At 46.2% G+C, this 72,089-nt stretch overlaps 1 protein-coding gene, 1 non-coding gene and 2 pseudogenes across 2 annotated transcripts; 1 reads left to right on the forward strand and 3 right to left on the reverse strand.

Moving 5' to 3' along the window:
- Positions 1–1,825: 1,825 nt before the first annotated feature.
- TRNAP-UGG (transfer RNA proline (anticodon UGG)) lies at positions 1,826–1,897 on the reverse strand. The gene has a single exon. It is a non-coding gene; the product is annotated as a tRNA-Pro (tRNA).
- Positions 1,898–5,250: 3,353 nt separating this feature from the next.
- LOC123163953 (disease resistance protein RGA2-like) lies at positions 5,251–15,613 on the reverse strand (annotated as a pseudogene).
- Positions 15,614–19,424: 3,811 nt separating this feature from the next.
- LOC123170840 (dirigent protein 5-like) lies at positions 19,425–20,346 on the forward strand (annotated as a pseudogene).
- A 2,342-nt stretch (positions 20,347–22,688) lies between these two features.
- Positions 22,689–26,094, reverse strand: LOC123164377 (disease resistance protein RGA2-like). The gene is made up of 6 exons (XM_044581817.1): positions 25,468–26,094; positions 24,562–25,431; positions 24,328–24,435; positions 23,312–24,109; positions 22,825–23,254; positions 22,689–22,714 (listed from the first exon to the last, which is right to left on the reverse strand). Exons 1-6 carry the CDS (start codon positions 26,092–26,094, stop codon positions 22,689–22,691), a joined length of 2,859 nt encoding a protein of 952 aa, XP_044437752.1.
- Positions 26,095–72,089: the final 45,995 nt, after the last annotated feature.

The following is a 72,089-nucleotide window of genomic DNA, read 5'->3' on the forward strand; positions in this document are numbered from 1 at the left end:
TTCGGAAATGGTAAGACCCCAGATCGTAGCATTAAGTATTTCTTGGCGAGCTATAAGATGGTCGGATTTCTTTGGTCTTGGAGGACATTAACAAGTGGATGCACTCCTTTTTCTGGGCTGGTAAGGGTAAGAGTCATGGAGGTCAATGCGTAGTCGCTTGGGAGACGGTATGTAGGCCAACGTGCTTCGGTGGACTGGGTGTGAAAAATCTGGAGGTTCAAGCTCTTGCACTTCGTGTTCGTTGGGAATGGCTAAGGAGAACGGACCCGACCAGGCCATGGCAAGGCCTCCACCTCATGGTTGATGAGCAAGCACGAGCTGTCTTTGACAGTCTGGTCAAGATCACCGTTGGAGAGGGTGGGAAGGTTCTAGTGGATCCATGGTGCTGCAGTGAAAGACATTGCTCCGCTACTGTCTCACCTTGTCAGCACAAGAGATAGCAATAGGAGAACGGTGCGCGATGCCCTCCTTGACAATGCCTGGACGAATGACATCAATGGAGAGCTCACTTTCTTGGGGCACATGGTTTACATGCTGATCCAAGCCATTAGCACTATGGAGAGAAACGCGGATGAGCCTGATCGCTTCGAGTGGCCATGCGACGCGTTGCGCAAGTACACAGCTAGGTCCACTTACAACAGACTATGCACGGGCTACATCCGCTCCCCGACCGCCGGTTGCATTTGGCGTAGCTGGGCACCGCTCAAGTGTAAGATCTTCATGTGTTTGGCCAGTCAATATCGGCTGTGGACCTCCGACCGCTGAGCCCGGCATGGCCTGCAAGATGCTCCATCCCCTTGCTACACTTGCCTTCAGGAGGAGGACAACGTGGATCATATCCTTGCACAATGTGTTTACGCTCGAGAGGTGTGGCACGCCTGCTTCAGTGCTTGGAACATCAACATTCTCACACCCAGCTCAAATCTCACGTTCTTAAACTGGTGGTGGGACCAACGGAGGCGTTTCTCTGGAAGGTACAAGAGGAGCATCGACTCGATAGTGATTCTTATTGCGTGGGCGCTCTGGAAGCAACGCAATGCCCGTGTCTTCAACAACAGATCGAGACAGAGATCTCCCCTGCAACTGAGAGATGACATTCAAGAAGAGATTGAAGAATGGAAGAAGGCCGGTCTCGGCGGTTTCGGAGCTCTAGATCCTTTTACGAGACAATAGATTAAGGTTTCTTGTGGGTGTCGGAGTAGTGTGTGTGTCTCCCCCGACGATTTGTTCGCATCTCGTCCGGGCTCTTGTACATATATTCTGCCTTCTATAATACAAAGGTATGCCATTGGCGTACTCTTGAAAAAAAACTTTGAAAAATGAGAACACTTGTGCTAAGTCTAGGACCTTTTTTTATATCAAAGTCTAGGACTTGTTGGTTCCAACGCAAGGAACCTATAGCTCGGTTCGCAAATGCAGTCTAGGACTTGGTTCCACCACAAGGAACCTAGCTCTGTACGCAAGTGCACTACAAAATTTGTAACAAACACAACATGCCGACAAACTTGATTAATACTCCGTGCCGAATTACATGCCTTGGATGTGTCTATCTAGAAAATTTTAAGACAAGTAATTTAAGACAGAGGTAATACTAAAGAGGATACGAACAAAAGTGCATATATTGGGCTCGTTTCAGTTGCAGAGAAACTAAATTTGTACTAACACATACAACATGCTAGCAAACTTGATTAATAAAGAGGAGAAAAACAAGATTGCATACAATGTGATTTGTTTCAGATCCGGAGAAAGTTTGGAGGGCATATGTTAGATGGATCTACGGTGAGCTCCAGCCTACAAATTGAGGTGAGAAGCAGGGAAAAAAATGGGGGCGTTGCGAGAATCGAACTCGCGACCTCTCGCACCCAAAGCGAGAATCATACCACTAGACCAAACGCCCTTCCTTGGGATTCAATTAACAGTACCTGTTACTTATTGGCTAAATCTCCTGATCAGGCTAAACCGATGCAAGCTTCACTAAAGAAAACTGAAATGCCATGGAACGGCGCCTGAAGTGTGAGCCTTATTTTCGGGCCTGTCATGTCGGTCGGAGCGCCTGCCTAGGATGGACACCACGGTGGTGTATTTCACCGGCGCAGCGGACCAACGCGCATGTTCAAGCGCGAGGGTGTGGGAGGATTTTGTGGAAGCGGTGTGCGAGAAGAGAATTTGAACGACAGCTTAGACCGTTTGCCCGTCTTCTCGCTGGTTTGCAGGAAGAGGCGGTGGCGATGACCCGAAAAATGGTGACCACTGCTGGGCCATCTTATGGCTCGCGCTGAAGATCGTCGTGGACCGGCCAGCGCTTAAATGCCTTCCATTCCACCAACGGCAAGGTGGAGGCATTGTTGGCTTATAGGCGTGCTCGCGGTCTCCATGAACTGAATTTGCATCTTCCTTTGAGGAACCGAAAGGACTACTAACCTCTTAATTGTGTGGCGCACAATACTATCTTTCTACAATCATAAGTTCCTGACTGTACCTTTTCTTTCAGGTACGTTCTACAAGATTTGCTAAACTGCCTATACAGCCCTGAGCTCCCTTTCCTACAGTGGCAAGAACTCATGTCCGTTTAGGCAACCCGACTCCCGAAAGATCTTAGGAATGAGGTCATTATTCCATTTTTCATTTTGGCTGCATATCAAATGGATAACTAGTATGCCTGTTCTCAGTTGGATGCTAAGTGTACAAGGAGTATGAGTTGACTGCTGAGTGCTGACTTCCGGAAGAGCAAGGATTTCCCTGCCAAGTTGCTAAGGGGGGCCATTGAGGTCAGTTTGAGACTGTTACTTGGCACCCCCTTTCTTCTGATGTGTCATGTTGTTTCCTTACAAAGTCATCATTGCAGGCTAATCTTGCATACTGTTCCGAAAAAGGGACAGAGATCAGGTGACATGCACCTTTGCATGTCACCGTGTGTCTTGCGGCCCGAATTCAAATTTAAATATTACGAAAAAATCTGAAAAAAATCATGCATGTTCACATCACATATTAAGATAACCCCTAAAAAATTCAGATCAAAATTTGAAACATACATCTAGAAGCAAAAAAGAGAAATTCATGAATAGTTGCGAATGGTTCTCTGTATACTATTCACATCTGAGTTTCTCTTTTTTGCTTCTCGATGTATGTTTCGAATTTTGATCCGAATTTTTTAGGGGTTATCATAATATGTGCTGTGAACATGCATCATTTTTTTCAGATTTTTTCGTAATATTTAAATTTGAATTCGGGCCGCAAGGCACATGGTGACATGCAAAGATGCATGTCACCTGATCTCTATCCCCGAGAAAGATGGGGTTACTAGTGAGAGGCTTGTAGATACAGCGCCACAAAGGGATTTCGGTCGCACAATTCCTCTGGTGCCAAGTGCTCGGCCAGTGAATTTGCGTCCCTACCGTTACAACCCAGAACAGAACATGATCGAGCAGCAAGAGTGGCGGAAACGCTGAGGCAGGGAGTGATCAGAATCAGCCACAGTCCTTTCACAGCACCAGTTCTTCATGTGCAAAAGAAGGATGATTCATGATGCCTATGTGTGGATTACAGACATCTCAATGCCCTCAGAATTAAGAAACATTTCCCTCCGCCTCAGGTGTTTCTTTTACGTAGAAATAGAGAAAGAGATTAGTGTGAATTGTAAAATTGCTTTGTTGTGTCTTTGAAACTCAAACCAAAGGAAAAATCCATCCATTTTTTGTCTGAGTCATTCATTTGAATCACATGAATGAATATTGCCACTACAGAAAAATTTCTATTTCTATGTATTTTCCTCCGCTTCTCCTGTGAATCAGAGGCCATGCTGCAGCATCCATGATAATGCACAAAAGCTGTTGTGGAGTACAGACATTTTGCTGTCTCAACATATTTGGCACCATCGGACTCGCCCGCCCCCGCGTCGCCCCGGGCGACACAGGGGAACCCTAACGCCGCTGCCGCCAGGTCCCCCTCGCCCCCTCCCTCGCTTCGCCACCGCTAGAGGGGCCGCCGGCGAAGTCCGCGCGCGCCCAGGGAAGGTGGCGGCGGGGCGTTTCCCCTTTCCGCGGCGTTGCGCGCGCATGCACTGCCTGCGTCGCCTCGGGCGCGGGCGAGATGCAGGGCCGCGGGAGTGGCTTCAGCGCGGGGAGAGGCCGGATCCTGGCCGGGCTTGGCCGGATCTAGCTTCTCCGCCCCCGTTGGCCGCCCTCGATGGGGCTCGGTGGCTTCGTTCCGGCGGCCAGCGAGGGCTGGATCCCGGGGCGGCGGCCCCGGACGGAGGAGGATGTGTCGGCGGCTGTGGACTTGCGACGGGCGACACGGCGGCCGTGGTGGTGGACGATCCGTGCACAAGACGCTTGATGGTGGCCATTTGGAACAGATCTGGGTGAAGACCTGCTCGCGGCTGCTGCCGAGGCCGGCGATGGCGGCACTATTCGGTGTCGTTCCCTTGTTGAAGGCATCATTGTTGAGAAGTTCCGGGCCACTATCTGCTACCTCCGGGGGAAACCCTAGATCAGTAGATCGGATGATGGCGGCATTATTGTGTCGTTTCCCTCTTGTGGCGTCAATCTTGGAGGTGTACACGGGCTCGAGGGACCAGTGGACGGAATAATTGGTGGAGCGGTGATTCATCCTGCACATTAATGGTGGCGTTTCTCGGCAGCGTGGCGCAGTGGAGACTCGGTGCCCGATGTGTGGCGAGGGACTCGCGCAGGAGGGTGACCTTATCAGGCGTCGTGGTGGCGTCGATGGCAGAGAGGCCGGGCAAGGTGGTGCAACACTACATCACTGAAGATGGATTGGTGGCAGGTGGCTGCGGCGGCCTCATACCCGGCAGGCATCCTGGTTGAGGAGTGCGCCGGACTGGTAGGTGCCCCATACTCGGCAGGCGTCCTGGTTGGGACCTCAGGTGTTAGATGTTTAGGTTTGGCTGCGATGTCTGTTTGGTATTAGGCCCAGACTATCAGCGCCCCTTCATCATTTGGATAGGAGTTGGACAGTTGTTGTTTAGACGGTGACTTTAGTCTTACTGTTGTATCACTTTGTAAGGTCTTGTGAGAATAATTAATAAAGTGGCTGTATGCATCGCCTAGATGCAGAGGCCGGGGGTCCTCCTCCTTTTCTAAAAAAAACATATTTGGCGCCTGCAATGGCAGGCGCTAATTCACTATACAATGGAGGGCCCAGTAAGAGATGGTTAAACAAAATTGGAATTAGAGTCAGGACAGATTGGGAGTATATGTAGATCTACAGGCAGAAACTAGACCGTTGGTCTCAGTTTTGGGTTTGCTGTTTCTCCACCTTTGTGTTGATCTTCTGCTCCATGACAGCCTTCTCGGTGTCGAGGCCAAACTGTTAGGTTGATCTCTCTCCCGTTTGAGCCCAACGGGTCGAACGGGCCCCTGACTCGCGCCCTGATCGGGGGCGCCCAACCAAACCATGGTTGGTGGGCCCCTGTGACCCGCGCTATATAAACAGAGGTGGGGGCCGGGGCGCAAGACACGAGGTTAATCGCTGCCACAATCCCCACCTACAATCCCTACCGATCTAGGGTTTAGCGCGGTGCTCACGGGAAGCTCCACCTCCACCACGCCTACTCTCCGCCATCGCCGTGCCCCCAGCACCACGATGGCCTCCAGCTCGAGTTCATCCACTGCTGGACAAGGTAGGTTCACCAGATCTACTAGCCTACTCTGATCCAAAATACTATCAATGGTATCAGCCAGATCGGGCTAGTTTGATTTCGCTACAAAGAAACAACAACAGAAAAAGAAAAAGAAAAGAGATCCCACCCCCCCCAAAGAACCCTAACCCTAAAAGAACAATAGGGGCAAAGGGCAAAGAAATAGCGCCGCCGCAAGGCCGCGCTGTTCCTCTCGATCCCCACACGCATCGGCAAGCCGAGGTGCGGGGAAGAAGAACACAGCCTCCCCAAGGGGGCAAAAGGGCACCACCACCGCACCGCTTGACGGCGGCGCGCTCTCCCACGGGAGCTCGCGCACACCGGCAAGGGGGACAGAGGGGGCACCGCTGCTTCACGCCGTCGTTGTCCTCGGTGAACACAGAGAGGAGAAGTGGGTGGTGGTGAAACAGAGGAACAAGGAAGGGGTGGAATAGATGGCAGGAGCCCAGGCTCGCTAGGCGCGGTGGTTTTGATGCCGTTGCCAGCGGCCGGGGCGAAGCTCCTCCACCGGCGCCGTCGCGCGTAGTGGAGCAAAGGAGGGCTCAGCCCCGCCTCTCTCTCTCTCTGTTACAGGAGGGTGCAGGGAGGAACGGAGGGCGTAGGGAAAAGGAGGCCCACGCGGCGCGGTGGCCGGTCGACGCCGTCGCCGCGCCCAGCTGCCACGGCGAACGGGACAGAGCTGCGGCGAAGGATAGGAGCGAGCGGCGCGGGGGGAGGAAAGAAATGACCGAGGGTTTCGGTCGATCCCCTCGCTCTCTCGGTTTTGATCGAGCGAACTGCGCGCGTGGCCGTCGGATCTACACGGACGGCCAGGATTGAAATCCTAGCCCCGCCCTGGGCCACTGGGCCGCAAGAGAGGAAGGTCGGTGGCAGCAGCGTGCGTGCCAGCGCTGGGCCGAGGCCACAGCCGCGGGCGGCGCGCAGGCCAGGCCGTGGGCCGGCTCCTTCCGCTGCGGCGCGCGCGTGCTGTTTTTGGGCCGAGGCCACAGCCGCGGGCTCTGCTGCAGCTAATTTTTGTTTTCTCAGAGAATAGAAAAAATTTCAAAAAGAAAAGTTTATGTATTTTATAAAGTAAAAGTTTCTGTAGAACTAAAAAAGTTCTTGATTTTTTATTCGGTCATAGAAAAGTTTCTGTAAAAAGTAAAAAAGTTCGTGAATTTTTATTCATGATTTTCCGCTGCGTAAATAATTAATGCTCTTTTACAAAGAAAATAAAAGTTTACATAGTATTAAGTTTTTAAGAGCATGTTAAAGTGATTATTAAAATGAATATGATTATGTTATTTTTATGACCAACGTTGTTAATAACATGATCATGTTTTATTATTGAAATTTAAAGGTGCATTTATTTCTAATTTTTGCCCAACGGTAATATAGATTTAATTGCATAGACAGTTATATGTTTAATTTGACCAACGTTAGATTAATACATTTGATTGTTATATTGATGTCACTTAAATTGTAATTTCAGGAGGCTTTCACTTGATGAGTTGCCTAAAAGAAGTTCCGACACTCAGAGGTGACAACCACACTGAGTGAAGGAAAAAGTTGAACTGGCGTTTGTTTGTGCTGATCTTGACTGGGTTATGGAGAAACCACAGCCGGTCAGACCCACAGAGCCAGTAAGAGAGGCTACTGATGATGATGCTGCATGGGCTAAAAAGAAAGGGGACTATGCTCCTTTGGAGCAGTCCTACCTCATAGATAATCAAAAGTGGGTCAATGCAAATAAAAAATGCATGGCTTTTATAAAGAACACCATTGAGAGCGCCATTGTGGGCTCCATTGCAAAGTGCACTTCCGCAGGGGAGTTGCTCTCAAAGATAAAGAGCCAGTTCACTGGCTCTTCAAAGATATATGCCACCCAGGTGTTAGAGCAACTGGTGACAGAAAAATACACAGGTGGTAGTCATGGCATAAGAGAGCACATCCTCAGGATGAGCAATATGGCAGCAAAGCTCAAACCCATGGATGCGGATCTGGAGATCAAACCAGCGCTCCTGGTCCACCTTGTCATGGCTTCATTGCCGAAGGAGTTTGAAGCTTTTGTTGTGAACTATAATATGTCACCTGGAACATGGGACGTTGAAAAGACAATAGCAATGTGTGTTCAAGAGGAGGAGAGACTCAAAGCCTCACATGGTGGTACACTCAACTATGTGCAGGGTCACAAAAGAAAGAATTACAATCTAAACAACAAAAGTTCTCCTTCAAAGCCACAAGGAAAAGTTTCCTATCAGCATCAGCGTCAGCAACAGCCTTTCTCAGTGGACAAAGACACTTGTCTCCACTGTAAGAAGACCGGGCATTACAAGAAAGACTGCCCTGTTTGGCTAAAGTCGATCATGGCAAAAAGAGGTAACAATATAGTTTCATTTGTCAATGAATCCCTGTATGCACAGTTTTCAAAATCCACTTGGTGGATTGACTCAGGAGCAACTGTTCATGTTGCAAATTCTTTACAGGGATTCCATTCGACGCGGACTACGCTAAGAAGCGAAAGACGCATTGAAGTGGCGAACGGAGTTGAAGCAGAAGTTGAAGCTGTCGGTGATATCTCCTTGGAGTTAGCTGATGGATTCAATCTTCTACTTAGAGATGTTTTATTTGTTCCATCATGTCATAGAAACTTAATAAGTGTTTCTTGCTTGGACAAAGATAATTATGAGTGTTATTTTGGACATGGCAAGTGTGCCATTTGGTTAAATAATGCTTATGTGGGTGATGCTTTACTACATGATGAGCTTTATTTGTTATCACTTCGTGAAAAAGTTTATTCCGTTTGCAATGTGAAAGAACATGTTTCTGCGTCGAATAAAGAACAAAAGAAAAGAAAAAGAACATTTGACTCATCGAAATTATGGCACTGTCGCTTGGGCCATATTTCGAAGGGGAGAATAGAAAGATTAGTCAAAAGTGAAATTCTTCCTCCGTTAGAATTTTCAGACTTAGAACAATGCATAGATTGCATTAAAGGAAAGTACGTAAAACAAATCAAAAAAGGTGCAATCCATAGCACAGGCACACTAGAAATCATTCACACTGATATTTGTGGACCATTTCCGGTGAAAAGTGTGGATGGATATGACTCGTTCATAACATTCACAGATGATTACTCTCGCTATGGTTATATTTATCCAATCAAAGAAAGATCGGAAGCGTTGGATAAATTTAAAATATTCAAAGCTGAAGTTGAAAATCAGCACGATAAAAGAATAAAGATAGTAAGGTCCGACCGTGGGGGAGAGTACTACGGTCGACACACTCCATATGGCCAAGTCCCTGGACCTTTTGCGAAGTTCTTGCAGGAGACTGGCATAGTAGCCCAGTATTCAATGCCGGGCGAGCCTCAGCAAAATGGAGTAGCTGAAAGGCGCAACCGTACCCTTATGGATATGGTGCGCAGCATGATGAGTTATTCCAACTTGCCATTGGGATTATGGATGGAGGCGCTTAAAACCGCCATTCACATTCTCAATAGAGTACCAAGCAAGTCGGTGCCCAAAACACCGTACGAGCTATGGACAGGAAGGATGCCCTCCCTACAACACTTCAGGGTGTGGGGGTGCCCTGCTGAGGCCAAAATGTTTAATCCAAACATTGCAAAGTTAGATCCCAAAACAGTAAGTTGCCACTTCATTGGCTATCCAGACAGATCAAAAGGTTTTCGTTTCTACTGCCCTGACAGATATACAAAGTTTGTAGAAACGAGACATGCAGTCTTCTTAGAGGACGAAATGATGAGGGGGAGCTTGGTAGCTCGGAAAATTGATCTTGAGGAGAAGAGGGTGCATGCACCTAATCCGATGATTCAGGAGCCATTTTTCTCACTACCAGTTGCAACTCCACCCATGACAGCTATGGGGGAAGACCCGGAACCTGTCCGTCAGGAGCCGACTGAACCCGTTGTTGAGCATGAAAGGGAGGTGCAGCAGCAAATTTAGAAGAAGTGCCAGAAGTTGAGGCACAAAATGTGCCAGAAACTGAGGCCCTTAGAAGGTCTACAAGACCAAGAAAGTCAGCTATTTCTACTGACTTTAAAGTTTATAACACAGAAATGGTTCATATGGAAAAAGATCCCACCTCATATGAAGAAGCCATGAGAAGCCCTCATTCATCGAAGTGGATGAAGGCAATGGAAGACGAGATGAAATCGATGAGTTCCAAAGATGTTTGGGACTTAGAGGAAATTCCCAAAGGAGCCAAAACAGTAGGCTGTAAATGGGTCTACAAAATTAAGTATGACTCTAAAGGGAATATAGAAAAGTATAAAGCACGACTCGTGGCAAAAGGATTTACACAAAGAGAAGGGATAGATTACAATGAGACATTTTCTCCAGTCTCATGTAAGGATTCCTTCAGAATCATAATGGCATTAGTTGCTCATTTTGATTTAGAGTTACATCAAATGGATGTTAAGACGGCATTTCTGAATGGTGATTTAAAAGAAAAGGTCTACATGAAACAACCCAAGGGTTTTATCATGGAAGGCAAGGAAAATATGGGATGCCGCCTGAAGAAATCCATTTATGGATTAAGACAAGCCTCTCGGCAGTGGTATCTAAAGTTTAATCAAACGATTAAAAGTTTTGGATTTAAAGAAAATATTGAGGATAATTGCATTTATGCAATGTTTAAAAATGGGAAATATATTTTCCTAATCTTGTATGTGGATGATATCCTGCTTGCTAGTAGTGATGTTAGTCTACTACAAGAAACAAAGAAATACTTATCCTCAAATTTTGACATAACAGATCTTGGTGAAGCATCATATGTTTTGGGCATAGAAATTCACCGAGATAGGAACAATGGAGTCTTAGGACTATCTCAGCAAGCATATTTAGAAAAGGTTCTTAAAAAGTATAATATGCATGCGAGTAAAGCCACACCTGCTCCAATAGTCAAGGGCGATAGTTTTGGGAAATTTCAATGTCCCAAGAACCAGTATGAGATCGATCAAATGAAAGCAGTACCATATGCTTCGGCAGTTGGCAGCTTACAGTATGCACAAGTGTGCACTCGCCCTGACTTAGCTTTTATCACCGGGGTACTCGGTAGATATCAAGAGAATCCAGGCCTAGAGCACTGGAAGATGGTAAAGAAAGCATTGCGTTATGCGCAAGGCACGAAGGACTACATGCTAATATACAGGAGAAGTGATTCCCTAGAGATAAAAGGGTATTCAGACGCAGATTTTGCGGGGGACAGAGATGATAGAAAATCCACGTCAGGATACATATTCACCCTCGCTGGGGGAGCTATTTCGTGGAAAAGCTCCAAACAGTCGATAGTTGCATCATCCACGATGTATGCAGAATTCATAGCATGCTTCGAAGCCACGGGGCAGGCGATATGGCTAAAGAAATTTGTACCCGACTTGAAAGTGGTAGATTGTATTCACAAACCACTAAAGATGTACTGTGACAACCAGCCCGCAGTATTTTACGCTCACAACAACAAGTCGAGTAATGCTGCCAAAACAATAGAGATAAGGTATTATGTTGTGAAAGATAAAATCCAGGATCAAACTATAAGTCTCGAGCATATAAGGACAAAAGATATGCTTGCGGATCCACTAACGAAAGGCTTACCACCCAATGTGTTCAAGGAACACTTAGCCGGCATGGGTTTAAGGGAAAGCCTTATGATTCCTGGATAGGCCCAAAAGGAACAGAATTTGTTTCTGAACATAAAGTATGTTGTAGCTGTATGATTCTAACGGCAATTAAGCCGTGACGATGAAACATGCTCTATGTACCAATATGTGATGAAACAGATAAACTAGAAAGTATAAAGTTAAAAGTAAAGTTGAGATAAGGGGGAGAATGTTAGGTTGATCTCTCGTCCGTTCGAGCCCAACGGGTCGAACGGGCCCCTGACTCGCGCCCTGATCGGGGGCGCCCAATCAAACCATGGTTGGTGGGCCCCTGTGACCCGCGCCATATAAACAGAGGTGGGGGCTGGGGCGCAAGACACGAGGTTAATCGCTGCCACAATCCCCACCTACAATCCCTACCGATCTAGGGTTTAGCGCGGTGCTCAGGGGAAGCTCCACCTCCACTACGCCTACTCTCTGCCATCGCCGTGCCCCCAGCACCACGATGGCCTCCAGCTCGAGTTCATCCACTGCTGGACAAGGTAGGTTCACCGGATCTACTAGCCTACTCCGATCCAAAATACTATCACAAACATCCTGTTGTGGGCGTGCATGTTCTCGAGTGTTTCATCAAGGGTGCGGCTGTCGGTGCCATCGCATCTCAGGTGCTGCAATGGGCCGTGGAGAAGTCTGTTCACTATGCCGGTACTGAGCTGCTCGATGGATTTTCTCATTTTCTTGGTGAGAGCATCTTCTCCGATCTTGTGCAGGCACTTGTCAAGCTCTGAAGCCCTGACCCTGTCGGCGTATGATCTCAGCTTCTTGATGGTCGGAACGGTCTCCATAGGTCTCCATAACGACCTTTTTTACATCCCTTTGCAGCCAAATGTTTGAGCACTTGTATGAACTATGAGTATAATGTAAAAAAATATGCGTCAATGAGACTGAAGATCAAATGATTTCAGAATCAGCGGACCCTATAAAACGAAGAAAAAAGGGTAACCAGTGGGGAGTTACTTACATTATACAGTAATGTAGTAGGAGGAAAGATAGTTAAACCTAATTAACACGAGGAAGGGAGCTGTGGCATAACGCAACACACCTCGGTAATTGTCAGACTGTCAGACTCGGAGTCAGCTTTCAAGTGAGCACCGCAGGGGATGAGCCTTCTTAGGAACCTATTTCCGCTGGATTTTGATTCTGCAAACTAATTCTTCTCGAATGTGTTTATGTGGGATAGGGAGCAAGTGGTGGAAATACCCCCCACCTTCTCTGCATCGTCTTTCCAACTCGGGGCAGCCCCATATGTTTAGGTAGTCGAGGGCTGGCAACCGCTCAAGGAGACCATTCGGGAGTTGCTCTATTGCTGGAGAATACATGATTGTCAAGTACCGAAGAGAAGTGAGGCCATCCATCCCATCAGGCAACGCTTTCAGGCCAATGCAGTTTTGCACAACTAGCTCCTTCAGCTTTACCAGATCTCCAAGGTTCGAAGGCAGCGCCACCAAACATGGGGAGCCTTCAATCCACAAAATTTCAAGGGTTGTAGGCAACCTTGAAATATCCAATAAACGTTCAATCTGTGGGGTCCCCTCCGGGTCTGAGCTGAATGCAAAGGTGTGGACTTCCTTTACCCTTAGGACTTTTAGAACGGGGATCAGTGGAAAACTTGTAAGCTTAGGGCAGTTATAGATTTCTAGATCTTCAAGCACCGGGAATGTTAAGCTATCAATAGCCATCCCCGTACTGCTTACTGCCCACCCCTCTAGACTATGTAGATTATCCAAGATCATCGCCTTCAACTTTGGGAAAATCTGTGGAGGAGTATTGTGTCCTCCACCTTCTATGCAAAGGTTACCACATAATGTGTGAAGTTTATCCATGTTGTGTAACGATAAGTACTCCAATGAGAGTGACAACCATACTACGGGTATATTCTTACACCTTGTCCAGTTGGTAATAATGAGTTTTCTTAAGCACTGAAACATCTGAGAATCTTTCATCCATTGTGGTATTTCTCGGCCACCATATCCATATAGCTCCAAAATTTGGATCTTACTATGAGGTTTCAGACACTGAAACACTTCCTCCTCATTGCATGCCTCATTTTCGGGCTCGTCGTATATTTCACGGCCCCAGGAGTACAACAACTCATTCAGATTTTGCTTCTGTTGAAGATTGGCTTCTTTTGCATTTTCTATACTCTTTATTTTTCTTAGGTTGTACAGTTCCAACCTGTTGCGAAGATGCCACAAGTCTTTGAGCTCCTCAATACCACAACCATCTCTAGTATCCACAACAAATGTTGTTAGTGTGCAGAGCTTGTTTAACTGACCAATGTTTCGAGGCATCCACTCCAACCACTGGCATCCAAAAAGATAAAGATTTATGAGCTTTCTCAAGCTTAACACCATGTCTTCTGGTAAGTGTCGTAATCCTTTGCAATGGTTGAGCCTCAAAGTTTGCAGGTTATACAGTAGACATATTGAATCCAGCAATGTAGCACTAACAATACAATAGGAGAGGTCAAGATACCGTAAATGTTTTGCATTTAAAGACTTGAAATTTGTGAGAATTCTCTCCAAATGCAATGCTCGTAATGATGCTTGTGGAAGCTGGTTAGTATCCTTGCATGTCCATGAAGGAGCTAACAAAGTGCGGAGAGATGTTTTGCCATTGAACAAGAGGTTTTCCGATTTAACATCTGGTATTTGCAAGTGACGTGTATTTTTTACCAATGCTTTCTGTTCAATCAGTTCTTCTATGGTGGCACATTCATTGCTAACATCTCTTGCTAAGTCATGCATTAAGTCATGCATTTTACATACTACAGTCTCATATTTAATGTTGCCAAGATAGGAACTATATTGTGCTACCACTTCCATATCTTGCAGGAAGGATCTCCAAACAAGTTCGTGAAAAATGAACTCTCCTTTTTGTGTTAAATCCATTGTTCCCTCTTCTTGAATAAAGCCATTTGCTATCCATAGTTGGATCAACTTATCCTTCTGCATCTCATAATGCTTGGGGAAAAGTGCACAGAATGCAAAACATTTCTTAATTTCAGATGACAGATGTTTGTAACTTAACTTTAGTATGTGCATGACCTCATGTTTGCCTCCAACATTATCCCCAATGTTAGTCTTTTCAATGGCCTTCCATTCCCATACTTGTTGCTTTGAACTCAACAATCCACCCATTGCCTTCAGAGCAAGAGGCAACCCCCCGCATTTACTGACAATACGTCTCCCAATAGTGACTAACTCTGCTTGCTTCTCTATATCGTTGCTAAATGCTTTGTTTGAAAACAATTCCCATGAATCTTCCTCACTCAGAAATGCTAACTCGTGAGGCTTAACAGTGTGCATTATAGAGACCACTTGTTTGCTTCGACATGTGACAATGATAACGCTTCCTGGTCCACCAACAGAACACAATAGTGGCTTCAATTCATTCTCCCACATCCATCTGTCTTCATTCCATACATCATCCAGAACAAGTAAAAATCTTTTTTTCCGGCCAATGACTTCATAAAGTTTCATCTGCAATAGTACGATATTGTCAGACAAGTACCAATTTCCATTTCTAGCTGGTTGTTTATCATTCTCTGGCAAACCATTTATCGCCAATTCAATGATGGATTTCATAAGAACAATAACATCAAAATTTCCTGACGCACAGTGCCACATCTTCAACTGAAAATGTGGTTGGACATCTTTGTCATTGTACACCATCTTAGCCAGTGTCGTCTTGCCAAGACCTCCCATACCAAAGATGGGCAGCACCTGTACCTTCTGCTGATCTTGCTGGTCTAGCAGCATCTTCGCCACCACCTTCATGTCATCACCTCTTCCAAAGATTTTGGTCGACTCGTCCAGTCTGGAGTGCGTCTGCCGCCAAGGATGTTGCCGGTCCTCTTGATTGACAGAATTCTCAAGGCCAAATGTATTCATCTCCTTAACTAGCTCCTTGATCTTATTGAGGACTCCCTTGAGCTTTTTGCTCATGGCGAAATGGTAGAGCAGCGGGCTGCGGTGCGTGAAGTATCCGAGTATCTTGTGGGAAGGGGACTCGCGGACCTGGGCTTTGCGGCGCAACGCCTGGTATAGGAAGTCGTCGAGGAGGTCGTCGGCCTCATAGGCGACAGCCTTGAGCTTCTCCATCCAGCTCCTGAGGTAGGCATTTGTCTGGCTCCTTTCCTCCATGTTGGCCAGCTTGCACTCGACGGCTAGCAGATGGCGCTCCAGTGTTTGGCGGTCGTTGTCGAGGCCACACATGCGGGTCACGGCCTGGACCAGGGTGTTTGTGGCCTTGCAGGCCACACTGCGCACCACAAGGAGAAGTAGTGATTCTGCCATGATCTTGGAGATCGGAGGGAGAAGAAATTCCAGCATGTCAAAGAGGAGGAAAGGGATTAAGATCCAACAGATGAGAAACAACCGAAGAAGAACAAAACACACCCCAGAATGGAGGAGAGTTACGAGAGTATGTACCTCAGCAGCACGCAAACACAATCAGATCCAAATTGGTGAAAGAGCAGCTATACTGCGCTCGCGCCGTCGCCTCCCCAGTGGAGCTCTCTCGCTAGTCGCCAAGGTTGCTGTGCGAATTAGATGCTGCGGTTGGTGAACAGAGAATGGGAGGCGCCAGCGCTGACGAAGAGGAAGACAAAGAGAGGCGAGGGGAAGAGAAGGGAAAAATAAAAGAAGGAGAAAAAGTACAGATGTTGTGCACCAAGAGAGGCTTCATCTGTTAGTTTTGGCTCTTCCGTTTGGGTAACCGGAACTGAATTTGGCTAGTAAAAAATGATTAGTCTGCCGCGGCTATCCAAAAGAGACAATTTGATTTTGCGTGCTAGTATGTGTTTTTCTAGAAATGTACGAGCCGGCAGGCTCTTAGTTCCATTGCATACAACCAAAACAGGGGTATACATAGGTTCACAATGCTCAGGTACAACCTAGAGTAGCTATGCAGATATACTATTATTTTCTGTGATAGTACATCATGGCGGAGCTACTTAAGTGCATGGGTATTACAGATGCACAACTATTATTTTTTCTAAAAATTTTGGAGTACATAGGTATATATACGTATGTGCTTTGTGTTGTACACCTTTTAGGTTGGCTGTCTTTTGGGATCTTTGTTTCTCTTGTTTACACACACGTCCCAGCTGTCGTCACTCGCTAGGGCGGCTTTTGGGGAGTTTTGTTTTTCTTGTCTCTCTCTCCCCGTCTCTCTCCTCGCATCCGCCGATTGGCGTCACAAGGCTTAGCCCTAGGTGTCCGACGATGGCGGCGGGCCTTCTTCCTTCACATCTCGCATCCCCTGAGGCTAACGGCGGCGGATCACTCCCACGCCGCTTGCACTGTCTCAAAGGAAACTGTCCTCCGTCGTTCCCCAGAGCATGGTGGTCATTGCATCAAGCGCATCTGCAGGCTCTAGTGATAGTGCGCATGATTTGAGCGCTTTGATCGAGTGCCGATCCTATGACCTCAGTGGTAGTGCCCCTGATCTATCGATCTAGTGGTTGGTCAGTGTCGGCCTGCCTTGATTCTGCATCGTCGTAGGTTGTCCCGTGTTGGCCAGTGGCCAACTCTGGTTGACCCTCGTCCAGATTGGAACAGGGCAGGCCCAGGGTCACTGATGTGGTTCGTTGGTCGCTAAGATCCTTCGATGGCAGGTCAAGGAGCTTTGGCTCTAAGGTGGCGGTTGCCTTCCTGGATGCGCTAGGGCGGCGCGGCCTGGCCCTGCAGCAGTGACAGGTATCAACCGATCTCTCGAGATGTTGATTGTAGTAGCCACCAAAGCGTCTCATTTTGGTGTGGTTGCCTTCGGCGGTAGATGCAATCTATGGACAGTGACTTGACGCAGAGGGTATGATTGTGCAGCGGTGGCAGTGAAATTTCTAGCCCAGCGCATATAGCTACTGGGATCGCAGAAAAGTGGTGATGAAATCACATGATTTGCTTCAATTTGGTGGCGCTTCTCGAGTACACGGTCTCAAGCTCCACCCTTTGTCGAAAGGTTGGCTGGCTTTTTTAGAATAATTTGCTAGGCTTTATTGATCAACTTTTGCGGATATAGGTATTACATTAGAATCATAAGGCAGGCCCAACCACAAATGGCGCCCTTTACTAAAGATAAAATATGCCTAGTTAGATTATGAGCCATGAAATTCGAGCTCCTATTCTCATGAATAGGATCACATGAGATAAAATTGTCCATTCAATTTCTAATTTCCTGCTAGATGTGGTAACTTTCATCAAGTGGGTATTCACCAGCTAAAGTCCGGCCATCGCTAGCATCGCAGTGAATTACAAAACTTGTACTAGCATACCATTTACTTAGGCCAGCTGAATGATAAATGTGGTGTTTTCAGTGTGAACCACCAAGACACTCGAGTCATTCATTCATGGTCGTGAACAACCGTTAATATGACAATTTGACAAAATGGAATCCGATTAAATGTTACTTCATCTACCGTAGAATGCGAGACTTCCATGTATCTCAATATTTTTAGTTTGTTTTTTTTTGCAGGGGAAAGAAAATTTTCATTACTCATGAAGGCTTCCCAGCCATAGATAAGTTTACAACGAAATCCATCCCAGAGTGCAACCACACTGCGGTGTGTGCGGTACTACGGCCATAAACGGCCAACTCATGGCTAACTCTATTCTGCGAGCGTCTACAATGAATGAACAAGACCTCCCTCTCTATAGATGTGGCTAGATTCCGTATCTCCTCCGAGAATATGGTGCTGTGAACGATCTGCTGCATGTGTTGTATGCATTATGTAATACAAAGTGTGGTTTCACTTAATAAAAATTGGAAACCAATTTTTTAATTTTGGTCTACCGTTTAACTCATTTCTTATTAACTTCTTGATCAAACTTAAATACTGAACTATGTAGAGGTCTTACACTCTACAATAAGAAAGGCACCATTGTACCTCTCAGCCCCCACCTCTTTCTCTTTCTCGCTTATATGGCCAAGGAGATCATTAGAGCCAGAAGAGAGCTGATCAGGAAGGGTTTGGGAGAAATTTTCAGGATATTCCAAGGTAAACTTTAAAAAAATCAATAGGGTTTGTTTGATTTGTTATTATTTAGTCCATATGAATTTAGTTTCGACAATGCAACCATTTTTTTAAATAAACATCACCATGCCCTGTCTCTATATTTCTTCTTTATTTTTAGAACAGCTATGCACAACTAAATTCTGCACTCCATTGATTTTTCTGTGGCGCAATCAAGATTTTCTTGTTATAAAGTGTTAGTGTGGGAATTATCAAGACGAGCCATTCACTCATTCATGACCTAGTCCAGCAAGCATACGTGTTCCACCATGCTGAGGTTGGAATGCATGCATGCACCTCTACGTGAGTGTACTATACATAGACATAAGTGCAGTATGTACGTTGTTAAGTGTGTGAACTATGGTTGGATGGTTAGAGGGACTGTCGTATCCTCAGCCTACCAGGGTTCAAGTCCTAGTGCTCGCATTTATTCCTGAATTATTTCAGGATTTCCGGCAATGCGCATTTAGTGGGAGAAGACGTTCCCGTCGACGATGAGGTGCCTACGGTGACTTCGTAAATTTCAAGATGATATGCCAACTCGGTCTTTCGGAGATGCTCATAGGGGTAAGATGTGCATGTGTGCGTTCATAGAGATGAGTGTATGCGTGTATATATGAGCGCTTGCGTCTGTACTGTGTTAAAAAATGTGTGTGAATGATCTAGAGTGCATGCATGCATGCACACCGTCGTAAGTTCGTAACCTATAGGAGCTATAACTTTCAGTGGGAACGTTGTGGACAAGGTGTGGCCTCTTGTCTCTGCTATCTCACCTTTCGTTTTTCTAGAAGGATATGTGCCATTTAATTCAGTAGATGTACAATTGATTTCAGAAACTGTACTAGTAGTGAATTTTGCCAGTGGACTTTATGCAGCCCTGTTCATCCCTTGGTTGGATTTCCAAGTCCTAGCTGCATAGGGTGTAATTAAACGTCCAAGACAAAGTCACCCAAGGTGGGCACTACCTTCCAAGCTTTCTATATATATGACACCTCTACCCTCTTATTCTCTCACAAAACACAGGAGACACAACTTCCCATCATTCTACTAGCTCACTGAGCTCTCTTTTCCCCTTCTTGCAAACAATTATGACCATGGCTAGTCCATTCAGCGTCTTTGTTTGTCTACTCATAGTGCTACCTCAAATCCAGGCCACTTCTATTCCCCTTCAATGGGACTGCACCTCTTCAGGGCTGTCAGATCCCTTGTATGACCGAGGCTAACTTGCACTTGTTCTCGCACCAATTCGTTGATGGACCAAACCAGCCAAATCGCAATGAGGAAACCTTGCTCCAAACAAGTTTTCCTTTTGGGTTTGGGACAACGATAGTCCATGACTGGACTCTTACCGAGACAACAAATTCCAAAGATACTGTTGTTGCACGTGCACAAGGCGTGCATGTCGAGGCTGGTTTGACCAAGGATAATAGATGGTACATGACTCATAACATAGAGTTTGAGCAAGGAAGGTAATATGTTCTCTACTTCACTATTTTTCAATATCTCAGTACGTGTTTCGTGAGTTCTTTCGCCCGCAACATTCAAGTTATGTGCTTGCCTCTATTATATTTGTAGCTAAGGATTTTACACAACTTACTGGTGTACATACACATATTAATATTTATGCATTTGTTAAAAGCTACATGCACTTCTAACTTTGTGGTGGAACTTGCTATCTTGCACATGAAATAGATAGGTTTGCAGGGTCCACCCTTCAGGTGATTGGCATAACGGTGGGTTTGGAAAGTGGTCAGTGGTCCATTGTCGGTGGGACTGGTCAATTCATTATGGCACAAGGTATAATAAGTTTCACAAATCATGCCGCCTCTACTTGGGAAGATGGTATTAAAGAACTTAATATCCGTGTGCGCTACATGATTCCGCAACCTGTAAGTTTCTATCCAAATTCCAATGTTCTACCTTTTGAAGGGAAACAATAGGACATTAGAGAGAGTCCTACTAAAAATGCAATACATTAAGAAATTTGTGCACATGCAGTGCAAATGCATTAAATAGCGTGCTATTTTGAACAACACTAGATGATACCCGCACTTTGTTGTGGGTATGTTCTGCAATATATTTCACTGAGATTTAATATGGGGAGGATGAATATTTGGGATAAATAATATGAGAACTAAAACTGAAAATACATATGATTAGTTGTGTTTGATTATTGTATATTTGTAAATAATTTTCAAAAATGTATATGCACCATCATATAATGAAAATTTGCATGCATGTTTGCATGTCGAGGTGGGTTTTATCATATGCATGATTGCATGCTGAGGTGGACCTTTTCCATTGCATGATCCATGCTGATGTGACATGCTTGCATGTCGAGAGAAATAGGATTAGTGAAAGTTAACTATTTAGATATAGAAGATTAGTCATGTTTAACTAAACAAAATGCATTAATTGTTTACACATTTAATTTGTAGTGAGTTGCATATCAAGTAACAAAGCTTTATGTAAGCACACATGACATGACACAAAGCCATGTTTTCACTTATTTTTCTGCAGGCTTGAGGCGCAGCTCGTTTGTTGAAAAATAAAGCCGGCGTGAGAAATTTGATGGAAACAATGTATTTGCACAGTCTCTTGCGGTGTGATGGATCATTACTGTGGTCCTCCTGCATCATGAGAGTATGCATTAGCATACCCTCTTTCTATCTTTCATTCAAAATAAGATGTGGGTTTGTAGCATAATGGATATCCAGTCCTTAATCCATATCAACTCATCTGTTTGTTGGTGTCTATGTAATGTCCTGGATATGGTTTGCAAAATAATGAAGCTTGTTTGTTTCAGAAACTGTTATCCCCAAAGAATTGTATTATGTGTATAACCATGCCACGGGCATATAAATACATAATATATGAATATAGCATAATAAATCAAAGAACACAAGCATCAAGGACCCTAATAATAGGCAGTAGTATGATGTACCGTAAAATTTCCGTATATATAGTATATATTGCTGTTGCATTGCATATGTTTTTTTTTACTGAATTCCAAGGAGCAAAATTCCTGGCTCCACCACTGGACCAATCTGGAATATATCTATAGAAACTATAAAGGAAATAGGACATGGATATGTGCCTGTGTTGTGAGAGTAAGATTTGCGTAGTCTTTTCTGGAAATGCAGTGACCTAAGATGGCAGTTAGTTGTTCCTAACTGAGCACTCAGGTACTCAGCAAAATCTGGTGGCCATGATAGGAGAACATATAATTACTATAACTAAAATTCATGGGCATCACACAACTGTGTATTGTAACATGTACAAACTGGAAGCTACGGTGGTTTAGTTCCACTAGGGAATTGGTTCCCCTGCAACCAAACAACCCCAAAAAACAGGAATACGTAGCAAGCTAACGATGAAGCTCACGTACATATAATATGCTAGCTGCTGGATTGTAGTACCCAATGTATTTCTCTTCGGAATACGCACGCGCATGTAACGCGTTGGTTGCTACTGTAACGTCTCGCTCCTGTCTTTTCCTTGCAATATGATCTGAGTTATTACACGGGATTACATAGCTATTTATATTATCCTAACTAGCTAACTACAAATCCTAATCAGGGACTGCACGGACTGCACCGTATACGAACCGTACACACATCATGGTTAATTCCAACATCGCCACCGTCTCAGATGAAGTAGTGTCATCAAAGCAATTTCTGTATTGATTTATGAAGCGGAACAAAGGTTAAAGTTAGACCAAGTACCGTGCTAAGTTGATTACAGTCGCGGGGGGGGGGGGGGGGGGGGGGTGTTAAAATTAAGCAGAGATGGAGCGTACTGTCCAAATGAACCAATCACCTTGAGCGCTTGGAGGAACTGTATTTCTTGAAAGGGGCGTACTTTGGTCAAAAAAAAATGAGCATGACCAAGCTCTGCTCGTATTTTGGGTTCATGAACCAGCAGTCGCTGCTCCTGCCATACTCTGGTTGTCCTGCTTAAGAAAACCAGCAGATACCCGTGTTAGAAAAAAACACAAGTGTAAAAGATTATGAGAGTAAAAGAGGAAAGCACAAAGTTGAGTTTTGTCTTCGATCAAATTTAACCTGAAATCAGTCATTAATGGTCCAGCTGGAGCATCTGCTGACATTTTTCTTTCTTTTCGTAAGGTGTAACCCCAGCCTCTGCATCATCTGATGCACACAGCCATAAGTATCTGCTGACATATGAACAATTAACAGATTAACACTAGGCACTAGCAGGAGCCAGGAAGTACTAGAGATGTCACTGGAATGGAAGTTTACCTCTATATGCTAATTTTGTTGATTGTTGAGACGAGCACATAGCAGTAAGAACCGAGATATACTTGTCCAATAAAAATGTGGCGAAGTCACCAAAGATCAAAAGGTTTCAGAGTCAGCAGATCCTAAAAACGAATAAAAGTAACCAGTGGGGAGTTACTTGCATTATATGTACGGAGGAAAGATAGTTAATTAAATCAGAAATAGTACGAGGAAGGACCTGTGGCATACGCACCTTGGTTATTGTTAGACTCAGAGTCAGACTTCGAGCGAACACAACAGGGGAGGAGCCTCCTTAAAAAGTTCTTTCCACTGGATTCTGCTTCTGGTGCTCTCATTCTGAATTGCAGTTCTGATTCTGTTGCAATGTATTTATGTGGGATAGGGAGCAGGTGATGGAAATACTCCCCACCTTCTCTGCATCGTAATTCCAACTCGGGGCAGCCCCATATGAATAGGTAGTCGAGTGTTGGCAACCGCTCAAGGAGACCATTCGGGAGTTGCTCTATTGCTGGAGAATTCATGATTGTCAATGACCGAAGAGAAGTGAGACGATCCATCCCATCAGGCAACGCTTTCAGACTCTTGCAGTCATGCACCAGTAGCTCCCACAACTTTGTCAGATCTCCAAGGTTTGAAGGCAGCGCCACCAAACATGGAGAGTCCTGAATCCACAAAATTTCAAGGGATGTAGGCAACCTCGGAATATCCAGTAAACACACTATCTGTGGGGTCTCGTCCTTCCCCTCCCGGCGTGAGCGTAATCCAACAATGTCAAATTCATTTATCTTCAGGACTTTCAGAACAGGGCTTAGTGGAAAACTTGATAGCTTGGGGCAGTCCTCGATTTCTAGCTCCTCAAGCACCGGGAATGTTACTAAGCTATCAATAGCCACTCCCGCATTGTTTTCTATCCACCCCTCTAGACTAAGTAGCCCTTTCAAGATCATCTTCTTCAAATTAGGGAAAATCTTTAGAGGGGTATTGTGTCCTCCAACTTCTATGTAAGGGTTATCACATAATGTCTTCAGTTTATCAATGATCTTTAAGGACAAGTACTCCAGTGTGGGGGACAACCATACTACAGGCAAATTCTTACACCTTGTCAAGTTGAAAATTGTGAGTTTTCTTAAGCACTGAAACATCTGCGGATCTCTCATCCATTGTGGTACTTCCACGCCACCATATCCATATAACTCCAAAATTTGGATCTTAATATGTGGTTCCAGATACTGGAACATTTCCTCTTCATTGCATCCTTCATTTTCGGGCTCGCCATATATTGTAAGGCCCCAAGAGAACAAAAGCTCACTCAGATATTGTTTCTGCTGGAGATTGGCTTCTTTTGCATGCTTTACACTCTTTATGTCTCTCAAGTTATGCAGTTCCAACCTGTTGTGAAGGTGTTGCAAGTCTTTGAGCTCCTCAATTCCACAACCATCTGTAGTGTCCACAACAAATGTTGTTAGTGTGCGAAGGTTGTTCAGCTGACCAATGTTTCGAGGCATCCTCTCCAACCACTGACATCCAAAAAGATAAAGATGTATGAGCTTTCTCAAGCATATCACCATGTCCTCTGGTAATTGTGTTAGTCCTTTGCAATGATTGAGCCTCAACGTTTGTAGGTTATACAATAGACATATTGAATATAGAAATATAGCATTGACTTCACAATAGGAAAGGTCAAGATACCGTAAATGTTTTGCATTTATGGCCCTGAAACTGATGTAAAACTCACTCTGCCAACATAGAGCCGTTTTAAATCCTGGTGTATTGATGAAGGAGCTAACAAAGTGCGCAGAGATGATTTGCTATCGAAGAACCCAATGATCTTTTCGACTTTAACCTCTGGTCATTGCATGTGATGGACATTTTCTACTAATGCTTTCCGTTCAATCAATTCTTCTATAGTGGCACATTCATTGGTGACATCTCTGGCTAAATCATGCACTAAATCATGCATTTTACACACTATTGTCTCATGTTCCGTGGTATCATAAAAGAACATAGATTTTACTATCACTTTCATATCTTGGAGGAAGGATCTCCAAACCAGCTCATGGAAAATGAATTCGCCTTTTTGTGTCAAATCCATTGTTCCCTCTTCTTGAATAAAGCCGTTTGCTATCCATAGTTGAATCAACATATCCTTCTGCATCTCATAATCTTTGGGGAAAAGTGCACAGAGTGCAAAGCATTGCTTCATTTCAGATGACAAGTGCTTGTAGCTTAACTTTAGTATGGGCATGACCTCATGTTTGCCTCCAATATTATCCCCAATGTTAGTCTCTTCGATGGCCTTCCATTCTGGCACTAGTTGCTTCGAACTCAGCAATCCACCCATTGTCTTGAGAGCAAGAGGCAACCCCCCGCATTTATTGACTATACGTCTTCCGATGGTAACTAACTCTACTTGCTCTTCTACACCATTGTTAAATGCTTTGTTCGAAAAGAGTTCCCATGAATCTTCTTCACTCAAAAATGCTAGCTCATGGGGCTTAACGGTGCTCATTATAGAGGCCACTTTCTTACTTCGACACGTGACCACTATAACACTTCCTGGTCCGCCAACAGAGCACAATAGTGGCTTCAATTCATCATCCCATGTCCTCTTCTCTTCATTCCATACATCATCGAGAACAAGTAAAAATCTTTTCCGACCCATGACTTCTTCAAGTTTCTTCTGCAATAGTTCGATGCTTCCTGACAAATACCAACTTCCAATTGTAGCCAATTCTTTTCCTTTTTCTTTTCCTGGCAAATCATTAATAGCCAATTGAATGACGAATTTCAGAAGAGAAATAATATCAACATTGTCTGACACACAGTGCCATATCTTCAACTAGAAATGTTGTTGGACCACTTGTTCATTGTACACCATCTTAGCAAGTGCCGTCTTGCCAAGACCTCCCATACCAAAGATGGGCAGCACTTGCACCTTCCTCTGATCTCGTTGGTCTAGCAGCACCTTCACCACCCCATCCTTTTCATGGTCTCTTCCAAATATCTTGGTAAACTCATCCAGCCTGGAGTGCGTCTGCCGCCAACGATATTGCGGCTCCTCTCGATGGACAGAATTCTCAAGGCCAAACTTGTTCATCTCCTCCACTAAGTTATTGATCTTCTCGAGGACAGACTTAAGCTTCCCGCTCATGGCGAAACGGAAGAGCAGTGGACTGTGGTGGGTGACATAGTCGAGTATCGTGCGGGGGTTGGAATTGCCGATCTGAGCATTGCGGCGCAGTGCCTTGTACTGGAAATTGTCGATGACGTCGTCAGCGTCGTAGGTGATGGCCTTGAGCTTCTCCATCCAGCTCTTGAGGTAGACATTCGTCTGGCTCCTTTCCTCCGCGTTGGCCAGCTTGCACTCGATGGCTAGCAGATGGCGCTCCAGCGATTGGCGGTCATCATCGAGGCCACACATGCGGGTCACGGTCTGGACCAGAGTGTCTGCGGCCTTGCCGGCCACGCCGCGCACCACAGGGAGAAGCAGTGATTCTGCCATGATCTTGCAGATCGTAGGAAGAAATTGCAGCATGTGAAAGAAGCGAAAAGGGATTAAGCACCATCAGATGACGAACAACCCAAGAAGAACAAAACACACCCCGGATTGGAGGAGAGTATGTACCTCGGCAGCACCCAAACACAATCAGATCCAAATTGGTGAAAGAGCAGCGATACTGCCGCTCGCACCGTCGCCTCCCCTGTGGAGCTCTCTCACCCGTCGCCAAGGCTACTGTGCGAATTGGATACGCTGCGGTTGGTGAAAAGAGAATGGAAGGCACCAGCGCTGACGAAGAGGAAGACAAAGAGAGGCGAGGGGAAGAGAAGGGAGAAATAAAACGAGAAAAAGAAAGATGTTGTGCACCAAGAGAGGCTTCATCTGTTAGTTTTGCCTCTTCCGTTTGGCTGACCGGAGCTGGCTAGTAAAAAAGGATTAGTCTGCCGCGGCTATCCAGAAAAGACAATTTGATTTTGCTTGCTAGTATGTGTTTTTTTGTTAGAAATGTACGAGCCGGCAGGCTCTTTTTTTTTTTTAGAGAATGTCATCATGGCTCATTTTATTAATTTAACAAAATAGTTACATCATTAACCAGAGCATACGACCAAAACAGGGTATACATAGGTTCACAAAATGCTCAGGCACAACCTAGAGTAGCTATGCAGATATACTATTATTTTTCTGCGATAGTACATCGTGGCGGAGTCACTTAAGTGCCTGGGTATTACAGATGCACAACTATTATTTTTTCTAGAGTTGGAGTACATAGGTATATACGTATGTGCTTTGTGCTGTACGCCTTTTATGTTGGCTGGCTTTGGGGGAATTTTGTTTCTCTTGTTTCTACAGACGTCCCAGCTGTCGTCACTCGATAGGGCGGCTTTTGGGGAGTTTTGTTTATCTTGTCTCTTACCGTATCTCTCCTCCTCGCATCCGCCGGTTGACGCAGCGGGGCATCCGCCGGTTGGTGGCAAGCCTTCTTCCTTCACGCCTCGCACCCCCTAAGGCTAATGGCGGCGGATCACTCACGTCCCGCTTGCGCTGTCTCGGAAGAATTTGTCCTCCGTCGTTACCCGGAGCATGGTGGCCACTGACCATTGCAGTAAGCGCACGTCCAGGCTCCAGCGACAGTGCGCATGATTCGAGCACTCTGTTCCAGATCGGGTTCCGATCCTGTGACCTCCGTCGTAGTGCCCCTGATCTATCGATCCAGAGCCCTGTTTGGATCCATGGGTTAGAGTTAATTTGGGTTAGTTTAGACTCAACTAAGCTAAAAATATCCAAACAGGAGGGTTAGTTTGGGTTAGATGCATCTAACTCATCCAAAAAATCTAACCCACTCAAGAGGTGCTTATTTGGGTTAGTTTTTCTCGGGACCACTAAAAAAACATTTTTTCTCTCGCTCTCCCTGCAGCAGAACCCTCCACACTTCTTCGAAGCTTCTCTTCCTCTCCCTCCCTCTCTCTCGCACCGCCCGTGAAGGCGCCACGCCGTATCCGCGCTCCATCTAACCCTGCCATCCAAACACGTCTTTGACTAGAGTTAGTTTAGGGTTAGAATCTAACTCTAACCTCTAACTGACTTAGAGTATCCAAACAGGGCCTAGGGGTTGGTCAGTGTCTGCCTTGATTCTGCGTCATTGTAGGTTGTCCCTTGTTGCCCTCCTCTGGTCGACCCTCGTCTAGATTGGAGCAGGGCAGGCCCGGGGTCGCTGATGTGGATCCATGGTCGCTAAGATCCTTCGATGGCAAATATAGGAGCTTTCACTAAAAAAAGACACATCCGTCACATTTTGGACCGAACGAAAAAAATTATGTCACGCTTATGACACTTCTATGACGATAATTGTGACAAGGCCCGGTATCATCATAGATGTGGTGGCTCCTACTTCTATGACAAAAAGCATAACAGAAATGGGCTTTCGTCCTGGAAGGGCCGGAGACGCAGCTGCATGACATTCTTTGGGCCGTCCATGACGGAAAAAACCGTGGTAGAAGCGAGGGCGAGGAAAATATCGGGGAGTTCCCGATTATGGTGGGTGGTCGAGGCCGAGCGATGCGTGTTTCTCTCGTACACGTACGTGCGTGGGTGCGAGGAGTTGGGCTCTAACTGAACCCGAGCGAGGCGTTCGCTCCTACTGAACCCGAGCGGTTGCATTGCAGACTACGCGTTACTGAACCCGAGCGATCGATCGATCTGGCTGTTGACTGAACCCGATCGAGCGATTCCTTCGCTACTGCTGCTAACTGAAGCCGATCGAACATGCTGCCTCTTGATGAACAGTGAGCGTTGTTGGGGGGTTGGATGAACAGTTCCCGGTGGGGGTTGGATGAACAGGACCCCGTGGTAGTAGAGGCTGTTGCCGTTGGATGAAGAGGACCCCGATCGATCGAGTTGGTTGGGGTTGGATGAACAGGACCCCGTGGAGGGCTGGATGAACAGAACCCCGTGAAGGGCTGGTTGAACAGTAGCCGGTGGAGGGCTGGATGAACAGTAGCCCGTGGAGAGGGCTGGTTGAACAGTAGCCGATGGAGGAGCGGTGGACGCTGAATGAACAGGAGCCCGTGGATGAACAGTCGCAGGTGGAGGCTGGAGGAGGTCGACGATGGACGAACAGTAACCCATGGAGGCTGGAGGAGGTCGACGGTGGAGATGAACAGTAGCCCGTGGAGTCCCGTTTTGCGGTACGCCACACCCCTCCCGATGAACAGGACCCCTGTTTCGACCGTAGCCCTCCAACACAAGTCTGTTTCCTCCATTTTGCGGTACGCCACACCCCTCCCGATCAACAGGACCCCGTTTTGACCGTAGGAGGTCGAAGAGATGTCCGTTTCCTCCGTTTTGCGGTACGCCACACCCCTCCCGGTGAACAGGATCCCGTTTCGACCGTAGGCGGTCCAACACAAGGTCGTTTCCTCCGTTCTGCGGTACGTCAGGCCTCGTTTCGATCGGTTGTTCCGTCCAAGCCGGTTGGCTCCCGATGAACACGACGCATTCCGTTGCCTCCCGATGAACACGACGACGCATTTTCTCCGTTTCGACCCAGCCGGTTGGCTGCCGATGAACAGGACGCCGTCGCCGCGTCTCCATGTACACGAGCCCTGGCCGTACGTATGCGCGAGTAGGCGTTCGAGACCCCGTCCGTGTGTACGTACGTGGTCGTATTTACTTTCTTACACCCTCACTATACGTACGTGTACATGATATTGACGGGACTGCGTGACATGCTACGTGCGCGCCTCTACTACCACACGTGTCCTTCCTTACTCGGCCAGGGTTCATCGTTGCAGCCTGCAGACAGACCGATCGTATGTACGTACACGTTCGCGACCAGAATGACAACGCTACATACGATTCGACCAGGTGGGTCCCAACAGTCAGGGAGGATAAGGAGGCACTTCCTTGTGTGCGAAGATATAACTCATGGGTCCCAGCTGTCAGGGGAAGAATCATATTTTTGGCCCGTAATATGGACGCACTTCCTTGCATGCGAAGATGTAGCTGGTGGGTCCCAGCAGTCAGGGGGGAAACGTTTTTTTCACGAAATACGGTGGCCCGTCCGGTGGGTCCCTGCTGTCAGGTGGAGGAATAATTATTTTGCGCGCAATAAGTTTGCACTTCCTTGTTGTGGCCGTGCACCCAGCTGTCAGCCTCTCCACGTACAGTACTATTTCGATGGAAGTCATTCCTTGACCACGCCACGCCGAGAGCACCAAGGCGGTGGACGACGGCGAGGCCTAGGAAGGGGACGACGCGGAGCCGGGGAAGACGCGGCAGTGGATGCCCATGCGGAGAGGAGTACGAGGGTTGACTGGTTCGGCTGCGATGTGAGGCTGTCGTTGACGCAGTATAACAGGGGTGTGGGTGAGTAGAGGGATGGCCTTACCAGAGGTTGGAGTAGGGTGGGCGGTCAGGCCTCCGCGGCATCACAGCCGGCCACGGGAGGCAGGAGCAGGCGGCACGACAGGTGCTGGTTTGGGCGGCTGGAGCAAGAAGACTAGAGGTTGAAGATGCACTACAGCCGTTGGATGGACATCGTACGGTCACTCGAGTTAGAATCGTTCATATTGACTAAGTTGACAAATCCCTCCGTCCGCGTCAACTTCGTAGGCCCACAAGTCAGCCTCCCACTATGGTGGGTCCCACTAGCAGGGGGAGTATTCATTTTTTGTGCGTAATAAGGAGGCACTTCCTTGCGTGCAAAGATATAGCTGGTGGGTCCGAACTGTCAGTGGGGGGAATGTTTTTCCGTGAAATACAGAGGCCCTTCCGGTGGGTCCCAGCTGTCAGGTGGAGGAATCATTATTTTATGATTAATAAGGAGACATTTCCTTGCGTGCGGTCGTGGACCCAACTGTCAGCCTCTCCACGTACAGTCCTCTTCCGATGGATGTCGTTCGTTAACCATGTTGACCACGCCGCGCCGAGAGCACCAAGGTGATGGACAACGACGAGGCCTAGGAAGGAAACGACACGGAGCCAACGAAGACTCGGCAATTGTTTCCCACGCGAAGGGGAGTACGAGGGTTTACTGGTTCGTCTGTCGTCGCTGAAGAATAACAGCATGTGTGGGTGAGTAGAGGGATGGCTAGGCCAGCGATGAGAGTAGGGTGGGGCGGTGAGTCCTGCGCAGTAGCACAGCCGGCCACGGGAGGAGGGAGCAGGCAATCCCATCGGCGCTTGTTTGAGCGGCTGAAGCAGGAAGAGCGGAGATTGAAGAAGCACGACGGTTGTTGGATGGACATCCAACAGTCACTGCTCTCGTGTATTGACTAAGTTGACACGGCGTTGCGTGTGCGTCAACCTTTTTTTAGGAAACCGTACGCGTCAACCTATAGTAGGCGCACAAGTCGGCCTCATATCTGTGGAAAACGACATACAACCCATCTGCCATTATTTCTAATAATTTATAGCCTATTTGCTAATTCTTAAGGTTTTTTGGAGCCCATATTCTTTTTGTTAGCATTACAGCCCATATTGTGGTCACGGTTAAAAAATTATACGAAATTTTGAATATTTCGGTGCAGTCCGAACTGTTTTTAATCCCGAAATTTCGAGTCACATTCAAACTAATTTTAAAAATAAATTTATATCAATATAAAATCCAACAAATTGTCCACGCATAAAAATCAATGGAATTTAAAATCTCGAAATGAAAAAAATATTGAAATTAATTGTCGGTTTGATGCCCATTTCTCATTACTGATAGCCCATTTTCTGGGCAAGCTGAATGAAGCTGTGCTCGTCTTGAAAGATCTGTAGTCCAGCAGGGCTGAGAAAGCAAATAGGCGTCAGTTGGGTATTCCGCAAAAGAACAAAAAAACTGGGCTAGCCATTTTCAGAAAGAAAAAAAATTACTGGGTTGGTCTTGTGGTAAACATAAAAGAAAAGGCTGGCTAGAGAGGCCAGAGTGCCCCGCACGGCCCAGTTGACACCCTGCTTTCATCTCAAAAACAAAAATAACTGGGCGAGTTGCTGGGTCCATGGTGCCATCCACTCGTTGTGCAATTCTCTCTTTTATTGACTACGTTGACAATGGCATGGGACCCAGATGTCAGAAATCCATTAGGAGGGACCCTTTTATTGCTTGAAATAAGGAGGCACTAGCGTGCGTGCTGCCATGACCTTGGTGGGTCCCTGCTGTCATCCTCTCCACGTACAATCATCTCCTGATTGTATACGCGTCAACCTAGTAGGCCGAAAAGTCAGCCTCTAAATCCGTGGCGGACAAATACAACCCATTCCATAAGTTCAAACAGAAAGTTCAACATTCAGAGCAAAGTATTAAGTCTAATCCAGATATAGAGTACTGAAATACCACGTTGACAACCATCATAGCCAAGTTAACTATCTACTCCCACCAATACTATAGTAGTGTACAAGTACTAGAGGTGGAGTAGTGGTAGAGTAGTTTATATTTTCTCTGTATACAATACCAGTTAGTCGTGCTTCAAACTAAACTGCACGCCTTTAAAAAATAAAGTCGAGAAATAATGCGGCACCTCAGGCCAACGCGGCCAGATCGCATTTTGCACGAGAAATGACACACCATGTTTCGTTGACATGTGGTCCCGTTCCAACATGTCATATAAGTGAGACGACGGCGAGTCCTTTTGTATAATTTCTGAACGGATGCCTATGTAGGCCGGGGCGCCTCTTCCTGTACTGTGGCAACCGTCCATCGCCTGTTCGCCTTTCGCTCTCGATTTGGAACTGTTGTCGCACGCTCTTCCTCCCTCCATTTGCCTTCACCCTTCCTTCTGCCCTTGTTTGATCGTCTTCTCCATGGAGGGAACAGGCTGGAAACAACCCTTTTATTCTAGCCCCGTGGTGGAGGAACTCATTGGTCGGTGCGACGTCATCACCTCAGCTAGCATGGCAGATTCGTTCAAGGCCATTCTCGACTCAACTAATAACATCATTAAAAAGAACCCAAGGGTCCAGGAGCGGTTTGATCTCTCCTATCTTCTTCGCCATGACCCTGGTCGCTGGCATGGGGACGACGGAAGCCTCGCCTTGTGCAAGTCGATGCCGCTTGATAATGATACGTGTGATGTTAAGATGCCATCACTTAAGGGTAAGGCCTGGGCAGGCGCAAATGGAGATTGGGTTATTTATATTGGATACAACTGTGAATGTGTTGTAACACCCTGGGAATCATGCTACAGTAACTCCCTGTGATTAAGCTAATCATGTTGCTAAACAGGGCTTGATCACATTTGGATCACCTTCCTTTCTAACTCCTAGTTCAAACTTCAAATATAATTAAAGTGAAAAATAAAAGTTTTCAAAAACTCAAACAAAAATGTTCTGTGGGTGCTAAATAATACACTGGCAATTATGGTGGAGAAAACTCCTTTTTATAAAATGCCTAAATACTTTAACTGAAATAAAACAGAAAAGGAAATAAACAAATAAAAGGAAAACAGAAAACAAAACAGAGCAGACAGAAAAAAAAAGAAGAAAGCAAAAGGAGCAGCCCCCCCCCCCCACTGACCCCCGGCCCAAACTGGGCCGCGCCCCGACCCCGGCCCAGCCCACCTCTCCTCCCTCGCCCCTTCCCTGTTCCCCCGACCGGGTCGGAACAGGGGCGCGCTCCCGCCCGACCCCCTCGCCGGCACCGACGCCGGAGAGGATAAGGGCGCCAGCGGCCCCCGCCTCCTCGGGTCTCTCTCCCACTCACCCCGCTCACTCTCGGCCCCTGCGCCTCCCTCATCCCCTCGCCTTCGCGCCGCTCCGTGCTCCCCCCCATCATCCCGAGCGCCTCCGTCGCCGTCCGCCGTCGCAACCGCGGCAACCAACCTCGCCTCGCCTCGCCAACCTGTTCAGCAGCTCCGCCGTCGTCGGCTTCCTCGTCCCCGTCCACGAACGCAAGCCGGGGAGCACCGCAGGCAGCGGATCGAGCCGCCCCCTTCCGCCTCGGGCGTCGGTGACCGCCGTCGTCTCCGGCCACCTCTGTGCTCCTAAGCTGTCGCAGGCTTTACGTAGCCGCTCGGTGAGCTCCTCCCTCCCTCCATTCTCCTCCTCGCACTGCGTGAGCCTCCCTAGCTAGCTCGTTGCCGTTGCTTTGAGCTCGCCGCCGCATATCACCTCGCCGCCGTGGCTACCGTGGCCTGAGCTCGCGTCCGAGCTCGTAGTCAAACTCCTGGAGCTCCCAGGAGCCCAACGAGCCCGCGCCCGTGCCTCCCCGTGCCTCCTAGCATAGCCTCCGTTGAGCGCCCGAACGCGCTGCCGCCTGCGCTCGTCGCCGGCGTGCCTCCGGTGACCAAATGGTCACGGGCCAGCGCCCGTTGCATTCGCCTCCTAACGCACGTCCCACCTAGCCTCTCCGTTCGCTCGCTAGCATGCTGCGTCGCCCTTTCCTCTGGCGTCCGACTCCGGTCGTCCGCCGATGAGCTCGCCGCGCTCGATTCCGGTCACCCTTGCCGCCACAACCACCACCGTTGGACGCGGCGCAGCCATAGCTTTCGAACGCGACCAAAAACTCCCTGAACGGTGCCCTGTACGTGGATTCCGGCGAGGTCCCGAGCGCCTCCGCCGTGTTTTCGGTCGCCGACGTTGCTCCGGCGCCGGCCGCCGACGTGGCACACCTGGGGCCACCCCTGGGTCACTGCCAGTGGCCCCCACGGGCCCCAGTTGACTGGGTTGACCCAGTCAACTGCTGACTGGGCAGGCCCAGTCACTGACATGCGGGCCCCGCCGCAGAAATTTAAAAAAAATAAAGAAAAAGAAAATGTTTTATAAATAAAATAATTAGTTTAACTAAACACTCACTGACATGTGGGGCCCACCCTCTAATTATACTGTTAGATTAGTTTAATTAAGTATTAGGCTAGCAGAGGCTGACATGTGGGTCCCACTGGACCCACCTGTCTGGTTTGACTGGTCAGCCGACCTGTTGACTTGCTGACGTCAGCATTGCCTCATGCTGACGTCATAATTCATTTTTCTTAATATAAATAATTCCAGAAATTCAAATAAACTTTGAAAATTCATATCTTTTAAACCGTAACTCAGAATGACGAGACGAATCCGAATACGCAGTCCGTTCGTCCACCACACCTCCCTAACCTATCGAACTAGCAACTTTCCCCCTCCGGTCCGACTGTCCGAAAACGCGAAACATCGGGAATACCTCCCGGATGTCCCCCCCCTTCACCGGTACCACCTACTGTCGCGTTAGGACACCCTAGCACCGCTCATTGTCATGTCACGCATCGTCATGCTTATGTTTGCTTTGTATTTACTGTTTCTTCCCCCTCTTCTCTCCGGTAGACTACGAGACCGACACTGCTGCTGCCCAGTTCGACTACGGAGTCGATGACCCCTCCTACTTGCCAGAGCAACCAGGCAAGCCCCCCCCCCCCCTTGATCACCAGATATCGCCTACTCTACTCTCTACTACTTGCATTAGAGTAGTGTAGCATGTTACTACTTTCGATATCCTATTCCGATGCATAGCCTATCCTTGCTACTATTGTTGCTACCTTTACCTGCAATCCTACATGCTTAGTCTAGGATGCTAGATTTCCATCAGTGGCCCTACATTCTTGTCCGTCTGCTGTGCTATACTATCGGGCCGTGATCACCTGGGCGGTGATCACGGGTATATACTTATATACTACATACATGACACATGTGATGACTAAAGTCGGGTCGGCTCGTAGGAGTACCCGCAAGTGGATCTTTGTGGCGGAGCGACAGGGCAGGTTGAGACCACCCAGGTGAGAGGTGGGCCTAGCCCCTGGTCGGCGTTCGCGGATACTTAACACGCTTAACGAGATCTTGGTATTTGATCTGAGTCTGGCCATTTGGTCTATACGCACTAGCCATCTACGCGGGAGTAGTTATGGTATCCCGGCGTCGTGGTATCAGCCGAAGCCTTCGTGACGTCAGCGACTGAGTGGCGCGCGCCGGATTGGACTGGAACGCCACTAGGCTAGGTCTGCTTCCGGCCGCGTACGCAACGTGCAGGTGTGCATAGGGCGATGGGCCTAGACCCCTGCGCGCATAGGGTTAGACCGGCGTGCTGACCTCTCTGTTGTGCTTAGGTGGGGCTGCGACGCGTTGATCTTACGAGGCCGGGCATGACCCAGAATAGTGTGTCCGGCCAAATGGGATCGAGCGTGTTGGGTTATGTGGTGCACCCCTGCAGGGAAGTTTATCTATTCGAATAGCCGTGTCCCTCGGTAAAAGGACGACCCGGAGTTGTACCTTGACCTTATGACAACTAGAACTGGATACTGAATAAAATACACCCTTCCAAGTGCCAGATACAACCCGGTGATCGCTCTCTAACAGGGCGACGAGGAGGGGATCGCCGGGTAGGATTATGCTATGCGATGCTACTTGGAGGACTTCAATCTACTCTCTTCTACCTGCTGCAAGATGGAGATGACCAGAAGCGTAGTCTTCGACATGACTAGCTATCCCCCTTTTATTCTGGCATTCTGCAGTTCAGTCCACTGATATGCCCCTTTACACATATACCCATGCATATGTAGTGTAGCTCCTTGCTTGCGAGTACTTTGGATGAGTACTCACGGTTGCTTCTCTCCCCCTTTCCCCCCTTCCTATCTATCTGATTGTCGCAACCAGATGCTGGAGTCCAGGAGCCAGACGCCACCGTCGACGACGACTCCTACGACACTGGAGGTGCCTACTACTACGTGCAGGCCGCTGACGACGACCAGGAGTAGTTAGGAGGATCCCAGGCAGGAGGCCTTGCCTTTTCGATCGTTGCTACTTTTGTGCTAGCCTTCTTAAGGCAAACTTGTTTAACTTACGTCTGTACTCAGATATTGTTGCTTCCGCTGACTCGTCTGTGATCGAGCACTTGTATTCGAGCCCTCGAGGCCCCTGGCTTGTATTATGATGCTTGTATGACTTATTTATGTTGTAGAGTTGTGTTATGATATCTTCCCGTGAGTCCCTGATCTTGATCGTACACATTTGCGTGCATGATTAGTGTACGGTCAAATCGGGGGGTCACAAGTTGGTATCAGAGCTGACTGCCTGTAGGAACCCCCTTCCACACCCCTTGGCCAAAGTCGAGTCTAGACATTGCAAAACTTTTACTAACATGGCTGTGCGGCTTACGGGCCCACGTTGCCATTGGGTGGTACTAGGATCTTTTACTCCTCGACCTTTACTCTGGGACTCTGAACTGTCTTCTACTCGGGTTAAACGAATTTACTAACTCTAACACTAGGATCCCGTGACCGCATTCACCCCAAAGTTGGATAAGCCATAGTTGTTTCTTAGAATAGTATTTTTAACAATTCACACACTGTCATTTGACTCCTTTGAAACGTCTTTGCTTTCAGATGGAACCCACGAGGCAGGTCGTTCGCCACACGATGGCGATTGGTGCCTCGGGATCACCTGCGGTGCTAGCTGGGATGATGACCTATCTGGGTTATCGCTGACACCCTGAGTACACCGTCTACGAGGAGTACCAGGACTTTAACCAGGAGCAGTACCGTGCCATCGTCCACCTCTACTCTCGGGAGTACGACTCCACTACTATGCTGCACACCGCACATGGTGTTGGTGTGACCATCGATATGGCTGTCCACGATGCTGCCTATGCTGCTCTGACACGTCTTCGTGGAGAGTATCGGGAGTTGGACACCTCCCCTTTCAGGCACATTGCTATCGCCTCTGATGTTGGTGCGGAGGGATACTATACTGCTGCCTACTCCACTGTCACCCGAGAGCCCTTCTACCATCAGCACCTGGTTCTGCATGCTGATGGGCTGGATCGAGCTAACCGAGCTCTTCGCCACGAGATGTACACCACCCGTCAGCACCTTTACCATGCTCTGACGCTGCTGCACCCCTTTGTCCGGTCTGGACAGGTACCGCGTACTGCGATCTACCCAGCCAGGACCGTGATGCCCCACGGTGTCGGTTGGCCAGAGGTGGGAGGCTACTCTCCCGCACTTGGTCCTCTTCTGCCACCTGAGCGTCGGGCTCTACACCTGAGTATCCGCGGCCCCCAGACTGCTGACGTGGAGGGCTATCCGTTGCCTCACTACCAGCTGTCGGGCTACGATTACCTCTACAGTACCTCTTGGGACTGATGTAGGCTTGCTTGTAGTTTTAGAGGCATTCGCCGCGAGCCTGTGTGCCGCCTATGATGTTTTAGTCTATGTACTGAACTCTATGTACTGAACTCTATGCATGACCCCTTTTGTAAGTTATGCCGACTACTATGTAGTAGCTATCGTGCTCCTTTCATTATGCATGTTTCATCATGAATGATTCTTGTCATTGCAAATTTCTCAATGCTGAACTACCCCTGTTATATATTAGCAGGATGGTTAGACCAGGTGGTCGTGGTCGTGGTGGCGATGCCCCACCACCACCTGAGTACATGGCTGGTATGATCCAACAGTTTGAACTGAATCGCCAATTCATGGAAAATATGATGGCTCAGTTTCCTCGCCCCAATATGAACCAGCAGCCAGCCCAAGTGACTCTTCAAGATTTCATACGCCTCAACCCAACCATCTACCGCAGCTCAACTCAGCCTCTGGATGCTGATGACTGGCTTCGTGACATCACCTATGAGTTGGAGTCTGCTGATGTAGCCCCTGCCAGCTATGTCAACTTTGCTTCCTTCTTTCTGAAGGGACCCGCAGCTCAATGGTGGGACAGCCACAGGCGTACTCTGCCAGCTGGAACAATCATCACATGGCCAGACTTCCAAGCAGCTTTCCGTGCCCGCTTCATTCCTCAGGGAGTCATGGACCGGAAGAAGCGTGAGTTCCGCAACCTCACCCAAGGCAACAAATCTGTCGAAGCTTATCAGCGGGAGTTTCTGGACTTGTCCCGCTATGCTGAAGAAGACATTGCAACTGATGCACGCAGACAGGAGAAGTTCCGTGATGGCCTTCAAGCTGACATCAAGCTCGCACTTCTAGTGCATGACTTTGCTGATTTCGCCACCTTGGTGAACAAGGCCATCAATGTCGAAACTGGTCTGCAGGAATACCAGAGCTCTCACAGGCGCAACCGTGACACGGGCTCATCTTCGGGCTCGCCCTCACAGAAGCGTAAGATATGGATCCCGAACAGCATGTACCGTCCACATGCATCTGCCCCAAAGCAGACCTATGCTGCCCCTCGTCTGCCTCCACCACCGTCCAGGCAGTCAAGACTTCCAGCTCCACCATCCCAAGCTCCTGTTCCCACTCCGAATAATGGCTTGTGCTTCAGGTGTGGACAACTAGGACACCGTGCTAAAGAATGCAACCAGAACGAGAATCAACTGGCCCTTCCAGCAACTGGCCGTGGTAACAATTAGCCCCGCAACAACAATGCTAAGTCTTATGGTCGTGCTCATGCCAACCACGTTGATCTCAACGAAGCTCAAGACTAGCCTGCTACTGTGATGGGTACACTCCTCGTAAATTCAGTACCAGCATCCGTTTTATTTGATACAGGTGCATCGCATTCATTCATGTCAGAAGATTTTGCATACAAGCACGATGTTAAATGTGAGGAGATGAACACCTCTGTATTGGTCAAAACCCCCGTGGGACAGTGTCAAACCTCCTTGGTTGGCATCGATGTCCCCGTGGAAATCGAAGGGCTGGAATTCTATGCCTCCCCCATTATCCTGAAGTCGTCTAACATCGACCTCATTTTGGGTATGGATTGGTTGAAAGCGCATACTGTTTCTATAGTTTGCGCCACTAAGACCGTCCATCTGCTACACCCTTCAGATGAGATAGTTGCTTACCAAGCTAATGTGGTGCAAAATGCCGAGGCAAGGCTCTATGCAATGAATGCATTGAACGCTGCACCACTCGAGGGCATTGAAAACATTCCCGTCGTGCGTGAATTCCTCGACCTCTTCCCTGAAGAACTTCCAGGGATTCCCCCTGCTAGAGCTGTCGAATTCATCATCGACTTGAAACCAGGCACCACTCCTATAGCCAAGCGACCCTACAAAATGCCGCCGCATGAACTCCTTGAGCTTAAGGAGGAAATCGACAAGTCTCTTCGCAAAGGATTCATTCGCCCAAGTTGCTCTCCTTGGGGAGCACCTTCTCTCTTTGTCAAGAAGAAGGATGGGACAAACCGGTTAGTTCAAGACTACCGTCCTATAAACCAAGCTACCATTCAGAATAAATACCCTCTTCCTCGGATCAATGATCTGTATGATCAACTGGCGGGTTCGTCAGTGTTCTCTAAGCTCGACTTGAGGTTGGGCTACCACCAGATCCGTGTTCGCGAAGAGGATATCCCAAAGACCGCCTTCGTGACTCGCTATGGTTCATACGAGTACACCGTCATGTCTTTCGGTTTAACCAATGCTCCAGCCACCTTCTCTCGTCTGATGAACTACATATTCATGGATTACCTCGACAAGTTCGTCGTGGTTTATCTGGATGATATCCTGATATTTTCCAAGAACGAAGAAGAACATGCTGAACATCTTCGTCTTGTGCTGGAAAAACTACGAGAACATCAACTATATGCCAAGTTCTCTAAATGTGAATTCTGGCTACCGGAAGTAACCTATCTGGGGCATGTCATCTCTAAGGATGGTATTGCCGTCAACCCCGAGCGAGTTCAGGCTATTCTTGATTGGACTCCTCCCAAGAACGTTAAGCAAGTCAGAAGTTTTCTCGGTCTCGCCAGCTATTGCCGTCGATTTGTCGAGAACTTCTCTAAGATCGCCAGGCCTCTGACTAACCTGTTGCATAAGGGCGTCAAGTTCCAATGGACAGACAAATGTCAGGAAAGCTTCCAGGCACTCAAAGACAAGTTGACTTCTGCCCCAGTTCTAGCTCCACCTGATACTAAGAAGGACTTTGTCATTTACTGCGACGCTTCCCGTCAAGGATTAGGCTGTGTCCTAATGCAAGACCGCAAAGTGATTGCTTATGCCTCTCGACAATTGCGCCCTCACGAAGAGAACTACCCAGTTCACGACCTCGAACTTGCTGCTGTCATTCATGGGCTGAAGCAGTGGCGACATTACCTTCTCGGTAATCGTTGCGAGATCTTCACTGACCACCAAAGTCTGAAGTATCTGTTTACTCAGCCAGATCTGAACCTCCGTCAGCAGAGATGGATGGAGCTTGTTGCAGACTTTGACTTGGGTATTTCCTATACGCCAGGCAAGGCTAATGTAATGGCTGATGCCTTGAGCCGCAAGTCTTACTGCAACCACCTCCAGGTTCATAAGGTTCAGCCCTCGCTTGTTGAAGAATTCAGGAAGCTGAACCTCCATATTGTTCCTCCGGGTGCACTCATTCCCCCTCCTAAGGAGTTTGGCAAGGTGAACCTCCACGTTGTTACCCAGGGTTCTCTCAATACCCTAGTTGCTAAACCAGATCTCGAGGACAGCATCAAAAGGCTACAGAAGTATGACTCTGAAGCCCACAAGATTAAGCGCTACCTCGCAGAAGGAAAGCCCTCATTCTTCACCATTTCTGAAGATGGCACCTTATACTTCAAGGGCCGCCTAGTGGTGCCATGTGCGGAGAAAAACCTGGATATGACACAGGAAGTTATGAAAGAAGCTCATGATACGCCTCTTTGTATCCATCCTGGTAGTACAAAGATGTACCAAGATATCCGTCAGAGATTCTGGTGGACTAATATGAAGCAAGACATTGCTCGTTATGTTGCTGAGTGTGACGTTTGCCGTCGTATCAAAGCAGAACATCAAAGGCCTGCTGGAACTCTGCAACCTATCTCTATTCCTGAATGGAAATGGGACCATGTTGAGATGGACTTCGTCACTGGGTTTCCCAAATCGCAGAAAGGTAATGATGCTATTCTTGTCGTCATTGACCGGCTTTCCAAAGTTGCACATTTCCTGGCAGTCAAAGAAACGATCACTGCTAGCCAGTTGGCAACGCTCTATATGTCCAGGATTGTTTCACTCCACGGTATTCCATTGGTTATCAGTTCAGACCGTGGTAGCTTATTCACTTCAAGATTCTGGGCAAGTTTCCAAGAAGCAAGGGGAACTCATCTGTCATTCAGTACTGCGTTTCATCCTCAATCGCAAGGACAAGTTGAACGCGTCAATCAAGTTCTCGAAGACATGCTTCGAGCTTGCGTTATTTCCTTCGGCAAGAAATGGGAGGAATCTCTCCCGTATGCTGAGTTCTCTTATAATAATAGCTATCAAGCTAGTCTGAAGATGGCCCCCTTCGAAGTGTTATATGGACGAAAGTGCCGAACCCCTCTGAACTGGTCAGAAACTGGGGAACGTCCACTCTTCGGTCCGGATATTATCCAAGATGCCGAAGAACAAGTCCGCATTATTCGCGAGAATCTCAAGACTGCTCAGTCACGTCAGAAGAGTCAGTATGACCGTCATCATAAAGACATGGTCTATCAACCTGGCGAAAAGGCTTATCTTCGAGTCACACCTATGAAGGGTGCTCACCGCTTCGGGATCAAGGGCAAACTAGCTCCTCGCTATATTGGCCCATTCACTATTCTCGAAAGGCGTGGAAAAGTGGCATACCAACTGGAACTACCGCCGAACCTTTCTCAGGTTCACGATGTGTTCCATGTATCACAGCTCCGCCGTTGCTTCAAGGATCCAATCCGAGCTGTGGATCATGAAGTGCTCGAATTGCAGCAAGACCTCTCCTATAAGGAGCATCCGGTCCGCATTCTCGACCAAGCTGAACGCCGCACACGTCAGAAGGCGATCAAGTTTCTCAAAGTCCAGTGGTCGCACCATTCTGAAGATGAGGCCACTTGGGAACGAGAGGATCGTCTGCGCGAAGAATACCCCGCATTGTTTCCTTCTACTTCCTAAATCTCGGGACGAGATTTCTTGTAGTGGAGGAGATTTGTAACACCCTGGGAATCATGCTACAGTAACTCCCTGTGATTAAGCTAATCATGTTGCTAAACAGGGCTTGATCACATTTGGATCACCTTCCTTTCTAACTCCTAGTTCAAACTTCAAATATAATTAAAGTGAAAAATAAAAGTTTTCAAAAACTCAAACAAAAATGTTCTGTGGGTGCTAAATAATACACTGGCAATTATGGTGGAGAAAACTCCTTTTTATAAAATGCCTAAATACTTTAAATGAAATAAAACAGAAAAGGAAATAAACAAATAAAAGGAAAACAGAAACCAAAACAGAGCAGACAGAAAAAGAAAAAAAAGAGAAGAAAGCAAAAGGAGCAGGCCCCCCCACTGACCCCCGGCCCAAACCCCCGAACCCCCCCCCCCGGCCCAAACTGGGCCGCGCCCCGACCCCGGCCCAGCCCACCTCTCCTCCCTCGCCCCTTCCCTGTTCCCCCGACCGGGTCGGAACAGGACCGCGCTCCCGCCCGACCCCCTCGCCGGCACCGACGCCGGAGAGGATAAGGGCGCCAGCGGCCCCCGCCTCCTCGGGTCTCTCTCCCACTCACCCCGCTCACTCTCGGCCCCTGCGCCTCCCTCATCCCCTCTCCTTCGCGCCGCTCCGTGCTCCCCCCCCCATCATCCCGAGCGCCTCCGTCGCCGTCCGCCGTCGCAACCGCGGCAACCAACCTCGCCTCGCCTCGCCAACCTGTCCAGCAGCTCCGCCGTCGTCGGCTTCCTCGTCCCCGTCCACGAACGCAAGCCGGGGAGCACCGCAGGCAGCGGATCGAGCCGCCCCCTTCCGCCTCGGGCGTCGGTGACCGCCGTCGTCTCCGGCCACCTCTGTGCTCCTAAGCTGTCGCAGGCTTTACGTAGCCGCTCGGTGAGCTCCTCCCTCCCTCCATTCTCCTCCTTGCGCTGCGTGAGCCTCCCTAGCTAGCTCGTCGCCGTTGCTTTGAGCTCGCCGCCGCATATCACCTCGCCGCCGTGGCTACCGTGGCCTGAGCTCGCGTCCGAGCTCGTAGTCAAACTCCTGGAGCTCCCAGGAGCCCAACGAGCCCGCGCCCGTGCCTCCCCGTGCCTCCTAGCATAGCCTCCGTTGAGCGCCCGAACGCGTTGCCGCCTGCGCTCGTCGCCGGCGTGCCTCCGGTGACCAAATGGTCACGGGCCAGCGCCCGTTGCATTCGCCTCCTAACGCACGTCCCACCTAGCCTCTCCGTTCGCTCGCTAGCATGCTGCGTCGCCCTTTCCTCTGGCGTCCGACTCCGGTCGTCCGCCGATGAGCTCGCCGCGCTCGATTCCGGTCACCCTTGCCGCCACAACCACCACCGTTGGACGCGGCGCAGCCGTAGCTTTCGAACGCGACCAAAAACTCCCTGAACGGTGCCCTGTACGTGGATTCCGGCGAGGTCCCGAGCGCCTCCGCCGTGTTTTCGGTCGCCGGCGTTGCTCCGGCGCCGGCGCCGACGTGGCACACCTGGGGCCACCCCTGGGTCACTGCCAGTGGCCCCCACGGGCCCCAGTTGACTGGGTTGACCCAGTCAACTGCTGACTGGGCAGGCCCAGTCACTGACATGCGGGCCCCGCCGCAGAAATTTAAAAAAAATAAAGAAAAAGAAAATGTTTTATAAATAAAAATAATTAGTTTAACTAAACACTCACTGACATGTGGGGCCCACCCCTCTAATTATACTGTTAGATTAGTTTAATTAAGTATTAGGCTAGCAGAGGCTGACATGTGGGTCCCACTGGACCCACCTGTCTGGTTTGACTGGTCAGCCGACCTGTTGACTTGCTGACGTCAGCATTGCCTCATGCTGACGTCATAATTCATTTTTCTTAATATAAATAATTCCAGAAATTCAAATAAACTTTGAAAATTCATATCTTTTAAACCGTAACTCAGAATGACGAGACGAATCCGAATACGCAGTCCGTTCGTCCACCACACCTCCCTAACCTATCGAACTAGCAACTTTCCCCCTCCGGTCCGACTGTCCGAAAACGCGAAACATCGGGAATACCTCCCGGATGTCCCCCCCCTTCACCGGTACCACCTACTGTCGCGTTAGGACACCCCTAGCACCGCTCATTGTCATGTCACGCATCGTCATGCTTATGTTTGCTTTGTATTTACTGTTTCTTCCCCTCTTCTCTCCGGTAGACTACGAGACCGACACTGCTGCTGCCCAGTTCGACTACGGAGTCGATGACCCCTCCTACTTGCCAGAGCAACCAGGCAAGCCCCCCCCCCCTTGATCACCAGATATCGCCTACTCTACTCTCTACTACTTGCATTAGAGTAGTGTAGCATGTTACTACTTTCGATATCCTATTCCGATGCATAGCCTATCCTTGCTACTATTGTTGCTACCTTTACCTGCAATCCTACATGCTTAGTCTAGGATGCTAGATTTCCATCAGTGGCCCTACATTCTTGTCCGTCTGCTGTGCTATACTATCGGGCCGTGATCACCTGGGCGGTGATCACGGGTATATACTTATATACTACATACATGACACATGTGATGACTAAAGTCGGGTCGGCTCGTAGGAGTACCCGCAACTGGATCTTTGTGGCGGAGCGACAGGGCAGGTTGAGACCACCCAGGTGAGAGGTGGGCCTGGCCCCTGGTCGGCGTTCGCGGATACTTAACACGCTTAACGAGATCTTGGTATTTGATCTGAGTCTGGCCATTTGGTCTATACGCACTAGCCATCTACACGGGAGTAGTTATGGGTATCCCGGCGTCGTGGTATCAGCCGAAGCCTTCGTGACGTCAGCGACTGAGTGGCGCGCGCCGGATTGGACTGGAACGCCACTAGGCTAGGTCTGCTTCCGGCCGCGTACGCAACGTGCAGGTGTGCATAGGGCGATGGGCCCAGACCCCTGCGCGCATAGGGTTAGACCGGCGTGCTGACCTCTCTGTTGTGCTTAGGTGGGGCTGCGGCGCGTTGATCTTACGAGGCCGGGCATGACCCAGAATAGTGTGACCAGCCAAATGGGATCGAGCGTGTTGGGTTATGTGGTGCACCCCTGCAGGGAAGTTTATCTATTCGAATAGCCGTGTCCCTCGGTAAAAGGACGACCCGGAGTTGTACCTTGACCTTATGACAACTAGAACTGGATACTGAATAAAATACACCCTTCCAAGTGCCAAATACAACCCGGTGATCGCTCTCTAACAGGGCGACGAGGAGGGGATCGCCGGGTAGGATTATGCTATGCGATGCTACTTGGAGGACTTCAATCTACTCTCTTCTACCTGCTGCAAGACGGAGATGACCAGAAGCGTAGTCTTCGACAGGACTAGCTATCCCCCTTTTATTCTGGCATTCTGCAGTTCAGTCCACTGATATGCCCCTTTACACATATACCCATGCATATGTAGTGTAGCTCCTTGCTTGCGAGTACTTTGGATGAGTACTCACGGTTGCTTCTCTCCCCCTTTCCCCCCTTCCTATCTATCTGATTGTCGCAACCAGATGCTGGAGTCCAGGAGCCAGACGCCACCGTCGACGACGACTCCTACGACACTGGAGGTGCCTACTACTACGTGCAGGCCGCTGACGACGACCAGGAGTAGTTAGGAGGATCCCAGGCAGGAGGCCTTGCCTTTTCGATCGTTGCTACTTTTGTGCTAGCCTTCTTAAGGAAAACTTGTTTAACTTACGTCTGTACTCAGATATTGTTGCTTCCGCTGACTCGTCTGTGATCGAGCACTTGTATTCGAGCCCTCGAGGCCCCTGGCTTGTATTATGATGCTTGTATGACTTATTTATGTTGTAGAGTTGTGTTGTGATATCTTCCCGTGAGTCCCTGATCTTGATCGTACACATTTGCGTGCATGATTAGTGTACGGTCAAATCGGGGGGTCACATGTGTACACTTGTCAGCGGATTCCACTTCCAAAAATCTCAGAGTGCCCTGAGGTTGAACACACTGATGATCTACGTACGTTCAAATACGATCATGCTGACTGTCGTCTATGGAAGATAGCAATTTGTCAAGTTCCCAACCGCTCTTGGAATTACACGAACTATGAAGTTGTTGTTATCTTCGACAAGCTTGTTGCCATCCTTACTTCCATGCCTCGATGTATATTGCTCAAAACTTAATTTCCGTACACGGATGAGTACTGTGATGCAATTCAATAGGAAGGTTTTGTGTTTGCTGCCACCACTCCTGGCACTGTTTTTGCATGGAATCCAGATAGTTTCGGTACATTTGTCTTCCACCGTAATTATAATTGTTTCATCCGCATGCATGCGGGTTACCTAGTTTCCATTTACTAATTAACCTTCTTGTGTTTCCAAGGTCCTGTGGACATTCCACCACCTATACTTGAAAAAATTTATAACCAAGGGGGAGATGACGAAGGTGATGATCACGAGCATGAGGACGAGCATGACCTATATACTCAGTGGCGCCTAGCAACTTATTCCGATGGATCACCTCTTCTTGTATGTATACATGCCACTGCTGATGTTACTAACGAATCAGGTGTTGTCTCCCATGGTCGCACTCTCCCGGCCTATTCCAACATCTGTTGCAGGGTATTCGGGATGGATACTAGTGTGCTCGCACCAACACCTTCTCCCTGGTTCAGTATTGATAATCTTGGAGAAAACTCGCTCCTCCTTGGACAAAACTATCCAATGATGGTGAAAGGCGATCCAGCTGTTGTTGACACAACGTTACTACCATTTATGAGAAGCAACTATATCTATACCTCGGACATTCCAATGGTTCCCTACCCTGGCTATCACAATATGCATCCTGATATAGGCCGCTTCGGCCTGGATGATCAGTCCTGCGTTGGTCTCGAGAATGACAACAGCATGCCCTTCCCAGAGAATCAGTTATGGTTCAAAGCAAGCGTTTCCAACGCCGAGGATTGGTCAAGCTGAAGTTCATTTCATAGCTTTGTTATTTGTTGTGTGAGAAAAACTTTAGTATTTACTAGGATGTGTTGTTGGAAATAATCTATAATCCAACATGTATCCTCGTTGTCGTTGTGTGTTGATGACTTGTTGTATGTAATGAATGGTACATTTGCATATGCATGTCATAAACTCAATTTATGAATGGTTTTTGACTCACTTCTTGGAGTGTGAGTACCGTAGTAGTATAGCCAGCATCCAGTTATATGAAGTTGCCACATCACATAGAGCCAGCCTAATATTGGAGTATGCTAGCTCAATAGTTAGTTCTAGTTAGATCAACTAGAGCTAGTTGTCGCACGGAGGCCGAGAAATATGGTGATAGCGTGACTGCGTGAGGTGGGCTTGTAGGTAGTATGATGTAGGCATAGGGCTGGCCGTGTTTCCTACTCCTCCTGTCTAAATGTGGAGAATATTTGGTCGAGTTCTTCCTCCTTTTGCCAACACGTGGGACATCCAGCATCCAGGTCGTGTCATGCAAGAAAATGGAGTGCTAGTTGAAGCCACGTGATGTGCATCTTGGGTTAAACTGTAAATAGAATCTTACTCTTGAGTAACTCCAAAAGCGGCCACCGAAGATCTTTATAGGATTTGTTTTTCATCACCAGCACGTCGAGGTGAAATATGTGCAGGTTCAGTGGGTCCTCTTGCGTTTTCACTGACACGTGGGACCACATGTGAGCAAACAGACGATGGGCTCCACGCATCTGCTGGCTGGCTGAGAAGAGAGAGAGAGAGGAGGGCTGAGCACGGACTCCAGGAAATTTGTTCTACGTAACCAACACCACGACATAGGCTCGATATAGTGGGGTGGCATGGGCCATAACTAGCATTCACGTCCAGCAGTACGACACACGCCACCCATACGAGTCCCATCTGACACAAATTTTCTTGGAGTCCGTGCTACAACCATCTCTTCTCCCTCCTATTTTCTCAGCCATCATGCGGTAGGCGGGGTGGGGGTTTGCCGATAGTCGGTTTGCTCAACTACGGTCCCACTTGTAAGTGAAAATGCAACACAGCATGCATTCCCCCTTGAACGGCATGCCGGACCAACCGTGTGGGGGTGCGACGCGAACACGGCAGGCTTTTCCTTTTGAACTTGTCACTTGTAAAATTTGGTTCTGCTCCATGGCGCGACCGATAGATAGAAATAACGATTTTCCCCAGAGTAATGAGAAGTTTGGTTCTAGCGCGGTTCATGCATGGAGTACGTACGAAAATTATGTAGTTGATGTGAAAAGGAGACCTAAAGTGATGACAGATATAGGTCGCATGTATGGCTACTTTTTCCCCAGAAAAAAGAGGTACGAGTGCTCAGTACGCCTATTCTATCAACACGAGTCCCATCTAACAACAGGGTCTGTCCTACTGCTAGCTCTTCTCCCTCGTTTCTCTCTTCTAATTCTAAACTCAGCCAACATGCAGTGGGCGGGGTGAGGATTTGCCCATGGTCAATTTGCTCAACTGCGGCCCCACCTCACGGTGAAAACGTTACGACTGGAATAAAAATGCCATATACTACTATAAAACGTTAAGGCCACGAGGCGATGAAGTGTTGGTTACAGGAGGCAAGAAGAAAGATGCATCCATCGACGCAGTCCACCTCCTCGACTCAGGGCGCCGGCCCACCAAACAGCGGCTAAGTAGCAGCGGCTGTCGTGGCCAGGTCGACGTGCTTCTGAACAATGGCGTCCAAAGATTCCAGTCGCTCGAAGAAGGCCAACGTCTTTCTGTCCTCGCTGGCCTTGTAGTGCCCTATGTAGACGATTTTCTCGTAGACGTGGATGTGCAGATCGACGGTTTCTTGCATGGCGAGGCGCGGCGAGCGCGGTATCGAGGTGCACATTCTTCGTCGCGACCTCCGGCAGCTACAGGGCCACCAGTGCTTCAAAGAGTTCGTCACCTTCAAGGCCGATGAGGGTGGCGGGCAACGAGGAGTCTGGGTGAGCGGGCTGGAGCAGTGCAGCAAGGTCGTTCGCGCGCTTCTTGACGGCGGTGAACCTGCGGATGGAGTCGACCATCATCTAGCACATGCGAGAGGCGAAGCCGGCGTTGATGAGGGCTATGACGCCGGCGGTCGCCAACACCATCTGGAAATGCTGCACGGTGTGGGGCCGCAGGTCGGCGTCTTGGACGACCTGGCACAGCCGACTGACGCACGCATCCATTGACGACATGGGTGCTTGTGGCTTCTGGTCACTTGGTCTTGATCTTGGATTGGAGTGGGCAGTGTTGCGCAGAGACTATGAGTAGATGGATGGAGTGGTGGGGCACCTTTATATGAGAGTCCAAACTGTGTTGCATTCACATCGTGCTGGCTCCATTCTACTTCTCCAATTACTTACTCCTACCTTTGCATGCTAATTGAATGCGGAGGCATCATTGACCGTTCAACGTTTCCGAAACCGCTACCCTCTGCCTCGTTGGCATTCAAGCTGTATGAACATAAATGCATGTCAAAAAGAGACTAGTCAGTAGTAGTATACTCAATATTGTGCACCACGACCAAGGCGGGGGGGGGGGGACAAGAGAACTACGTATTTATTTACGGTGTAGATTCACTCATTTTGCTCCATGTGTACTCATTTAGGGTGTAGTCACTTGTTGAAATCTCTAGAAAGGCAAATACTCCTTGCCGGTTTACAGGGCTATACTAGCAAGTACTACAATAGTGGGCTTATAGCCTGCTTACATAGAAATTTTGTCTCATGCAAGAGCCTGGCTGTATGCGTGCTCCAAGGCTCCACACCACGCCCCACCCCTACACAAAGACTGCCACGCGAGCGTTCGCAACTGCCACGTTCGGGTTGCGCTTAGCTCTTCGCCTCTTCGAGAAGACGAACAATGATGTTACTACTTCTACAGTATCGAATCAACTGATGCATGTCCTCCACCGCGTGCAGGAGGGATAGCTTGTTGTAGTAAGCAAAAACTTGTCCTCGTCTGCGACCCACCGCGCGCATGGGCGAGGGAGAAGGCGTGTAGTAGTAAAATCAAGCTTCTCCTCGTTGTACGAGTTGATGTGACACATCATAGCACTGGCCCCACATGCTTGCCTCTAAACTTGGCTAAAAGACCCGCAGTGTACAATATATTTGCTACAACCTCTAACATTTACCCCACCACAAATTAAAATATATATTCCTGTCTTGACCAGATGAGCGTGCAAACTACAATCACCAGGATGACAGGTCGGGCCAGAAGATTATTTTAATCAAAAAATGCTTCGATACGACCTCATAGCATGGAGCCTACCCCAACGATTTTAAGCTTAGAGGCACAGTACACGCTATCCTAGACTACTCTACACATGAAACTGCCACATGAGCGTCCGGGTTGTGCTTGGCTCTTCGCTTCTTCGGGAAGTCGAACAATGATGGTACTACTGGAGTGGAGTACTGATGACCCACAAGTATAGGGGTTCAATTGTTGCCCTTTTCAATAAGTAAGAGTGTCAAACCCAATGAGGAGCAGAAGGAAATGACAAGTAGTTTTCAGTAAGATGATGTCTGCAAGTGCTGAAATTGTAAGTAGCGAGTAGTTTGATAGCAAGGTAATTGGTAACGAACAAGTAACGGTAACGGTCACGAAAGTGCAGCAAGGTAGCCCAATCCTTTTGAGGCAAAGGACAGGCCAAAACGGTCTCTTATTATAAGAAAAGTGTTCTTGAGGGTACACGGGAATTTCATCTAGTCACTTCCATCATGTTGGTTTGATTTGTGTTTGCTACTTTGATAATTTGATATGTGGGTGGACCGGTGCTTAGGCGTTGTTCTTACTTGAACAAACCTCCTACTTATGATTAACCCTCCCGCAAGCATCCGCAACTACGAGAAAAGTATTAAGAATAAATTCTAACCATTGCATTAAACTCTAGGATCCAATCGGTCCCTTACGGAATAGTGCATAAACTGGGGTTTAAGTTTCTGTCACTCTCGCAACCCACCATCTATTTACTACTCCACAATGCATTCCCTTAGGCCCAAATATGGTGAAGTGTCATGTAGTCAACGTTCACATGACACCACTAAGGGAATCACAACATACATACACTACTAGGGAAAACCTTATACACAGCATCTTATGTAACACCCCGCATGTAACTTGCCATATTTGTAACTCCGACTCTTGCCATTTCCGGCTATGTGATATGATATTCCCTCCGTTGTCGGGTTTTGTCTTTCGTTTTGTTTTTTGTCATGTCATGCATTTTCATATCATGTCATCATGTGCATTGCATTCGCATACGTGTTCGTCTCATGCATCCGAGCATTTTCCCCGTTGTCCGTTTTCCAATCCGGCGCTCCTATCTCCTCCGGTGCACCCCTCTTGTTTTATTTCGTGTGCGTGTGTCAAACTTTCTCGGAATGGACCGAGGCTTGTCAAGTGGCCTTAATATACCACCCGGAGTCTACCGGTCAAGTTTCGTTCCATTCGGAGGTCGTTTGGTACTCCAACGGTTAACCGGGCATCCACAAAGTCCATTTGAGTGTCCAGTCAAAACCCCCTCAAAAACCAGCCCAAAACCCACCAAACTCTCTTCCATGCTCTAGGTCGTTCGATCACGATCGTGTGGGCGAAAACCGCACCTCATTTGGAGTCTCCTAGCTCCCTCTACCTATTTATATGTGGGCATCCCGAAAAACGAAATCACAGACAAACCCTAGCTCCTCCCTCCGCACCGCGCCGGACACGTCCGCCCGGGCCGGACAGCGTCCCGCTGCGCCCCGTCCAATCCCGTAGCGACACGTGTCGCCGCCGCCCTCTCCACCGCGTCGGCCCGCGAAGGCCGCCGCGGGCCCGCCGGCCCGTTCGCCGCCGCCCCGCGCCTGCCTCCCGTGCCCGCGCCGCCGCTTGCCCGCACCGCCGCCGGCCGGCCCCGCCGCCGCGCCTCCGCCGGCGCCGCCGCTCCCCCGCGACGTCCTCTCCTCCGCCGCCGCCTCGCGCCGCCCTCCTTCCTCCCGCCGGCGAGCAGCCCCGAGCCCGAGCCGGCGAGCTCCTGTAGCGTTTCCCCGATCCGATCTGGTACAGCCCCCCCGTTGACTTCCCTCGCTTCCGTTTTTTTTTAAGTCTGGAATTTTTATCAGCATGTACCTCTGTTCCCGATGCCATAACTCCGTGCATGTAGCTCCGATTCGCGCGTGTAATATGTCAAATTGTTCGACTCGTGATGCTCTTCATTTTGTTCAATTGCACCATGTTCATTAGAGGTCATCTTGATGCCCAAATCTCTGTTGGAAGAGGGCTAGTTGCTGTTAATCTCAAGTTCTTAGCAGAACTTGGAGATTTGTCATTTTTGTATCATTTAATCTGTGCATCTTTTGAGCATTAGCTCTACATGTGTTTTGAAGTATGACATGCCATCTTTCCAGTGGTGTAGTCCATTTATTTTTGTGATCTCTGTGGTGACTAGCACAAGCATGCAAAGTAGGCCCCGTAATAATTCTGATTTCAGGGACAGTGATTTCTCCAAGTCCTTGTCTGCTGTAATTTTGTTGCCATGTAAACTTGATGCTACAGAGAGATCCATGCATATTTTGAAGATGTTCAGTAAGGATGTTTTGTAGCTATCATTGTAAGGGATTCGTTCATGCAATGTTTTGCAATTATGGAGTGCCATAGCATGACTCAATCTTGCTCCACCTTTGCTATAAAATATTTCTGGCAGATTCTTAACATGATTTGCAATCTTGACAAGCTTATTTTAGTTGATCCATACATGCTATGTAATTGTTCTTGCCATGGTTAGCTTCATAAACATGCCATCTTGCTGTAGGTATGCTTGGTTTGTCATGCATTTCTCTATAGTGAGTGCATCAAGCTCACAAAGAGGCCTACATATTAATATTTCTGCCATGCTCTGTTTTCTGCTAAGTCTGAAACCTGTTAACGAAACTTGCTATGTTTACATGCTTTCCATCGTATCTTCTGGTCCTTTTGGGCTTATGGTCAGTAAGGGACTTTTGTCATGTGCTTTTAGTAGAACACTACGATGCCTTTTTTTGCTATTTTAAGTTCCTGTAGCATGTTGATTTCGTGCTCTGAACATTGCTACCTGATGCTGTTTTCTGCCATGTCCAGCTTTTCACTGTCTGTGAACCTGTAATCTTTTGCACTTTTTCCATGCTTGTTTGAGCTTGATTTTTTGTGAACTAGCCGTAGCTCAGTGTTCATATTTTGTCAAGCATCTCCTGTAGATTACTGCCATGTGCCTTGTTGCTATGTTGGGGGGCGGTAGCATTGTTACTTGTTGCATTTTAAGTGCTGTCTTGCTGTTAATCGCAGATTAGTGTCATTCTTGTTTTGCTCGCCATTTGCAAACCGTGCATCCGATTCCGGTGATCTTTATATCGATTTCGACCGAAATCATCTCATCTTTCCAGTGGTATGCTTGGTTTGCCAAGTTACTGCCATGTTCATCATTTTCCTTCCGGAGCACGCATATGCATCGCATATCATATCTTGCATATCATACATGTTTTGCATCATGTTGCTTGCGCATTTCTCGTTGTTGATTGTGGTTCCGTTTGTTTGTGTTCTTGTCTTGGGTAGAGCCGGGAGACGAGTTCGTGAACGAGGAACCTGTCGAGTAAGCTTACGTGGATCAAGCTTTCGACAACTCTGAGAACCTTGCAGGCAAGATGACCACCCCTCGAAATCACTTCTATCTTTGCTATGCTAGTTGTTCTCTCTATTGCCATGCTCCGCTACCTATCACTTTCTATATCATGTCTCCCATTTTAGCCATGTCAGCCCTAACCATCCTTTCCTAGCAAACCGTTGTTTGGCTAAGTTACCGCTTTTGCTCAGCCCCTCTTATAGCGTTGCTAGTTGCAGGTGAAGTTGAAGTTTGTTCCATGTCGGAACATGGATATGTTAGGATATCACAATATCTCTTATTTAATTAATGCATCTATATATTTTGGTAAAGGGTGGAAGGCTCGGCCTTATGCCTGGTGTTTTGTTCCACTCTTGCCGCCCTAGTTACTGTTATACCGGGTTTATGTTCCTTGAGTTTGCGTTCCTTACGTGGTCGGGTGATTTATGGGACCCCCTTGACAGTTCGCCTTGAATAAAACTCCTCCAGCAAGGCCCAACTTTGGTTTTACCATTTGTCGCCTAAGCCTTTTCCCCCGGGTTTTCGCGAGCCCGAGGGTCATCTTTATTTAAACCCCCGGGCCAGTGTTCCTCTGAGTGCTGGTCCAAACTAGAGCCACTTGCAGCGCCACCTTGGGGAAACTCGAGGATTGGTTTTAGCTGTAGGTAGTGTTCATCTGGTGTGCCCTGAGAACGAGATATGTGCAGCTCCTATCGGGATTTGTCGGCACATTCGGGCGGCTTTGCTGATCTTGTTTTACCATTGTTGAGATGTCTTGTAAACCGGGATTCCGAGACTGATCGGGTCTTTCCGGGAGAAGGTTTATCCTTCGTTGACCGTGAGAGCTTATGATGGGCTAAGTTGGGACACCCCTGTAGGGTATTATCTTTCGAAAGCCGTGCCCGCGGTTATGAGGCAGATGGGAATTTGTTAATGTCCGGTTGTAGATAACTTGTCACTTGACCCAATTAAAATACATCAACTGCGTGTGTAGCCGTGATGGTCTCTTCTCGGCGTAGTCCGGGAAGTGAACACGGTCTGAGTTATGTATGAAGTAAGTAGGTGTTCAGGACCTCTTCTTGGTCATTGTTAGATGACGCCTGTTCCTTTGCTTCTCTCCTCGCTCTCATTTGCGCAAGTTAGCCACCATATATGCTTTTGCCGCTGCAGCTCCTCCTCATTCCACCATTCTCCCCTACAAGCTTAAATAGTCTTGATCTCGCGGGTGTGAGATTGCTGAGTCCCCGTGACTCACAGATTCTACCAAAACAGTTGCAGGTGCCGACGATGCCAGTGCAGATGATGGCGTCGATCTCAAGTGGGAGTTCGACGAGGACGTGGTCGTTACTATGTGTCTTTTCCTGATGATAAGTAGTGGAGCCCAATTGGGACGATCGGGGATCTAGCATTTGGGGTTGTCTTATTTTCATCTGGATTTTGGCCGTAGTCGGTCTATATGATTGTATTTTGGATGATGTATGATGATATTTATATATTGTGTGAAGTGGCGATTGTAAGCCAACTCTTTATCCCATTCTTGTTCATTACATGGGATTGTGTGAAGATGACCCTTCTTGCGACAAAACCACTATGCAGTTATGCCTCTAAGTCGTGCCTCGACACATGGGAGATATAGCCGCATCGTGGGCGTTACATCTTAGCAGTAGCGCTGGACAAAATCATGCGTTACTGCTACTTAGTAGCAGCGCGTATAAATAAACCGCGCTACTGCTATAACTTTAGTAGTAGCTCGTACTAGCAAAAGCGCTGGTGCTATGTTTGAACTGGGCGCACATGGCTAGCCCAACTTAGCAGTAGCGCATATCTTCGCCTAGCGCTACTGCTATTCTCCTTAGCTGTAGCGCTTTTCATGAACCCGCGCTACTACTAACCCTACCTTATCCTTCCCACGCGGCCGACCCTCTCTCACTCACTCTCCCTCTCAGTCACTCTCGCCCGCGCCGATACCCGCCGTCGTCCGCCGCCGTCGTCTGTCCTCCACCGAGGTACTCCCTCCTTCCCTCCCTCCTCCTCCCACCGCGCCCTCCTCCCTCTTCCTCCGGCCGCCCCCTCCTCCCTCCTCCTCCGGTCGCCCCCTCCTCCCTCGTCCCTCCTCCGCCGGCAGCCCTCCTCCCACTGTCCCTCCCTCCTCCTCCTCCAGCCGGCCTCTCCCCCTCCTCCTCCGGCCGCCCCCTCCCACTCCTCTCTCCTCCCTCCCTCCCTTGTCTCTGTTCTTGCAAATAGTAGGTAATTTAAATGTAGACATTGTAAACATTGTAGATTTTAGAATGTAGACATTGTAGAATGTAGACATTGTAGTAGAATTTTTAGCAAGTGTTTAATAGAAATAGTTTATTTAGTAAGTGATTAATATAACTAGTTTATTTGTATTAAGTGCTTAATAGAACTAGTTTATTTAGTAAGTGCTTAATAGAACTAGTTTATTTATAGTAAGTGCTTAATAGAACTAGTTTATTTAGTAAGTAGTTAATAAAACTAGTTTATTCAGTAAGTAGTTATTAAAACTAGTTTATTTAGTGTTAGGATTATATATAAGATATTTTGAAATGTTTTTGTTCATATTTTACACCATTGAAATGCAATGACCATCGATAAGTGGCCTATGTTTTGCCGGAGTGTTGATTAATTTCCGTTCCGGCAAAATTTCAGGCGCTCGATATGTCCTTTTTTTAGCAAAGGTCATGCCGGATTTTTTGGGTTTTGCCATCGAGTTATAATCTTTGAATTTTGAACACAGGAGATGTCTGATGACGATGGGATCCCGGAGTGCGGGTACTGCTATGATGACCGGGGTTTGTGCGATAGGTTTCCTCACCTGCAAAATGATAGGTTTTTCACCGTGAAGCTGGAAGAGACCTTTGATGTTTGTATGGTACGCAACGACAAGCATTTCATCGTAATTAATATCATCACTTGTGCTTATTTTGTTCAATGTGTAATTTATGGATTTTTTTTAAATTTGATTAGTACATCCCGTGCCATGCTAGACCATATGTATTGGAGAAGCTTGGTTTTGGTTTAGATGACTTTGAGAATGTGGAGACGAGGAGGGCTCACTTAAGAACTAAACATGGTTATCAGTTTTTGGTTAAGCTGTACAATGCGGTCGATCGCTCCCATTTTAGTTGCTCTAATCAGGAAGCTCTCTGCAAGGCATATGGATTTGAGGAGGGAATGCGAATAAGATTTGATATTCGTCCCGAATATTATGATGATGATGATAATATCGACATTTGGGTGGATGTGGATATGCCTCCAGTTTTGCCTAGATGTGAGTTTGTCAAACTAATTTGTTAAGTTCAGTAATTTATGTTGTTAATTTAAAAATATTTGGTGCTCGTCAGTACTAAACTTATTTATTTATAATTGTCAGCTTATTTCTTATCTTCAAGAAATATTCGGAACGTAATAGACAGCACATACTACAACTATGACTCCAAGCTTAATTGTGAGGAGAAAGGTTATCTTGTCTCATTCATAGAAGATGTTGAGGCCTTCAAAACCAGTCACTCTATCAGCCCAAATTATACTAGATACGTGCCACTAATCCATAAATTGCTTGATGGTAACTTAATTGCCAAAAACTTGGTAAGATTTTGTTAATGATGGTAACTTCATTGCATACATTATTCTTAAGTAAACTACATTGCTAACTATATATGTTACTATTAAGTTTTTGAATAGAGGCTCCCGAAGCAGGTTGTGCCTGACATGCTATTTACCGAAGGTGATATGCATATGGTTAGCTTACGACCAACTCCTTCGAAGGCTTACCATACTGCATACTCGATTTGTTCAAATGATGGAAGGCTCAAAATCAAAGAATGGAGCAAAGTGATGAATGCGCACACGCAAATAATTTGAGACAAAATGAATGTGCGCAAGCCACAAGTTGGAGATAGGTTTATGTCCATTCTCCATTATGGAGAAGGACCGGTTTATCTGTTTTATGCTATTTTAGCTAGGAGAGAGGAGTAGGTCCTAAGTATTAAGAATAATTAGTTACTATTGATTATATATGACTATGATGATGATGAGAAGCTTTTATTATGTGCTACAATTGCTTAGACTTGATGGCGACGATGAGTAGGAGTAGTGATTATGAGTACTATGATGATGATGATGAGGAGTTGTTATTATAACTAGTGACCAAGTTGTTAGATGATGTCATGGACGAAAATGATGATGATGAGGAGTTATATGACAATGATATATTATGAGGATAAGTTGTTAATGATATTATGATGATGATGATAAGTTATTATGTCATTGGGTGAAAGACCCACGGATTAGTTTCAAATGGATGAATCCAAAGTGACCATTGGTTACTTTGGATCCATGCACTTGAAACTAATCCAAGGTTCTTTCACCTAGTGATTTAATAACTCATTATAATGTAAAAACAATCTCTAAATTGCTACTGTATGAAAAATTGTATAAAGGTGTATGAATACGGCCTAAAATTTAAAAGAAATAGAATACGGAATAATAGTAGTAGCGGTTGTTTTGGAAAGCGCTACTAGTAATTACCAGTAGCGATTGTTTCGGAAAGCGCTACTACTAAGTAGATATAGCAGTAGAGAGTGCCAGTAGGCGCTACTGCTAAGCTTTAGCTGTAGCGCCATATCAGTAGCGCGCTTACCCGCGCTACTGATAGGCCAAAAACCAGCGCTACTGCTAGGCTTTTCCCTAGTAGTGATACTATCAAAATATCGAACACATATCAAGTTCACATGATTACTTGCAACATGATTTATCCCGTGACCTCAAGAACGAAAGTAACTACTCACAAACAATAGACATGCTCATGATCAGAGTGGTATTAATATGCATAATGGATCTGAACATATAATCTTCCAACAAATAAACCATATAGTAATCAACTACAAGATGTAATCAACACTACTAGTCACCCACAAGCACCAATCTATAGTTCCGGTAACTAGATTGAACACAAGAGATGAACTAGGGTTTGAGAGAGTTGGTGTTGTTGAAGATGTTGATGGAGATGCCCTCCCCAAGATGTGAGAGTTGTTGGTGATGATGATGACGATGGTTTCCCCCTTCGGGAGGGAAGTTCCCCCAGCAGAATCACTTGGCCGGAGGGCAAAAATGCTCCTGCCCAAGTTCCGCCTCGAGGTGGTGGTGCTTCTTCCCGAAAGTCCTCCTCTTATTTTTTTTCTATGTCAAAACCACTTATATACCAGAAGATGGGCACCAGAGGTGGGCCGAGGAGGCCACAACCCACCAGGGCGCGCTAGGGGGTCCTGGTGCGCCCAGGTGGGTTGTGCCCACCTCGTGGCCCCCTCTGGTGTTTATTGGCTCCAGTATTTCTTAAATATTCCATAAAAAATCCTCGTAAAGTTTCAGCTCATTTGGAGTTGTGCAGAATAGGTGGCTTGACGTAGCTTTTTCAGGTCCAGATTTCGAGCTGCCGAAATTCTCCCTCTTAGTGTGTACCTTGCAAATTATGAGAGAAAAGGCATTAGAATTACCCCAAAAAGCATTATTATGGATAAAAACATTGTAAATAACAGTAAGAAAACATGATGCAAAATGGACGTATCAACTCCCCCAAGCTTAGACCTCGGTTGTCCTCACGTGAAAACCAAAATCGAAAAACATGTCCACATGCTTTGAGAGAGAGGTGTCAATAAAAACAAAATAGGGACATATATGAATCATGTAGATTATTATAACAGCAACCAATTTAAACATAACACTTTTATCATAGAACTCTTATCATATACTTTCCATGAATAAGTGATAACCCAGAAGTATAGGCGATCGCAACAGTTTTCGAGGGTAGAGTATTCAACCCAAATTTATTGATTCGACACAAGGGGAGTCAAAGAATATTCTCAAGTATTAGCAGTTGAGTTCTCAATTCAACCACACCTGGAAAACTTAATATCTGCAGCAAAGTATTTAGTACCAAAGTAGTATGGAAGTAACAGTAACGGTGGCAAAAGTAACAGTAGCAGTTTTGTAGTAATTGTAACAGTGGCAACAGAAAAGTAACTAAGCAAAGATCAATATGTGAAAAGCTCGTAGGCAATGGATCAGTGATGGATAATTATGTCGGATGCGATTCCTCATGCAATAGTTATAACATAGGGTGACACAGAACTAGCTCCAGTTCATGAATGTAATGTAGTCATGTATTCCAAATATAGTCATACGTGCTTATGGAAAAGAACTTGCATGACATCTTTTGTCCTACCCTTGATACGTCTCCAACGTATCTATAATTTTTTATTGTTCCATTCTATATTATATTCTGCTTTGGACATTAATGGGCTTTATTATACACTTTTATATTATTTTTGGGACTAACCTATTAACCGGAGGCCCAACCCAGAATTGTTGTTTTTTGCCTATTTCAGAGTTTCGCAGAAAAATAATATCAAACGAAGTCCAAACGGAATGAAACCTTCGGGAACGTGATTTTCGGAACGAATGTGATCCAGAGGACTTGGAACCTACGTCAAGACATCAACCAGGAAGGCACGAGGTAGGGGGCGCGCCTACCCCCCTAGGTGCACCCTCCACCCTCGTGGGGCCCACGTTGCTCCACTGACGTACTTCTTTCTCCTATATATACCTACGTACCCCAAAACTACCAGATACGGAGCCAAAAACCTAATTCCACCACCGCAACCTTCTGTACCCGTGAGATCCCATCTTGGGGCCTTTTCCGGAGCTCCGTCGGAGGGGGCATCGATAACGGAGGGCTTCTACATCAACACCATAGCCTCTCCGATGATGTGTGAGTAGTTTACCTCAGACCTTCGGGTCCATAGTTATTATCTAGATGGCTTCTTCTCTCTTTTTGGATCTCAATACAATGTTCTCCCCCTCTCTTGTGGAGATCTACTCGATGTGATCTTCTTTTGCGGTGTGTTTGTTGAGACCGATGAATTGTGGGTTTATGATCAAGTTTATCTATGAACAATATTTGAATCTTCTCTGAATTCTTTTATGTATGATTGGTTATGTTTGCAAGTCTCTTCGAATTATCAGTTTGGTTTGGCCTACTAGATTGATCTTTCTTGCAATGGGAGAAGAACTTAGCTTTGGGTTCAATCTTGTGGTGTCCTTTCCCAGTGATAGTAGGGGCAGCAAGGCACGTATTGTATTGTTGCCATCGAGGATAACAAGATGGGGTTTATATCATATTGCATGAGTTTATCCCTCTACATCACGTCATCTTACTTAAAGCGTTACTCTGTTCTTTTGAACTTAATACTCTAGATGCATGCTGGATAGCGGTCGATGTGTGGAGTAATAGTAGTAGATGCAGGCAGGAGTCGGTCTACTTGTCGCGGACGTGATGCCTATATACATGATCATACCTAGATATTCTCATAACTATGCTCAATTCTGGCAATTGCTCAACAGTAATTTGTTTACCCACCGTAATACTTATGCTCTCGAGAGAAGCCACTAGTGAAACCTATGGCCCCCGGGTCTATTTTCCATCATATTAATCTTCCAACACTTAGCTATTTTTATTGCCTTTTATTTTACTTTGCATATTTATTATAAAAATACCAAAAATATTATCTTATCATATCTACCAGATCTCACTTTCGTAAGTGACCGTGAAGGGATTGACAACCCCTTTATTGCGTTGGTTGCAAGAATTTTATTTGTTTGTGTAGGTGCGAGGGACTCATGCGTGGCCTCCTACTGGATTGATACCTTGGTTCTCAAAAACTGAGGGAAATACTTACACTGCTTTACTACATCACCCTTTCCTCTTCAAGGGAAAACCAACGCAGTGCTCAAGAGGTAGCAAGAAGGATTTCTGGCGCCGTTGCCGGGGAGGTTTACGCCAAGTCAAGTCAAGATTTGATTTCCCGACAACGGGGCATTTCTAGCGCCGTTGCCGGGGAGTCTACGCAAAAGTCAACATACACGGTACCCATCACAAACCCTTATCTCCCGCATTACATTATTTGCCATTTGCCTCTCGTTTTCCTCTCCCCCACTCCACCCTTGCCGTTTATTCGCCCTCTCTTTTTTCCGTTCTCCTCTTTTTCGCTCGCTTCTTGTTTGCTCGTGTGTTGGATTGTTTGCTTGTCACGATGGCTCAAGATAATACCAAATTGTGTGACCACTACCAACAACAATGATTTCCTTAGCACTCCGATTGCTCCTCTTATCGATACTGAATCTGGTGAAATTAATCCTGCTTTGTTGAATCTTGTCATGAAAGATCAATTCGCCGGCCTTCCTAGTGAAGATGCCGCTACCCATCTAAATAGCTTCATTGATTTGTGTGATATGCAAAAGAAGAAAGATGTGGACAATGATATTGTTAAATTGAAGCTATTTCCTTTTTCGCTTAGAGATCGTGCTAAAGCTTGGTTTTCAACTTTGCCTAAAAATAGTATTGATTCCTGGAATAAGTGCAAAGATGCTTTTATCTCTAAGTATTTTCCTCCCGCTAAGAGCATCTCTCTTAGAAACGATATTATGAATTTTAAGCAACTTGATCATGAACATGTTGCACAAGCTTGGGAGAGGATGAAATTAATGATATCTAAATGCCCTACTCATGGTTTGAATTTGTGGATGATTATACAAAAAATTTATGCCGGATTGAATTTTGCTTCTAGAAATCTTTTAGATTCGGCCGCGGGAGGCTCTTTTATGGAAATCACTTTAGGAGAAGCTACTAAACTCCTAGATAATATTATGGTTAATTATTCCCAATGGCACACCGAAAGATCCACTAATAAAAAGTGCATGCGATAGAAGAAATTAATGTTTTGAGTGGAAAGATGGATGAACTTATTAAATTATTTGCTAATAAAAGTGTTTCTTCTGATCCTAATGATATGCCTTTGTCTACTTTGATTGAGAATAATAATGAATCTATGGATGTGAATTTTGTTGGTAGGAATAATTTTGGTAACAACGCGTATAGAGGAAACTTTAATCCTAGGCCGTATCCCGGTAATTCCTCTAATAATTATGGTAATTCCTACAACAATTCTTATGGAAATTTTAATAAGATACCTTCTGAATTTGATACTAGTGTTAAGGAGTTTATGAATTTGCAAAAGAATTTCAATGCTTTGCTTGAAGAAAAATTGCTTAAAGTTGATGAATTAGCTAGGAACGTTGATGAAACTTAGATCTATTTCTCCCAAGCATGATATCAATGAGTCTCTCAAAGCCATGAGAATTTCCATTGATGAGTGCAAAGAAAGAATCGCTAGGATGCGTGCTAAGAAAGATTGTTTTGTGAAAGCGTGTTCTTCTAGTTTCTATGAAAATAAAGATGAAGATCTAAAAGTTATTGATGTGTCCCCTATTAAATCTTTGTTTTGCACTATGAATCTTTATAATGATGGGACTGAATATGATCCACCTTTACCTACAAGGCGTTCCAAAAATTCGGAGTTTTTAGATCTTCATGCAAAAATTTGTAAAAGTGGGATTGAAGAGATCAAAACTCTAGATATTAATGAATCCACTATCTTGGATTTCAAGGAATTTAATTATGATAATTGCTCTTTGATAGATTGTATTTCCTTGTTGCAATCCGTGCTAAATTCTCCACATGCTTATAGTCAAAATAAAGCCTTTACCAAACATATTGTTGATGCTTTGATGCAATCTTATGAGGAATAACTTGAGTTGGAAGTTTCTATCCCTAGAAAACTTTATGATGAGTGGGAACCTACTATTAAAATGAAAATTAAAGATCATGAATGCTTTGCTTTGTGTGATTTGGGTGCTACAGTTTCCACGATTCCAAAAACTTTGTGTGATTTGTTAGGTTTCCGCGAATTTGATGATTGCTCTTTAAACTTGCACCTTGCGGATTCCACCATTAAGAAACCTATGGGAAGAATTAATGGTGTTCTTATTGTTGCAAATAGGAATTATGTGCCCGTAGATTTTATTGTTCTTGATATAGATTGCAATCCTTCATGTCCTATTATTCTTGGTAGACCTTTCCTTAGAATGATTGGTGCAATTGTTGATATGAAGGAAGGGAATATTAGATTCCAATTTCCGTTAAGGAAAGGCATGGAACACTTCCCTAGAAAGAAAATAAAATTACCTTATGAATCTATTATGAGAGCCACTTATGGATTGCCTACCAAAGATGGCAATACCTAGATCTATCCCTACTTTTTTGCCTAGCTAGGGGCATTAAACGATAGCGCTTGTTGGGCGGCAACCCAATTTTATTTTTAGTTTTTTGCTTTTTTCTTCTGTTTAGGAATAAAAATTTTATCTAGCCTCTAGTTAGATGTGTTTTTATGTTTTAATTAGTGTTTGTTCCAAGTTTAACCTATAGGATCTTCTTGGATGATAGTTATTTGATCTTGCTGAAAATTCCAGAAACTTTCTGTTCACGAAAATAATTGTTAAAAATCACCAGAACATGATAAAATATTGATTCCAATTGCTTCTGATCAATAAACAAATTTTCTAGGTCTTCCGATTTTGGCCGAAGTTTTTGAATTCCAGAAGTTTGCGTTAGTTACAGATTACTACAGACTGTTCTGTTTTTGACAGATTCTGTTTTTCGTGTGTTGTTTGCTTATTTTGATGAATCTATGGCTAGTAAAACAGTTTATAAACCATAGAGAAGTTGTAATACAGTAGGTTTAACACCAATATAAATAAATAATGAATTCATTACAGCACCTTGAAGTTGTGTTTTATTTTTTTTGCTAACGGAGCTCACGAGGTTTTCTGCTGAGTTTTGTGTTGTGAAGTTTTCAAGTTTTGGGTAAAAGATTTGATGGATTATGGAACAAGGAGTGGCAAGAGCCTAAGCTTGGGGATGCCCATGGCACCCCAAGATAATCTAAGGACACCTAAAAGCCAAAGCTTGGGGATGCCCCAGAAGGCATCCCCTCTTTCGTCTACTTCTATCGGTAACTTTACTTGAAGCTATATTTTTATTCACCACATGATATGTGTTTTCCTTGGAGCGTCTTGTATTATTTGAGTGTTTGTTTGTTAGTTTTCCACAATCATCCTTGCTGTACACACCTTTTGAGAGAGACACACATGATTCGGAAATTGTTAGAATACTCTATGTGCTTCACTTATATCTTTTGAGTTATATAGTTTTTGCTCTAGTGCTTCACTTATATCTTTTAGAGCTCGGTGGTGGTTTTGTTTTATAGAAACTATTGTTCTCTCATGCTTCACTTAGATTATTTTGAGAGTCCTACAAAACAGCATGGTTATTTGCTTTAATTATGATAGGCATTCAAGATTAGTAAAAAAAATCTTATGAGTGTGTTTAATACTATGAGAAGTTAGATGCTTGATAATTGTTTTGAGATATAAAGATGATGATATTAGAGTCATGCTAGTTGAGTAGTTTTGAATTTGATAAATACTTGTGTTAAAGTTTGTGATTCCCGTAGCATGCACGTATGGTGAACCGTTATGTGATGAAGTCGGAGCATGATTTATTTAATGATTGTCTTCCTTATAAGTGGCGGTCGGGGACGAGCGATGGTCTTTTCCTACCAATCTATCCCCCTAGGAGCATGCGCGTAATACTTTGCTTTGATAACTTGTAGATTTTTGCAATAAGTATATGAGTTCTTTATGACTAATGTTGAGTCCATGGATTATACGCACTTTTCTTCCTTCCACCATTGCTAGCCTCTCTAATACCGCGCACTTTTCGCCGGTATCATACACCCACCATATACCTTCCTCAAAACAGCCACCCTACCTACCTATCATGGCATTTCCATAGCCATTCCGAGATATATTGCCATGCAACTTACCGCCGTTCAGTTTATTATGACACGCTCCATCATTTTCATATTGCTTTGCATGATCATGTAGTTGACATTGTATTTGTGGCAAAGCCACCGTTCATAATTCTTTCATACATGTCACTCTTGATTCATTACCCTCGTATACCACCGGAGGCATTCACATAGAGTCATATTTTGTTCTAAGTATTGAGTTGTAATTGTTGAGTTGTAAGTAAATAAAAGTGTGATGATCATAATTTTTTAGAGCATTGTCCCAAGTGAGGAAAGGATGATGGAGACTATGATTCCCCCACAAGTCGGGATGATAATCCGGACTAAAAAAAGGGAAGGCCATAAAAAAAGAGAAAAGGCAAAAAAATGAGAGAAAAAAGAGAGAAGGGACAATGTTACTATCCTTTTACCACACTTGTGCTTCAAAGTAGCACCATGGTCTTCAAGATAGAGAGTCTCCTATGATATCACTTTCATATACTAGTGGGAAATTTTCATTATAGAACTTGGCTTGTATATTCCAATGATGGGCTTCCCAAAATGCCCTAGGTCTTCGTGAGCAAGCGTGTTGGATGCACACCCACTTAGTTCCTTTTGTTGAGCTTTCATATACTTATAGCTCTAGTGCATCCGTTGCATGGCAATCCCTACTCACTCACATTGATATCTATTAATGGGCATCTCCATAGCCCGTTGATACGCCTAGTTGATGTGAGACTATCTTCTCCTTTTTTTGTCTTCTCCACAACCACCATTCTATTCCACATATAGTGTTATGTCCATGGCTCACGCTCATGTATTGCGTGAAGATTGAAAAAGTTTGAGAACATCAAAAGTATGAAACAATTGTTTGGCTTGTCATCGGGGTTGTGCATGATTTAAATACTTTGTGTGGTGAAGATAGAGCATAGCCAGACTATATGATTTTGTAGGGATAACTTTCTTTGGCCATGTTATTTTGAGAAGACATAATTGCTTAGTTAGTATGCTTGAAGTATTATTATTTTTATGTCAATACTAAACTTTTGTCTTTCGGATCTGAATATTCATACCACAATTAAGAAAATTACATTGAAATTATGCCAAGTAGCATTCCACATCAAAAATTCTGTTTTTATCATTTACTTACACGAGGACGAGCAGGAATTAAGCTTGGGGATGCTTGATACGTCTCCAACGTATCTATAATTTTTTATTGTTCCATGCTATATTAATTCTATTTTGGACATTAATGGGCTTTATTATACACTTTTATATTATTTTTGGGACTAACCTATTAACCGGAGGCCCAGCCCAGAATTGCTGTTTTTTGCCTATTTCAGAGTTTCGCAGAAAAAGAATATCAAACGGAGTCCAAACGGAATGAAACCTTCGGGAACGTGATTTTCGGAACGAACGTGATCCAGAGGACTTGGACCCTACGTCAAGACATCAACCAGGAAGGCACGAGGTAGGGGGCGCGCCTACCCCCTGGGCGCGCCCTCCACCCTCGTGGGGCCCACGTTGCTCCACCGACGTACTTCTTCCTCCTATATATACCGACGTACCCCCAAACTACCAGATATGGAGCCAAAAACCTAATTCCACCACTGCAACCTTCTGTATCCACGAATTCCCATCTTGGGGCCTTTTCTGGAGCTCCGCCGGAGGGGGCATCGATCACGGAGGGCTTGTACATCAACACCATAGCCTCTCCGATGATGTGTGAGTAGTTTACCTCAGAACTTCGGGTCCATAGTTATTAGCTAGATGGCTTCTTCTCTCTTTTTGGATCTCAATACAATGTTCTCCCCCTCTCTTGTGGAGATCTATTCGATGTAATCTTCTTTTGCGGTGTGTTTGTTGAGACCGATGAATTGTGGGTTTATGATCAAGTTTACCTATGAACAATATTTGAATCTTCTCTGAATTCTTTTATGTATGATTGGTTATCTTTGCAAGTCTCTTCGAATTATCTGTTTGGTTTGGCCTACTAGATTGATCTTTCTTGCAATGGGAGAAGTGCTTAGCTTTGGGTTCAATCTTGCGGTGTCCTTTCCCAGTGACAGTAGGGGCGGCAAGGCACGTATTGTATTGTTGCCATCGAGGATAACAAGATGGGGTTTATATCATATCGCATGAGTTTATCCCTCTACATCATGTCATCTTACTTAAAGCGTTACTCTGTTCTTTTGAACTTAATACTCTAGATGCATGCTGGATAGCGGTTGATGTGTGGAGTAATAGTAGTAGATGCAGGCAGGAGTCGGTCTACTTGTCGCGGACGTGATGCCTATATACATGATCATACCTAGTTATTCTCATAACTATGCTCAATTCTGTCAATTGCTCAACAGTAATTTGTTTACCCACCGTAATACTTATGCTCTCGAGAGAAGCCACTAGTGAAACCTATGGCCCTGGGTCTATTTTCCATCATATTATTCTTCCAACACTTAGCTATTTTTATTGCCTTTTATTTTACTTTGCATCTTTATTATAAAAATACCAAAAATATTATCTTATCATATCTATCAGATCTCACTTTCGTAAGTGACCGTGAAGGGATTGACAACCCCTTTATTGCGTTGGTTGCGAGGATTTTATTTGTTTGTGTAGGTGCGAGGGACTCGTGCGTGGCCTCCTACTGGATTGATACCTTGGTTCTCAAAAACTGAGGGAAATACTTACGCTGCTTTACTGCATCACCATTTCCTCTTCAAGGGAAAACCAACGCAGTTCTCAAGAGGTAGCAACCCTCCCGTGGCAGCGGGGTCCTATTGGAAACTAAGGGATATTAAGGCCTCCTTTTAATAGAGTACCGGACCAGAGCATTAACACTTAGTGAATACATGAACTCCTCAAACTACGGTCATCATCGGAAGTGGTCCCGATTATTGTCACTTCGGGGTTGCCGGATCATAACACATAGTAGGTGACTAATGACTTGCAAGATAGGATCAAGAACTCACATATATTCATGAAAACATAATAGGTTCAGATCTGAATTCATGGCACTCGGGCCCTAGTGATAAGCATTAAGCATAGCAAAGTCATAGCAACATCAATCTCAGAACATAGTGGATACTAGGGATCAAACCCTAACAAAACTAACTCGATTACATGACAAATCTCATCCAACCCATCACCGCCCGGCAAGCCTACGATGGAATTACTCACGCACGGCGGTGAGCATCATGAAATTGATGATGGAGGAAGGTTGATGATGACGACGGCGACGGATTCCCCTCTCCGGAGCCCCGAACGGACTCCAGATCAGCCCTCCCGTGAGAGTTTAGGGCTTGGCGGTGGCTCCGTATCGTAAAACGCGATGAATCCTTCTCTCTGATTTTTTTCTCCCCGAACGTGAATATATGGAGTTGGAGTTGAGATCGGTGGAGCCTCAGGGGGCCCACGAGACAGGGGGCACGCCCCCCACCCTCATGGACAGGGTGTGGGCCCCTTGGTCTTGATTCTTTTGCCAGTATTTTTTATATATTCCAAAAATATTCTCCGTGAAGTTTCAGGTCATTCCGAGAACTTTTATTTCTGCACAAAAATAACACCATGGCAATTCTGCTGAAAACAGCGTCAGTCCAGGTTAGTTCCATTCAAATCATGCAAGTTAGAGTCCAAAACAAGGGCAAAAGTGTTTGGAAAAGTAGATACGATGGAGACGTATCAACTCCCCCAAGCTTAAACCTTTTCTTGTCCTCAAGCAATTCAGTTGACAAACTGAAAGTGATAAAGAAAAACTTTTTACAAACTCTCTTTGCTCTTGTTGTTGCAAATATGTAAAGCCAGCATTCAAGTTTTCAGCAAAGATTATGTACTAACCATATTCACAATAACATTTAGGTCTCATGTTTACTCATATCAATGGCATAATCAACTAGCGAGCAATAATAGCAAATCTCGGATGACAACACTTTCTCAAAACAATCATAATATGATATAACAAGATGGTATCTCACTAGCCCTTTCTGAGACCGCAAAACATAAATGCAGAGCACCTCTGAAGATCAAGGACTGACTAGACATTGTAATTCATGGTAAAAGAGATCCAGTCACAGTCATATTCAATGTAAACTAATAGTAATGCATGCAAAGGACAGCGGTGCTCTCTAACTGGTGCTTTTTAATAAGAGGATGATGACTCAACATAAAAGTAAATAGATAGGCCCTTCGCAGAGGGAAGCAGGGATTTGTAGAGGTGCCAGAGCTCGATTTTGAAATAGAGATAAATAATATTTTGAGTGGCATACTTTCATTGTCAACATAACAACCGAGAGATCTCGATATCTTCCATGCTACACACATTATAGGCGGTTCCCAAGCAGAATGGTAAAGTTTATACTCCCCCACCACCAACAAGCATCAATCCATGGCTTGCCTGAAACAACGGGTGCCTCTAACTAACAACAGTCCTGGGGGAGTTTTGTTTGCAATTATTTTGATTTGGTTTGAGCATGGGACTGGGCATCCTGGTGACGAGCCATTTTCTCGTGAGTGAGGAGCAGAGTCCACTCCTCTTGAGAATAACCCGCCTAGCATGGAAGATACAGACAGCCCTAGTTGATACATGAGCTATTCGAGCATACAAAACAGAATTTCATTTGAAGGTTTAGAGTTTGGCACATACAAATTTACTTGGAACGACAGGTAGATACCGCATATAGGAAGGTATGGTGGACTCATATGGAATAACTTTGGGGTTTATGGAAGTGGATGCACAAGCAGTATTCCCTCTTTGTACAAATGAAGGCTAGAAAGAGACTGGGAAGCGACCAACTAGAGAGCGACAACAGTCATGAACATGCATTAAAATTGATCAACACTGAGTGCAAGCATGAGTAGGATATAATTCACCGTAAACATAAATATTGTGGATGCTATGTTGATTTTGTTTCAACTACATCCGTGAACATGTGCCAAGTCAAGCCACTCGAATCGTTCAAAGGAGGATACCACCCTATTATACCACATCACAACCATTTTAATAGCATGTTGGCACGCAAGGTGAACCATTATAAACTCCTAGCTAATTAAGCATGGCATGAGCAACTATAATCTCCAATTGTCATTGCAAACATGTTTCATTTATAATAGGCTGAATCAGGAACGATGAACTAATCATATTTACAAAAGCAAGATAGGTCGAGTTCATACCAGCTTCTCTCATCTCAATCAGTCCATCATATATTGTCATTATTACCTTTCACTTGCACGACCGAACGGTTTGGATAATAATAGTGCACGTGCAATGGGACTAAGCTGGAATCTCCAAGCATTTAATACACAGGAGAAGACAAGGTAATACGGGCTCTTGGTTAAATCAACAATAATGCATATGAGAGCCACTCAACATTTTCATTATGGTCTTCTCCTATCGACCCCCGAAGAAAAGAAAAGAAATAAAACTATTTACACGGGAAAGGTCCCAACAAGCAAAAGAAGAACGAGAAATCTTTTTGGGTTTTCTTTTAATTATTACTACTACAGGCATGGAAACTAAACTAGCTAAAAGCTACAACTATTTTTTTTTGGTTTTTCTTAAGGTTTTTCGAACACACAAGAAGAAGGCTTAGAAAAGAAAATAAACTAGCATCGATAGTACAATGAAAAAGTATGAGCACCGACAACTAGAATGAGTGTGTGAACATGACTGTAATGTCGGTGAGAAATACATACTCCCCCAAGCTTAGGCTTTTGGCCTAAGTTGGTCTATGGCCACGGCTGGCCTGGCGGATATCCAAAGTTGTAACTGGTCGTATTGAGATGCGGCAGCTACTTCCTCAAGAGCTGCAGTTTGGAGGCAAGTTGCCTCCGTCCTCCTCTCGTACTCGTTCGCCTCCTCCCTGGTTATGACATATCTCCCCTTTGCCTGAAAGTCAAAGAAAGTAGGAGCAGGAGAGCAATATGGACAGCGCGACGTCTGTCAAAGATTAGTCGGTACTGGAGAGACTGTGAATTCCTCTCAACAAACTCGTGGCAAACCATAGCATTAAAATCTAGATAAGCAGGAGGCAACTCCATATCATTTTCACGAATGGGTACCTCAAGATAATTAGCTAAACGGGTTGCATAAATTCCACCAAACAAATCTCCACTTATACTGTTATGATGCAACCTTCGTGCAACAATAGCCCCCAAATTATATTGTTTATCTCCTAATACAACACTCTTGAGAACACTAAGATCGAGAAGGCACATGTGACATGCCTCATCCTTACCGTTAATACATCTACCTATAAAGATAGCAAAATAATGTATGGCAGGAAAATGGATGCTCCCTATGGTAGCTTGCGTGATTTCTCTAGATTCCCCCACAGTTATACTAGCAAGAAAGT

This window comes from Triticum aestivum, chromosome 7D (genome assembly GCF_018294505.1).
Source record: "Triticum aestivum cultivar Chinese Spring chromosome 7D, IWGSC CS RefSeq v2.1, whole genome shotgun sequence".
NCBI lineage: Eukaryota > Viridiplantae > Streptophyta > Magnoliopsida > Poales > Poaceae > Triticum > Triticum aestivum.

What these genes read in the sequence shown, in the direction of transcription:
- LOC123164377 (XM_044581817.1), bottom strand. Translation starts at nt 26,094, where the DNA reads ATGGCAGAATCACTGCTTCTCCCTGTGGTGCGCGGCGTGGCCGGCAAG. An exon ending in AACGGCTCTATGTTGGCAGA is followed by an intron (nt 24,110 to 24,327) that starts GTGAGTTTTACA and finishes TTTGGATGTCAG; the next exon opens with TGGTTGGAGAGGATGCCTCG. An exon ending in TGAGTCTAACAATAACCAAG is followed by an intron (nt 22,715 to 22,824) that starts GTGCGTATGCCA and finishes ATTCGTTTTTAG; the next exon opens with GATCTGCTGACTCTGAAACC.